At 43.7% G+C, this 66,347-nt stretch overlaps 2 protein-coding genes across 6 annotated transcripts; both read right to left on the bottom strand.

Moving 5' to 3' along the window:
• Nucleotides 1-5,626: 5,626 nt before the first annotated feature.
• Nucleotides 5,627-25,248, bottom strand: LOC118528575 (zinc finger protein 354B). 5 transcript variants are annotated; one of them, XM_078067676.1, is made up of 6 exons: nucleotides 25,059-25,248; nucleotides 23,913-23,998; nucleotides 23,594-23,647; nucleotides 19,663-19,789; nucleotides 18,837-18,932; nucleotides 5,627-7,758 (listed from the first exon to the last, which is right to left on the bottom strand). In XM_078067676.1, exons 4-6 carry the CDS (start codon nucleotides 19,694-19,696, stop codon nucleotides 6,200-6,202), a joined length of 1,689 nt encoding a protein of 562 aa, XP_077923802.1. In that variant the 5' UTR covers nucleotides 19,697-19,789; nucleotides 23,594-23,647; nucleotides 23,913-23,998; nucleotides 25,059-25,248; the 3' UTR covers nucleotides 5,627-6,199. The 5 variants fall into 5 exon arrangements, with proteins under 5 accessions (XP_077923802.1, XP_035936917.1, XP_035936918.1 ...); XM_036081024.2 differs by lacking the exon at nucleotides 23,594-23,647; XM_036081025.2 differs by lacking the exon at nucleotides 25,059-25,248 and having other exon boundaries at nucleotides 23,913-25,043.
• Nucleotides 25,249-44,282: 19,034 nt separating this feature from the next.
• On the bottom strand, nucleotides 44,283-45,233 carry LOC118528573 (olfactory receptor 1D2-like). Its single transcript, XM_036081023.2, has one exon. The coding sequence runs from the start codon at nucleotides 45,231-45,233 to the stop codon at nucleotides 44,283-44,285; it is 951 nt and encodes a 316-aa protein (XP_035936916.2).
• Between the last annotated feature and the right edge of the window lie 21,114 nt (nucleotides 45,234-66,347).

Below are 66,347 nucleotides of genomic sequence, written 5' to 3'. Positions count from 1 at the left end.
TTGTTCTGTTCTGTGGGTTGTCTTTCCACTCTCTTGATAGTGCTTTTTTTTTTTTTTTTTTAAGTGATTTCTATACCCAGCGTGGGGCTTGAACTCATAACCCCCAGATCAAGAGTCGCATGCCCTACTGACTGAGCCAGCCAGGTGCCCTTAATAGTGTCTTTTGATACACAAATTTTAAATTTTGATGAAGCCCTATTTACCTATTTTTTCCTTTGTTGTATTTTGTGTCCTACCTAGAAAACTGTTATCTAATTCAAGGTCAAGCAGATTTTCACCTGTTTCTTTCTAAGAATTTTATAGTTTTAGCATTTACATTTATGTTTTGATTCACTTGGAGTTAATTTTTGTGTGTGGTGTAAGGTAGGGATCTAGAGTCACCCTTTTGCATGTGGACATCCTGTTGTCTCAGCACCATCCGCTGGAGAGCCTATTCTTTCCCACGGAATGGTCTTTTTACCCTTGTCAGAAAATCAATTGTCGTAGATATGTTTATTTCTGGGCTCTCAATTTGATTCCATTAATCTATATGTTTATATGCCAATACCATACTGTTTTGATTACTGTAGCTTTGCAGTAAGTTTTAAAGTTGGGAAGTGTGAGTCCTCCAAATTTTTCTTCAAAATTGTTTCCACTATGTAGGATCTCTCATAATTGCATATGAATTTTAGACTCTGTTTTTCCATGCCCGCAAAAAAGCCATTGGAAATCTGACAGTGATTGCATTGGATTTCTAGATCGTTTGGGGGAGTATTGCCATTTTAACCACACTATGTCTTCCAATTTTTGAGTATCAAATGTCTTTCCATTTATTTAGGTCTTATGTCTTCTTCAATTTCTTTCAGCAATATTTTGTAGTTCAGCAATATTGTCTAAGTATGTACAATTCATTGTACAAGTCTTAGACTTCCTTGGTTAAACTTATTCCTAAGTATTTTATTCTTTTTGATGCTATTATACATGAAATTGCTTTAATTTACTTTTCAGATTTTTCATTAGGACCTCTGGAAATGAAACTGCTCTTTGCATGTTGATCTTGCATCCTGAAATATTGCTGAACTCATTTATCAATTCTAATATATTCTTTTTGTGTGGATTACTTACTTAGGATTTTCTATATATAAAGTCATGTCATCTGCAAATAGAGATTTTTAATTCTTCCTTTCTAATTTGGATGCCTTTTATTTCTTTCTCTTCCTAATTGTTCTTGCTGCAACTTCCAGTACAGCGGTGAATAGAAGTGGCAAAAGCAGGCATCCTTGTCTTGTTCCTAATCTGAGGGGAAAGCTTTCAGTCTTTTCCTGTTGACTATGATGTTAGCTGTGGGCTTTTCCGTAAGTGTACTTTACTATGTTAAGGATATCACCTTCTGTTCCTCTTTCAGTGTATTTAATCATGAAAGGGTGTTGTGAAATGCTTCTTCTGCATCAGGAGGACTTTATGTGTATTTCTCTGTGTGTGTTTTGCCTTCATCACACTAATGCAGTGTGGTCTGTTTTTCTTAAGTTGTACAAACTTTTGATTTCTGGGATCAATCTCACTTGGTCATGGTGTATTTTCCTTTTTAATACACTGCTAGATTTATGTTAACTTGGCTAGGAGTGGGGCAACCATAGGTGCCAGAGGCTTCAGATTCTGCTGGTATCCTTGTTTTTGTTCTCCTCTTGACTTTGGCCTCCCTAAATACTCCTCCTCAAGGAGAGGCTCTCTTGTAGCTCTCTCTGCTGCATACACTGTTTTTATACCAAAACCCTTTGATATGGTGGCAAGCCATGGGTGGGTGGGTAGGGGACTCTATAATCTTCCAATTAAATCTCAGTTTTAAGTCTCAGTTTTAGTGGGTCTGCATCTAGGGCCAGGAGTGACCCAAGTGTTTCTCCAGTGGTATAACTTTTTGCCTCCATGCCCTGTTCTCCCTCCCCTGGTTGCAGCATTTCCAATCTATTTCCTTGAAGCCCTGACCCCTGTTGATTGTTTTCTCCTCCTTAGTGAGACAGAAAGGTTAGAGGGAGGAATGTTCTTACCCCAGCCAGCATAAGACTCTGGTAAACTCTTTTCCCCAGGAGAGTAGTTTTTCTTCTAGGTATATTTCACAAGGGTGACCCTTCCCCTGCCAGAGCCTTAAAGGGATATTTCTTGGGTCACCACCATGTAAATCCAAATGGGTTTCTGGAGCTAATGGCATTGGAGATGTGGGGGACCTCTCATTCTCAGGCTAGCCCACACTCAACCTCCAACAATTCACCAAAACTATCATTTAAATGTTCCTGTATGTTTATGGCTCCAGCAGCTTCTGCTCCATGTAAGCAGAACTGGGCTGTCTTTCTGGATATGTCTGTCTCTCGAGATCAGTGTTGCAATTTGCCCAGTAACCTCAGTTCCCAGGAAGATAAGTTATTGATCTTCAGCTTGTGATTTTCAGCTTTTTCTTGTTAGAAGTGATGATTTTAAGCTGTTTACATGTCATATCAGAAACCAGAAGTCCAAACAAGTTTCTGAATGCTAAGTAACTGAAGATTATTGAATGCAAACAAAATCACAAAAATCCTGTAACTGCTCAAATGTTGCAACATTTTTGTAATAATTATTTCAGTGTCAGTAGCAAGGATATCAGATGTTGTCCGCAGCACTATGCAGAAATGCAGAGTATGGGCAGAACCACCACCATCTGCCATAGAATCCACTATACTTTGTTGTAACTTCGAATAAATTGTCTGCACTTTTGCACATCCAAAATTTGCATTTGTGTTATCGCTACCGAAAGCAGTACACTTTTCCTCATAACTTACTGAGTTTCTGCAAAAAGTTTGTATTTCTGAAGTCTCACCTGGAAGGGATTTTACTTGCAATACCTTCTAAGCAAGCCTTTTTCACAAGAAAAACATTGCACAAGGAAAGGAACTTTTTTCCTGCATTGTGATTACTTACATCTTGGGCTATGTTGTAACAAAATGAAGCATCTTTAGATCTTTAATAATCTCTGAAATAGTAAATAGAGCAATTACATTTTCATTATTGCAGTATTTTATGCTGACACTTGAAAATTCATTTGCAGTTTTAGAATGAGAAAAAACTCCTGGTATATGCAATCAGTCATTTGTGCTAAAAAGATTGATACACAGTGTTGATAATTACCACCTCTATGATTATTTTTATCTGAATTTCATCAGAAAATTTGTTACTTTATCCCTTTATAGTTGAGGTAATTATAAATCTCTTTATTTAGCTTTTAGTATATGCTGGTTTATGACTTTCCACTAATTTTGATACTGAATGAACAGTTTCATACTATGAAAGTTTCATTTTTTAAAATTATTTTTTTTAGAGAGTGAGAAAGAGCATGAGCAGTGTGTGTGTGTGGAGGGGAGGGGCAGAGGGGAAGAGAGAATCCTAAGCAGGCTTAGCGTGGAGCCTGATGTCGGGCTCCATCTGACGACCGAGATCATGACCTGAGCTGAAATCAAGAGTCAGACCCTTAACCCTGTAAGTTTCAAAAGGACGTTTCCTGATTTAATAGATACCCAATGTTCTGAGGATTAATGAAATTTATACTTGCTTTTAGGATTCAAAAACACAAAACACAGATAATAGCAATCATCACAAAAATTGGAAAATATTGAATAGGATAATCTCATGGCCTCATCAGCACATTTGTCACTCATGTGGCTGAGGTGGTAACAGTAAATAGGGGTTGAGCTGTTGAAATGGTTGCAAACTAGCAACAAATTGAACTTGATATGTAATGCAGAAAAGGAAAACTTCATGTATGCCCGCAAGAGAAAGCTGTATTTGCAAGGAACATCCTCCCTGAAGAAAGCCAGAGTTGATCTCCTGCAAGGTTTTGGAAAGCTCGGTCTAGGGATTGGTGGATTTTCAAAAGTAGGTGTTTATATAGATTGACAAGACTTGCAAATGAGTTCGTGTGATCACTGGAATAAGGCTGTTCTTGACAGGCATACTTTCTGTGGTCACTGGAGTGAGACATTTGCTAACGACTGTCTAGAGGCATGAGATAAGTCTACTAGTTGGGTGACTTTCAGAAACTGGGGTCTATCATTAACTTGCTCACTTTCAGAAGCATGGCTGCTGGTGCTGATTTTCAGAGCACTGGTACTCACCCGAAGTTATCTCTAATTAAGAGTGATTATTTGTTTACAGCCAGAGACTTTGGCCAAAAGAAGTCTTAGCCTTCTTTTAAGATGGAAAACAAGACCTGCAATTCACAGTCCCCCTGTGTGGTCTTCCCCCAGCCAAAAACACAGGAGACTTAAAGTATTGTTCAGATCTTTATTTGTGGAGGTACGGGTTTCAGCTAGCGTTGCCATTTAAGTAACCTAAGTGCCAATTACTGAAGCAGAAAAAGAACTCTAACTGCTGAATTTTCATTATTGGGGGGAAAAAAAGCCCCCAGAACTGATTACACTAAGGGCAACCTGCCAAAGTCAATCCAGGATGCAGGACAAAATCATTAAATACGAGACCTGTCCTATATAGACAGCCTATCTGGCAGCCCTACTTGGGTCATCTTAGTCTCGTCACTCACCAACCTCATCTACTTGCTTGTGAACACCGTGTCTCATTTACTCAATGCCTTACCTGTCTCCTGTTCTCTACCCATCCGTCCCGTGGGAGTCTGGTCTCTCATTCATGTACCACCTGAATTACAATAGCCCACATTTCTAGGCGTCCACCTGTACAGCTTTCTTCAACCCCCTAAATCCATCTTCTACACATTGTTGCCAGAACAATCTTCACCAATTTTGGATACAATTCTAACTTCTTCACATGGCAAATAAGCCGTGAGTTATCTGGCGTGTGTGTCCCACTCCAACTTAGCGTCTCCTGCTCATTAGTTCCATATTTGCGTTTTCACGAAGGTGCCGTGACCGCCTACCCACCTGTACCTTCACGCATGCGGTCTCTGCTTCACCCTCTGCAGAGCTGCTGTTCTTCCAAAACCTGGCTTAGCCACACTGCCTCTGGAGACTTTGTCTCCAGGTTTTCTTGGTTAGGCTTGACCTCCTCTTTCTTCATGCTGCACAAATCCCTAACATTTTTGCAATGCAACATACTATCGTTAACTTACCTATTTGCTTGTTAAAGCCACTTACATACTGTGATCGATTAATTGGCTTCCTCACTGCTAGTTCATCAACTCTGTCCTTTCCCCAGATTCACGGCATCTCTAAGGGCTGTGTCTTTCTTCGTAAGGCTCCCAGTATGCAGTATAGTACCTGCCCCAGAGCTGGGGTTAAAAAAAATTACTGTTTATAATTCCTTTTATTTTCCTGAAGTTGTGTGATACAGAACACCAAGTAAGGGAAAACCTACTTCTTAGGTCATAAAATAATCAATGTACCTTTCAATATTTTGGCACAGCTATTAGATTCATTAAATTTCTTTTGCTAGCTCCTTCCATTGTGAATTTATAGATATTTAATAGCTTTAAACTTGAAAGAATTGCTTATTTTTCCCATTTAATGTACCCAGGATGACAGCTCGCAGTACCTAGCTGGCATACTTTCCTCATAAATGACCTCACAGCTAAACAAATAAAATTCGAGAACAGCATTAGCAATTGGTTAGAAAATTCCCAATCCATAGCAATTACTAGAAGAACACAGGATGAAGACAACAGACTTTTATTTCTATTTTTAAATGAAATCCATGCACAGAATTTGACATCAGGTCAGGAAAAGGACAAACCCCAGAAACGGAGAGGTAGTTCACAGCTCTTTTTTGTTGTTGTTTTTAATCTTTTATTTGGTCCTTTTCTCTAAAAGTGTAGAATTCAATCACATCTTTTATATGCTATTAAATGTTAGTTGTAAAAAAAAAAGTATTACCAATTTATAAGTTTCTTTTTAATGAGAAATCCAGTGCACACCTCCCCTCACCCAGATGTTTAGGTATCTCGTGTACACTGCTCTAGAAAGAGAATTATTTTACAAATGCCCAAAGTCAGTGTCTCCACTTGTGAATTCTTCATTTCAGGTTATTTTCAAAAGTGCCTGGCAGGCATGAACACTTCCTACTTTCCTCATTATCTATTACATAGTCAAGGCTTATCCTTGGAATCTGGTTATCTGATGAGGCCTACATCACAGAAAGGTTTTCCCTATCCATTACTTCTGTTGTATCACTCTCGGGTATTCTGATGAGCTTTGGTTTAAGGCTTTCACACATGCAAATCTACTTCCTAGGGGTTCTCCTCGATATGAATTTTGTAATGATTAGTAAGAGATGACCTGTGATTGAAAAGTTTCCCGCATGTAGTACATTCATATGGTTTCTCTCCAGTATGAATTCTCTGATGGGCAATACGTGATGAGCTCTGTCTGAAAGTCTTCCCACATGTGTTACATTTAAAGGGCTTCTCTCCTGTATGAATCCTCCGATGCTGAATAAGAGCTGAACTTTGGCCGAAAGATATCCCGCATTCCTCACACCGATATGGTTTCTCTCCTGTGTGAATTCTCTGATGATTACTAAGGGATGAGTTACACCTGAATGTTTTCCCGCACTCGTTGCATTTATAGGGTCTTTCTCCGGTATGCATCCTCTGATGTTGAATGAGAGCTGAACTCTGTCGGAAGGCTTTCCCACACACTTTACATTTACACGGTTTCTCTCCAGTGTGAATTCTTTCATGAATAATAAGTGTCGAGTGAGAACTTAAGGCTTTGCCACATTCATTACAGTTATAAAACTTCTCACCGGTATGAATTATCCGGTGTCTATTAAGTCTTGAAATAGAAGTGAAACCTTTTCCACATTCGTTACACCGATAGGGCTTTTCTCCAGTGTGAATTCTTTCGTGCTGGATAAGAGATGCACTCTGACTGAAGGCTCTCCCACATTCACTGCACTTGAAAGGTTTCTCTCCCGTGTGAATCCTCTGATGATAACGAAGGGATGAGCTAGACTTAAAGGTGTTGCCACATTCATTACATAAATAGGACTTCTTTCTGAGATGAATTCTCTGACATCCGGGAAGGGATGTGCTGGATGCCTTCCTACCTGGATTGTATCTATGGGGATTTTCTCCAGCATGGATTTTTTGATGTATGAAAAGGCCAGACCTTCTGCTGAAGGATTTACCACATTCTTTACATCTGTAGGACTTCTCCACAGTGTGGGTTCTTAGGTGTTTGTAAAGGGATGTACTCAGAGTGAAGGCTTTCCCACATTCTTTACACACGTAGGGCTTCTCTCCAGTGTGAGTTATCTGATGCTGAATGAGAGCTGAACTTTGGTTGAAGGCTTTCGAACATTCTCTACATTTAAATAATTTCTCTCCGCTATGGTTTTTCTCATGTTTGCGAAGAGATGAAGTGTTAATGAAGGTTTTTTCACATATGCTACATTTATAGCGTTTCTCTGCGGTGTTGATTTTTGGTTGATTAAGCAAATATGGATTCTGTTTGAAGCTGTTTCCTTGTATTTCACATTTTGGTGGTGTTTTTTCTCTGGGAACCATCTGTTGCCTAACAAGGACCGACTTTGGGCTAAAGTTTTGGCCAAATTCATTATTTTTATGGCTTCTTTCTACAATGAGGATTTTTTTGTGGGTAACTGAAACTGCCTGAATACTTTCTTTTTTCTCCTGCTTTTTCTCTAATCTGTCTTCATAAATGCAGGGTTTTTCTGATTTAAAGTCCCAGGGTCCATTTCTTCTGGATCTTCTCATCATCAACTCCTGAAAAGAACAATCCTGTGTCTGAGTTGACTTCGTGGTTTTGTGACTGCTCTTCCATCCTGGAGGGGGAAAAAAAACTAAAGATGTTTCATGTAATATGGTTTCTGGCTACTGAGACTAAATGTAGAGAAAAAACTAAGTATTGATGGTATTTATTTATTTATTTGACAGAGAGAGACACAGCAGGAGAGGGAACACAAGCAGGGGGAGTGGGAGAGGGAGAAGCAGGCTTCCCGCGGAGCAGGGAGCCCGATGCGGGGCTTGATCCCAGGACCCCTGGATCATGACCTGAGCCGAAGGCAGACGCTTAAAGACTGAGCCACCCAGGCATCCCAAGTATTAATTTATTTAAATAGGGTCTTTATCTGGCCAACTATAAGAGGAAAACATAAAAGATTCAAGCGATAGAGAAAAAGAATCAACGGGAACTGAAGTACTATGGTGGAGAAAAGAATAAAACAAACCTATTTAAAGAAGGTGAGTGTTAAGAGCAACCAGGGGAGCACGAATTGGGAAAGGCAGCCTGGGATCAGTCCAAAGCCATCCTGGGCTCTGAAATTATTTTCATGACATTTCTCTTCATTGTGTGTAATCTTCCTAATCTGTAAAGTCTTCCCCACTTTCCCTCATGCCCAATTCCTTTGTATCCTTCAGACAGTTCAAAAGTTAATAGAGTCCTTTCTTTCTTTTTTTTTTTTTTAAGATTTTATTTATTTATTTGACAGAGACAGAGCCAGGGAGCACAAGTGGAGGGAATGACAGAGGCGGAGGGAGAAGCAGGCTTCCCACTGAGCAGGGAGCCCGATGTGGGGCCTGATCCCAGGACCCTGGGATCATGACCTGAGCCGAAGGCAGACGCTTAACCATCTGAGCCACCCAGGTGTCTCAACGGAGTCCTTTCTTGACTCTGAGTTTCTACAGTCCATTCCCCTTATTATAGCACTTAACACAGTATTTAAAATACATATTCTATACCTTTGTATATATATAATTACACATCTACCTACATCTAAATATATTAGACTTTCCTTTTCTACCGTAAGTATTCTCTGCAAGCAGATTAGCTTGCCCTATTTACAGATCCTCCTGATGACACCTAAATTATACATGAAATGTTTTGTTAATTTTCCTTAATTACTTATATATTCCTAATCTGAACAATGTCAAATAGTCTCAATTCCTTATTTCATACACGTGCACACACACACAAATACACATGATTCAAACATTTGAGGTTGCCTTACAGGACAGGACATTACATGAGTGATGGGAGATCATCGTATGGGTGGTTACATTCAGGGCCAGTTCAAACAGGAACGAGTTATGGTGTTAATCTAGAGGTCCTGCAGGTAGGCATGAAGCTGAAAGGTGCAAGCCAGAAAGGCAGCCTTGCTAATGCATCAAGCAAAGAGGCTATGCAGACAGTGTGGAAAAGAGTCAAAGGTAAACAAGATGGGCACAAATACAAAAAGGTAAAAAAGGGCTAGCACGATAGAGTGGTAAAGAACAGAATTGAGGGGCGCCTGGGTGGCTCAGTCATTAAGCGTCTGCCTTCGGCTCAGAGTTTCATAAACTATTAAATTCTGCCAGGGAATGGCTGTGCATGGCATGTCCTCCTGGGCCGGGGAGAACCATTTAAAGGGCTCCTCTGCACCTCACTGTGGCTGAGATTCCTATCAGACGTTCCCTTTCTCACCCGTGTATGACTTCTCTCTGCTTGGTGATCATAATGCATTCTGCTTTTCTCTTTTCTACCAGCTTTACTTCTCGGTCTCCTTCCTGAATAACATTTTCTCTTCCCTCTTTAAAATTTGGAATTTTCCCCTCCACTCTGTTACACCCTCCTTGGCTCATTTTACATGCACTCATGCCTTTACTATTTTTTTTTTAAGTTTATTTTTTTTAATTTATTCATTTGAGAGAGAGAGCGCATGCGCAAGCAAGAGCATGAGCTGGGGGAGGGGCAGAAGGAGAGGGAGAGGCAGGATCCCCACTGAGCAGGGAGCCCGATGCGGGGCTCAATCCCAGGACCCTGGAATCATGACCTGAGCCGAAGGCAGACACTTAACCGACTGAGCCACCCAGGTGCCCCAATGTCTTTACTACTTATTTTAAGGGAAAGGAGTGTTTTACTTTCTGCCCAACACCTTCCTTGTTCCTTCCCCAACGAAGTCTTGCTAACTTAAGAGTAAAGCCCTGAGCACTGGGCCAGATGCCTTCGTGGTATTTTGTTTCTCATGCTTCACCATTCGTACCATAGTCTCCTCACTACTCTCCTGGCCTCAAGTCTTGCTCTCTACTAATTTAGTCTCCACACTGCAACCTGAGCAATCTTTTTAAAATCCACATCTTAGCATGCTGCAAACTTCCTTAAGATTCCCCAAATTTATCTTCAATAATTCATATATAAGGGCCAGTGTACTTAATGCAGTGAACCAGGTGTTTCATGATCCTACCTCTGTCCATCTCTGTTCTCCTCTCCCTTCCCTGGCTTCTTGCCAGGTATGTAAAACTCCATGCAGTTTCTGGGACACTCCTTTTTTTAAGTAGGCTCTATGCCCAACAAGAAACCCAACGTGGGGACGCCTAGGTGGCTCAGTTGGTTGGGCGACTGCCTTCGGCTCAGGTCATGATCCTGGAGTCCCGGGATCGAGTCCCGCATCAGGCTCCCTGCTCGGCAGGGAGTCTGCTTCTCCCTCTGACCCTCCTCCCTCTCATGCTCTCTGTCTCTCATTCTCTCTCTCGCACATAAATAAAATCTTAAAAAAAAAAAAAAAAAAGAAACCCAACGTGGGGCTTGAACTCACGACCCTGAGATCAAGAGTTGGGATGCTTAACCCATGGAGCCACTCAGGTGCTCCTTAGTTTTGCATATGGTGGAGATGTCCTTTCCATTCACAAATATTTAGTAAGTGCCTATTATAGACTAGCTAACATTCTCGGGAATATAGATAATGTCATGACTGAGACAGAGTTCCAGCCTTTCAGGAGCTTATACTTTGGGGGGTGTGTGTGTGTGTGTGCACAGGCACGCTGGGGGAGAGGGGATGAAGTGACAAACAGTAAGTAAATGAAAGCTGTGTGGATATGTGAAGAAAGAGCTTCCCAGGCAAAGGAAACAGCAAACACAGAAGTGGGGTGACTTCTGAGGAACTGCAAAGAGGCTGTGTGGGTACACAGCAAGAGGGACGATGCTAAGTAAGACTGGAGCACCAGGAAGGGGCAAATCAGGAAAGGCCTCGTGGTGAGGAGTTTGGAATTCTGTTCTTTTTTTTAAAAAAAGGTTTATTTATTTGAGAGAGAGCATGCACGCAAGCGGGGGTGGGGAGGGGGTGCAGAGGGAGAGAGGCAGGGCTCAATCCCACGACCCTGAGATCATGACCTGAGCCAAAATCAAGAGTCCGATGCTCACCCGACTGAGCCCCCCAGGTGCCCCTGGAATTTTATTCTAAGCACGATGGGAAGCCAGAGGGAAAGGACATGATCACTCAGGTGGACCACCGTGTAGATAACGGTCTGGTGAGGCCCAAGTGGATGCAGGGAGGGGAGCAAGCACTCAGGTGGCTGCTGGAGTTATCTGGCTGAGCGAGGGGGTGGAGGCATAGACCATGCAGCCGGCTGTCCTATTAAGGAGGTGATAACACGACCCGGCTTGCTGGCAGACAGTGTGGGGCACTGAGCAGGAATAAAGCAGTTAAGAGATCACTCCTAGGTTTCCGGCCTGAAAATGATGAATGCTGCACAAGCCACTGAGAACAGAAGGCAGAAAAGGGGCAGGTCTGGGGGTGCATTCGGTTTCCAACATGTTTGTGGTGGCTGAGGCGCCTTTACATCTAGACCCTCAAGGAGGACGCTGAGACCGTCAGTTGTATGTACTCTGGAGATCAGGGACGAGGTGGGAGCTACAGGGAGGTATCTGGGAGTCCTCAGTAGGTACATTTTATTTAAAGCTGAAGCACGAACACTCACTTAGGCATGGCCACATCAGAGGTCAAGAAAGGGAGGAAAATCAGAACACGGTGCTCCAGAAGCCAAAGGAAGAAAGTACTGCAGGGAGGAGTGAGCGAGCAACTCTGGAAACAAGCTGAGGACCAGAAACTTAACCCTGCCTGTGCCCAAGTGGAGACTGACTGGGATTTAGTGGCCGTGCTTTTTGGGAATGTGAGGAAGAAAGACACCATGGAGCACACAGAGGAGACGGGGAGATGACAAGATGGAAACATCAATACAGAGACGCTCTTGAAAAGTTTTGTTTAGAGCTGAACAGGGAAATGGGACACCGGGAATTTCTCTGTTTTAATGGAAGTGATCACAGCTACGAGGGTCCATATCCACACTGGGCAACTCACCTCAACACTACCTGGAGTGCCCACGCCTTAGCCCTGATTCGGGTTTCCCACCGCAGTGGACACGAGACCCAGACTGTGGAAATCCTAACTGTTCCTTATGATCTGCTTAGTGTGTTCACAGCCCCACAGATCTGTCTCCGGAAGCGTGGTGTGACTTTTGTTCTGTTCTAGAGTCCAGCCTGGGCCTGAGCTACGGCATGAGCAAGGCTAGGACGGAGTCAGAAGTCTGGAGGCCAGAGCGACCTTGCTCTGTGACCCTGACTGGCGCCTAGCATCAGTTCTCGACTCTCCTCCCTAGGCTCGTAGGACACTCTGGAAGTCTCTCCCTGGCCACTCCCACACCTCCTGCGTGAGGGACTATCCTGACTCCTCTCAGAACACTTTAAACAGCTATTTCCAACTGCCTGCTAGACTTGCCATTTGAGTATCTTTTCAAATTTAGGCTGCCCAGATCTGAACCCAGTGCATTCCTTTTCAAACCTTTTTTCTGTTTCCCAGCACAGAATCCCACCATGAGCTTTTCAGTGACTAAGCCATAAATCGTTTCATCTCAGATTCTTCCCTCCTCTTCATTCCAAGTCTGGTCAGTCAACAAATTCTCTTCAACCTCTTCTCTAAGATGTCGCTAACAACTGTCATTAAGACATCCAAATTCAGGGTCTCCTTACTCCATAGTGACATTGCTACTGATCCTTGGTTTGATCCTTTGACTCCAGTTTCTCATGTATCCGGGATTATCTCCCACTGGATTTATCCCTCTTACTACATGTAACTCCTCTTATTCCTTCAAAAAGCACCGACCGCTCCTTATTTAATTCATTCATCAAATACTTAAAAAGCACCTACATATGCCAGGCTCTCTCCTACGCACTGGTGATCCATCAGACCTTCCAGATCCGGTAATGAAAAGAAACAGTTCACGTCTTCAGGGAGTTCCCAGCTTGACATTAGAGACAAAGAAGGAACAGGCCATCACATCGCAATGTGATGATTTTTACAACAAAATGACAAGGTAGAAATGGACGTGAATGTGAGCTTAGACCACCATCCAAACTACCCTCAGTGGAGGGTGCAAACGGGGAAGGGGTACAGGTGGTGGTCAGAGTGTTTTGGAAGAAACCTCTAAGATGGGATTTTAAAGGATTAGCCAGATAGTGTGAGGGCTGAAGCAGCATCAGTGTCTTTGAACCCGGCCAGCTTTCTGGACTTCGTTCCTAACGTATCCGTCCCCACCTTATCCTGTAGTTGGTCAGATTCAGAGTCACTCCTATAAAATGTCCTATGCACTTCTCAGAGACTTTCTACAGAGTCTGAGGACTCAGGGAGCTACGTGCCGGGAATTATACCTAACACCAGGACGGGGTAGCATACACAGTCAAACCTCCTCCGTAATGTCTGTGTTGGTGAAAAAGAGAAATGCTGTTCTAGAAATTTTGTTGCTAATGCTAACTTTTAAAGCTTTTTATTATGGAAAATGGTCAACATGTACAAAAAAGGAGAGTGAACTGTACCGCGAACCTCCCAGCCAGCTTCCACAATCACTACTGCTATTTCAACTACTGGCTTGTTACGAGTTGAACTGTGTCACCCAAAAAGGCTACGCTGAAGCTGTAAGTTCAGTAACTCAGATTGTGACCTTATTTGGAAACGGTGTCCTTGAAGATTAATTAAGTTAAGATCACGTCATCAGGTCCTAATCCACTATGACTGGGGTCCTCAGAGAAGGGAAGTCCAGACACAGGCCCGCACGGCGAAGGCACACGGGAAGACCACCGAGCGACAGGAGCAGCAGAAATGGGAGCGACACAGCCACAAGCCAACGAAGATGGCGGCCACGCCCGAAGCTAGGAAGAGCCACGGGAGGAACGTACCGGAGTCTCGGGGGGGCACGGCCCTGTCAATGCCCTGGTTTTGAACTTCTAGCCTCCAGAACTGTGAGACAGTAAGTTTCTGTTGTTTCAAGCCACATGGTCTGTGGTACTCGATAGAGCAGGTGGAACATACTCCTACACGCCCCTCCATCTCTTCTGACAGAGTACGGATGGTAAATCCCAAATATTCTATCATTTCACCCATGAAAGGTCAGAACACACTTCTCAAAGCTAAGAACTCTCCTCGGAAACACAGCCACATGATCTTACTGAGACAGGGAAACTGAGGAGAGCCCATGATGGACTGCGTTTTTGGCTGCCTCTGTTCTTGCTACGACCCGCACCCCCATCTTTCGCATGCATTAGTGTACGTCCTCCTTGTAAAGGTCAAGGGGTTAATGATTTCTCTGGAGTCTTCCAGCACAACAGGTAACATCTAAGGAATGACAGGGCAAGGTAAGGTCCTCAGGTACATCATGTACGTTTTCCAAGACCACTGACCATATAGACACCTTGACCCAAGACGCCTGCCTCCAGGAAGTAAGTGACTTACAGAGGACACCTGAGCACTCGTCCTTATTTCGGCCAGTTCCTGGATGCCTGAGAGGACACGTACACCAGACCACCGTCCTCAATAAAAACCTCAGACCCTAAGCAAAGATGGGACTCACTCTTCTTTCCTGAGTCTCCCAGACATTGTCTGTATCTGCCCTCTCTTTGTATCTTCAATAAACTTTGCTAGAGTTTTATTTCTACCCTGTGCGATGCCAAGGACCCTCTTGGCTGGTCCTGGGGGACCACCTCTGGGTCCTCAGATCTGGCCTGCCTATTGTTTTGTAGTTCCTTTTGCCTATAAGGTAATTAAAAGCTGTGTACCAATTCCCATGTAGGGGGAGAGAGGCGGTTCCCACACTAACAACAAGCAATTCTTGGACACCAACTGGGTGTCCTGTAATTCAACTCAACTAGCTACCTGGAGATAGCATCAGACCCCACCGGTTAAGGGCTCAGTCCTCCAAGACTGTCCCCTGTCCCCTTCACACACCAGTTGTAAGCCCAAATTATCATCTGTGCTTTCGATCAGTGGGTTATAAATCAGAGGTTTCCACAACCCCCTCCTTGGTTTTGATTAATTAGCTAGAGTGGCTCACAGAACTCAAATTTTTTTCTTCCTAGATCACTCGTTTATTATAAAAGGATGTAACTCAGGACCAGCCAGCTGGAAGAGAGCATCGGGCAATGTTCAGGGGAAAAGGCGAGGAGCTTCCATACCCTGTCTGGGTGTACCACTCTCCCCAGACCTTCACGTGTTAGCCAACCAGGAAGCTCTCTGAACCCTGTCCTTTTGGGTTTTTCTGGGGCCTTAAATACACAGGCATGATGGACTAAATCACTGCCCCCTGCAACTGATTCAAGGAGCAGGTCAGGGGCTGGGACTGAAAATTCCAACACTAACCACAGGGTTGATTCCCTAGCAACCAGCGCCCATCCTTGGGTGGGGTCCAAAAGCCACTCACTGACATAACAAGTCACCTTTATGGCTCTCGTCACTTAGGAAATTCCAAGGGTTTTAGGAGCTCTGTGCCAGAAATGGATGAAGACCAATTATATATTATTATGAATCAAAATGTCACAGATAGAAATCGCTCAGGAAGTTTATTCAAACTGCTGTGATAAGAATTATTTCAAATGCCTTTGTATGTGACTCAGCCACCAACCTGAAAGGCAATTAGGGTCATTTGTTTCATTTTGCTTGCGATATTTATGGACATTTTCATTTGATTTCTGGTTTTATACTTTTATAAAAAACAGTTTTGAGTTCCGAAGTCAAAATTATGAAAAGGCACCTTTAAACAATTCTAGATCCTATCCCTGTTCTCTTCGTCCTTTTTTTTTTTTCTTTTCTGCCTTCATCAGTAACCATTTTTATTGATCTACTTTTACTTTTTTTTTTTTTCTTTTTGGTGATGAGGCAGAAGAGGCTTTTCTCTCCTTTTTTAAAACCTAATAGACACTTTCTTTTGTCTTTTTTATTGTTATGTTAATCACCACACATTACATCATTAGTTTTTGATGTAGTGTTCCATGATTCATCGTTTGCGCATAACACCCACTGCTCCATGCAGAACATGCCCTCTTTAATACCCATCACCAGGCTAACCCATCCTCCCACCCCCTCCCCTCTAGAACCCTCAGTTTGTTTTTCAGAGTCCATAGTCTCTCATGGTTCATCTCCCCCTCCGATTCCCCCCCTTTATTCTTCCCCTCCTGCTATCTTTTTTTTTTTTTTTAATATATAATGTATTATTTGTTTCAGAGGTACAGATCTGTGATTCAACAGTCTTACACAATTCACAGTGCTCACCATAGCACATACCCTCCCCAAGGTCTATCACCCAGCCACCCCATCCCTCCCACCCCCCACCTCTTTTGTCGTTTTGGTATTTCCTCCTTCCTGAGCTAAAAGTACGTGTTTCCACCTATGAATATGTTGTGGAGATCACCCCGTAGCGGAATTTACAGAGGTCTTCCTCAAAGAAGTCTGCGTGAACATGCCACAGTTTATTCAACCAGATTCCTCTGTTAACTCAAACTGCGATCCATCTCAGGACTTTACACAGATATGTGATAAAGGTACAGCTTTAAATCAATATCCATCACGCGAATCACAATCATACCATTTATAAAATCCTAGCCCGAACCAGGCCTGCTGGGCTAACATGATCCAAAGCTGAATACAACCGAAGTCACTCCAAGCTCCCCCACAGAGAGAGGAAGCCCTCTACGGGGGGCCATGGAGAGTTTCAACAGACACCAGGTGACGGGCAAAATAACGTGCGCTGTGTAATCAGAGTGGACACAGGAAAACGAGAGGATATATACAACTGTATGTGCATAAGAGCTCCTCCTCCACATCCGCTCTGGCGCACTATCTCACACCCGCTCCCTTCCTCCCGCCCATCACCCCCTCGTACCCCCTCCTGGCTTCTGTCCTCAGCCACCTCGCTAAAGCAGCCACGACCTCCAGGGGGCTGAGACAAAACGCTGGGCAGTTCCCCCCTAACCAACCTGTCAGCAGCGGCTCACAGTGACCCCTTGTTTGCCTTGAGCGGCCCTCTTCCTAGGCTCCGGTGACCCCCCCGCTTTACTCCACATTCCTCTCCCTTCCCACCAGCCTCAATCTCCTCTGTGCACTCGTGTTCCCCTGCATAATCTTCAGTCCTGGGGGTCCATCAGGGTTTAGTCCTTGGACCCTAATTCTCTTTGTTCTGCACTCTTTCTGTGCGCCCATTTCTATTCCAAACACATACGCAAGGCAAGACTTCTCTCCACACCCAGTGATACAAGAGCCCACTCAAAATTGCAACTTAGATGTCTCGACGACTCAAATTCAACATGCCTAAAACTGAATTCACGATCATTCCCCCCAACCTGTATAACCAACCCCTTGTCTCTAGAAACGGCACTAGTTCTGAATCAAAACTCTAAGAGGCATCCTTAACACCTCTCTCTCAGCATGGAGCTCACACACCGTCCATCACGGGACAGGAAAGCAGGGGGTGCGGGTCTGAACCCGGATCGTCCCCCTTTCAGCAGCTCTCCGTCCCCAACTTCCCTGTAAGCCGCCTCTCCCGTTTCTCTCCTCTGATGACTTCTCAGGCTCAGCCAGTCTTCTTTCCTAACCCACCTCGTAAATGGTGAGGTTTCCTGGCATTCTGTCCTCTGCTCTGTGTCCTCGCCTGGTCAGCTCGAGGCGTCAGATGCCACCATTGTGCCGACGGCTCCCTGACCTCCCTTCCGAGTTCCCACAGACCTCATACAACTGTCCGCCGGCATCTCTCCCCGAACATTCCACCCACATCTCCAGTGAGACCCATCCCGCAGCGAACTCGGCCTTCACCCTTCACAAAGGGGCCCCTCTTCTTCCCTCCTGGACCCCACTGCCCGTGCCTTTGTCCAGACCCTGGAAACGTCTCACCTACCTTATTGCAAGTGTCTCCGGGACGGTTCCACCTCGGGTTTTCCCTCACTTTAAATCTATCCCCACAAGACTTCCAAAGTGACCATGCGTGTTCAACTCCAATTGCACAAGGACTTCACGAATCTATTCTCTATGAAATGCTAAGATTACAGGTAACTGAAGCCCTCTTTCGTCCCGCCCCTTCTCGATGCCATTCCCAGTGGAGGTCCTGGCACCAGCTCAGGTGTGTCCCCAGCCTTTCCATCTGCGCTTCCACACACACCAGACCCGCACAGCCACGTCCGCTCCCTTCAGCAGCAACGGGGACACATCAGCACGATGCTCCCCACCCCCCACGCCCCCCCCCGCCCCAGCTCCGTCCACACCAGCTGCCCTCCTTTCTGACTGTGGCGCTCGGGGCCAGAGCGGGGACTCGCCCAGCTTCTCCCGCCACGCCTTTATCAGAGGACCTTTCCATTGTTTCACAGTTAAGCCAACTTTCCTGAAATACCAAGAACTCCAGTATCTGCTGAAACTCCTTATTTCCATGGGACGGTCCCATGTCGGGTCTTGTCAAAGCCCGCTGTACCGCGGCCCGGCTAGCTTTCTGACACCGTTTCCTTCCTCGGCTCCTTCTCTCACGTACCCTGAGCCTCGGTCAGAAGGATTCCCTGCCATTCCTTAAGTACGCTGTTTGCTGACTGAATCCCCGATGTGCAGCCCTCCTCTGAAAACAGGAGCGAGTAAGAAGAGCTCCTGAGAGATTCATTGGGAAGTGACTACCAGAGAATAAGAGGAAGCTTGCGTCTGGGGCCCGAGCGTCCCCTCTCCGCCACTTCTTGAGGACAGAGACCCAGGGGAAACTTTTCCGAACCACATCTCCAAGCTGCACCGTCCACTTACCACCCAGACTGCTGCCTGAGCCCATTCCCGGCCCCTCGGTCCCACCCACTCACCTAGAGAGGGGCCTCCAGGACTTTCTTTCTCTACCCTCCAGGGATCTTCTCCTTGCTGCAACAGGGAGATCACTTTTGGTTTGGAAAACAGGAGTCCTGCTCAGAGACAAAAAGAAAAGACTTCGTTTTGCTTTGACTCGAAAGAGGCATCACGGATCTGAGTGGAAAACTCAGGGGACGGCACAATGAGCTTCGGTGGGGTGCTCGGCCGTGCCCCCGCGATGTGAGGGCCTTTGTGAGGGGAAAAGCAAGGGACCTGTAGGGCGTGGCTATGTAATTAGTTGTTGTAGGTTAGAGAAATATGATAAACATGCAGCTTTGATTACTAGAGTATCCATGGCTTTCTACAGGAGAGGGAATACGTTAATGTAAAGACTAAATATTTGTAAACAGGTACCCATACCGAGAGACTGTGTACCAAGTGCCCTGTTTAAAATGAGAAAGTGCTCTCTGACTCCCTTTCAAAGGTGGGTTATACAACGTTCGTCAGGCAGGAAGGGAGAACTGGGAAAGGCTGGCGGCAGGTTAATGAAGACAGTTGAGGGATGCTCTCTGCTGTGAGCTGAGCAAACAAGATCAGCAGGAAAATGTTGCCTGAACTATGAGGGAATTTCTAACATGCAAGTATGTTAACTGTCCCATGCATGGGACAAATCCATGCCTATAGGGGAAAAGAAGTTTTAAACACTTATTTATTTACAATGTGTACAATCCTAAGGCAAAATTCAGCTAAAAGTTCCTGACGACCCACGGCTTTTATGCAGGGAGGCAGGTGCTGACTTATGCTAACGTCTGACCTTTTCATCTACAGGGAAAATTCCCTTACCCAGTGAGACCAGGTTACTGTAGTTCTCCAGCATCACTTCCTGATACACGTTTCTCTGAGAAGGACCCAGCTTCCTCCACTCATCCCGTGTAAAGAGCACAGCCACATCCTCGAAGGTCACCGACACCTGTAATGACAAGCCATCCTGGCTCACCCAGGACCTCCCACCACACAGAGTGAAGGTAGCAGGGGGGAGTAGATGGGCTGCCACGAAAGGCTTCTGATGTCATTCTGGTTTCTGAAGATGTCAGGTCATTTGTTTAATGACCCATCGGCCAGTGACAAATACATACTGAGCAGCATGAAGTATTCACCAGGCCCTGTGTTAACTACCATAAGGAGATGTGGGGAGGAAGTAAGACCATTGGTAGGTGTGTTAATTAGAAAAATCTTCCTGATGACAATTTGACAATACATATTTAAAGCTTTAAAATGTGCAGATCCTTTAACTTATCAGTTGCTCTATTTGTATCATAATAAATAGTGCACAAAAATGCACATCCGAGATATTTATCATGGTGTTAGTGATCGCAAAAAAATGTAAACAACCCAAATAATCACTGATGCAGGCTAGATTAACTAGCTTATGACACGATCTCTGTGCTTACTGAAGCCACAGGATGATGAGAATGGAAATTAAAATAGCTATCATTTATTGAATGCTTTCTTCGGACCAACTACTGTTCCTAGAGATTTATATTAACCGTTACTGTAAATACATATCTTTACGAGAATCCTATAAAATAGGTACTATTATTGCCCCCATTTTACACAAGAAAAAGCAAAGAGAAATGTCCAAGTCGAACAGCTGGTATATAAAAAACCTCATATATCGGAGGACCTGTGTGTCTCCTGTCCATACTTTACTTCTGACCCCAGACATGTGGGTTTTCCACACACCAAGCAGTTGTGTGACACCAGCCAGGCAGTCCTACAATTTCCCTCAATGCTCATGCCACTGACCTGGAGACACAGTCAGATCCCACAGGTTAAGGGCTCGGTTCCACAAGACTGCCCCAGCTTCAGATGCCAATTTCAAGTCCAGACTGTTACCTATGCTTCCGACCAACTGGCTATGAACTGGAGGTTTCTACAACCCCCTTCCTCGGGTTTAATTAATTTGCTAAAGTGGCAAATGCAGGAAAAGTGCCACAATGCAGGAAAGCATTTACTTACTGATTACCAGTTAATTATAGAAGGATAGAACTCAGGGACAGCCAGAGGGAATCGATGCACAGGGCAGGGCATGTGGGAAGGGGTGTGAAGCTTTCTATGCCCTCTCTGGATGCACCACTTTCCCCATCTACAAGTGTTCACCAACCCAGAAGCTCTCTGAACCCTGTCCTCTTGGGTTTTGACAGAAGTTTCACTACATAGGCCCAATGAATTAAATCACTGACCATTATGTAGGCATGACTGGCCCCTGGGTTGTGGGGGGAGGGCTTGAAAGGTCCAACCCCTCTAATCAAGGTTGGTTCTCCTGCCAACCAGCTCGGATGGTTAGGGGCTTTCCAAAAGTCACCTCATTCATATCAACTCTGGCTTGAAATGGCTAGTTATGAATAACAACACATACCGATTTCACCTTTATTGATCTGAAGCTTTTTCAAGAACAAAACCCAAATATTACTAATCACTTAGCTTCCAAAACCCTTATAATTTCCTATGGGCTAGGAACAGGAGTGAAGACCAAATATATATTTCATATTATAAATCACAGTGTCACAGCTGGTCAGGGGTGAGGTAGAATTTCAGTCTGGAGGAGACCAAGGCTCCATTTGTAACCACTCTGCAAAACTGCCTCTCAATGTCTACTTCATGGCATTAAAAAATAAATGAGATAATCTATACAACGGAGACGGGTAGTGGTGATAGTTGCACAACGATGTGAATGTACTTAATGCCACTGAGATATACGCCCAAAAACGGTTAAAGTGGTAAATGTTACGTCATGCGTATTTTATCACACAAGAAAAGTTAAAATGGTAAAATAAATGTGTACATATGTACATATAAATACACACATAAACAAAAAACAAAGGTGAACAGAATACGAGCCTGAGGGACATACACCAAAGGGGTGACAGTGACCATCTCTAGATACTTGGTAAGAACAATTTCACTTTCTTCTTTATGTACATTTTTTTAATACTCTGATATTTTAAACATGAGCAGGCAATACATGTATAATAAGGTAATTTATTGCCACATAGGGGGAATGCAAGAAATTATCTTAGCCCTCAAAAGAACTTACAACTCAACTGGCAGACAAGATAAACGTATGAAGTAATTTGATCAATGAAAGAAAAACGTGTAGCTGGACAGGACCATACACCATCTCCCAGCTCAAACCTCATTTTATTTTTTTAAGATTTTATTTATTTATTTGACAGAGAGAGAAAGTACAAGCAAGGGGAGCAGCAGGGAGAGGCAGAAGCAAACTCCTCACTGAGCAGAGAGCCCGACTCGGGGCTCAATCCCAGGACCCTGAGATCACGACCTGAGCCGAAGGCAGATGCTTAACAGACTGAGCCACCCAGGCGCCCCTAAATCCTCACTTCAGAGATGAGGATGAGAAGGTCCAGAGCAGCCAAGACCCTGGGTCACATACTTTATCAGTGGCAGAGGCAGGACAATGATTAAAGTTTTCTGTTAACCCAGCACTCAGTATATTCTCTCTGGTCTTAAACGCCTGTCACTGAGCTTTACACGCAAGCCCATGCAGTACGGACATAGGGGAGCAGGTGAGCTTAGGGAGAATGCCGCATGCATTAGCTCCTCTGCAGGGATGGAGAAGATTCTGGGCACGAGAGCAGCGTGGCTCTGTGGGAATGGAAGAGGAAAGCTTTAGAAAAAAGCAGCCCAGATATGCACTGGCCGGCCCCAGCCCGAAGATCAACCACCACCACGATTCATGGGCCCAAAGACATGACAACGGAGAAGAGCTCTGGGAACACGGGGCTGGGGCTGCCCCAGGTTCTGAAAGAGGCACCAGGGGAATGGCTGGGCAGTGACGAGCCTGGACCCAGAAGCCAGACACACTGGGGTTGGAATTCAGGTTACTGGACGTCTCTGAGCTTCAGTTTGCTCATGTGTAACACCGGGATGATCACTGCTACGCTGGCATGAGAGTGAGAACAAAGGCCAAGCCCTCAGGCCGACCCCCAGCAGCATTAACTGTTACTGTCAGATGAAGATGAGCAATGCAAGGACAAGTCCTAGCAGCACGGTACAGCCGTTCCCATCTGTCGGCATGAGTGGTATTATTACTACAGTAACATCACCCGGCTCCCACAACCACCCCATGTTGGGCATCTGCTAGTGCCCAGCCCTGATCTAAACACTTTCCATGCACTAACTCACCTGACCCTGTCACTTACCCCATGAGGTCGGCATGCTTGTTATTCCCATTGTCCAGATGAGGAAACGGGCATAGAGAGATGGAGCTATTTGTCCAAGGCCCACAAACAACCGAGGAGATGGGTTCAAGCCCGGCAGTCTGGCTTCAAGCCCCGCTTCTTACCCACTGCAGACCCTGCCTCTCCACTCCTGATATCCCACAAAACCCTCCCTGCTCCTTCCTGGGGAGTCTTCTCTCTGCCCTTGCAGTCCAGAGATCTCTCCAACTGTGTCCCCTCCAACACGGCTACTCCTTGTTCATGCACTGGCTCACCTGGACCATTTCCAACAACAGAAGGATGAAAATAGCAGGTCAAGAACAGTTTTCAAGAGAGTATAGAAACAAGGCACGTGATCCACAAAGTAAAGAGGGAGAAAAACCTAGCAATGGTGGCTTGGAGAAGTCTAGGGAAGGTATCCTAAGGAAAAGCCAAGGGTAGGGAGAGAGACCAGGGCGAGCCAAGGAAGCAGGGCCAGAAAGGAACTGCCAGGTGTGCGTGTTTCTTTGTTCCGTCCCCATGTGGCATCTTACCTGTCAAGTCAGTAATCATACACTGAATTGAGATTCATGAATAAAAAGAAGCGTCTGTCAGGAAAAGAAAAGAGAAACACTAGACATGGATTGGCAGGGAGGAGGCAAACATTGCCTACAGAATCCACCCTCCACCTGGGTGGATCGACTCTTCAAGGAGAAAAGGGCTAGAGCTCCAAATCCTGGAGAAAATTGTATTGAGTAGAGAACTTCAGTTTAAGGGTAGGATAAGTAAGAGAGTAAGTACATCAACCAACCCATCAATCAATCAATCGATCTATCTCTCTATCTGTAAGACCTGAGATGGCAATGAACTCACTCGAGACCTTGCTTCCCTCGGTCCAAGAGCCATATCTTCTTTCTGGGCTCTTCTGCGAGGACGGGTGGGGTCTCCAGAAGGCAGATCTGGAAGAGGAAATAGGGAGCCAGGAGGGAGAAGCCCCTTGTGCTTTCCACCCCTGAGAATCACCAGCTCTGAAATCCTTACACCGCCCGAGAACGAGGCCACGAGCCCTCGGACAGGGAAGTCCGAAGGAGCTGGGGCTAGACAGGCCCAGAGACGAGGGCCAGGCCCAGGGGTCCGGGACCCCCCTCTTGGCCGAGCGGCTCAGAGGAAAAGGACGTAGGACTCCAGCTGCAGTAGCGGCCGCAATAACTCACTGACCCTCCCCGGGCCAGGCGCCGCCCACACGCTCAGTCCCGCCGCCCGGCTGCCATTGTCCGCGCCCGGTTACAGCTCAGGAAACTGAGCGCACAGCCGGAGCCGCTCGGCCCGGGGCGCACAGCCGCGAGGCTGCGCCGGGGTCCGTACCGCGCCCAGAGCGCCTGCTCTGACCTCACTGCCCGCAGGGGACAACTTGTCTCCACCCCAAGCTGCCCCCCCCGAGTCCTCCCCCTCCTGTCAAGGAATCTCCTTCCAGGCTTCCAGAGAAAAGTGCTTCGGGAAGGGGTGACAGCAGCTCTCCCGTGGCGGCCAGAGGGCTGCCGTCCAGAGGAGCAGGCACAGGAGCCGAAGACCTGGGTTCCCGTCCGGGCTCTGCCGTGGGGGGAGGCCGGCAACTCACTTCTGGCAGAAAACACACCTGGGCGCCCGCAGCCCGGGAGGGCAGCGGCGCCGGGAGGGGCGGGAACAGTTCCTCCCGTTCACTGACAGCCGGTGGCAGAGCCACACGCGCGCGGGGCCCGGCAGCTAGCGCGCTGGGCACGGGTCCGGAGGGAGCAGGAGGGCGCCCGGGGCCTGGGCCGGCGGGGACAAGTGCCCGACCTGCCGCGGTCAGGGGCGCGTCCGCGGGACGGCGGTGCGGGGCAGGCGGGCGCATCGGGGGTGCCGGCCCTCCGCCCCCGCCCGCGCCCACAAAGGCCCCGCTCGCGCCCCTCGGGCCTGTGCCCCGCGCCCCGGCGCCGCATCCTCCCGAGGCCCCGGTCCTCCCTCCGTCCCGCATTCCGCCGACCCTCCGCCGCTCACCTCGCCCAGGCCCCGGGGTTCCGGGGGCTGCGCCTCCCTGGCCGTGCTCCGCAGGCGGAGGCTCCGGCACTGCCCCGGCGGACAGCGGCCTGGGGTCGGGACCCCTCCCCGGGCGATGCCTGGGCCGACTTCAAGTCCCTGAGCCTCCCGCTCCGGCAGCAAACGACCGGCGTCCCGCGCAGGTCCGGAGAGGCGGGACGGGAGGCGGAGGGGGGACGGCCGCAATGCCTCTGGGGAATGTAGTCCACGCGAGCACCAAGCATTCTGGGAAGTGTAGTTCCCCGCGGCTAGACTGAGAGGCGGGGCCGGGCGCGCCTGTCAAGTGCCCAGCTCCCGCTGCCCGGCTCGCTGTCACACCGCTTGGGCTAGCCGGCGCGTGGCTCCAGGTTCCTCAGGAAGGAAATGGGGGTTTGCTGAGGGTGGTGTTTCTTGTAGCTGTGCGTCTGCATAAATGATCGTAAGGCAAGTAGACAACCGCCGAGAGCAAACCTACTTCCCCTTCAGTGATTCAATCAAAGTGTATCGAGCACCTGCTGCGTTCCAAGCGCCCCTGCAGTGTTTGGAAGTATGTCAGTGAACAAAACAAAGTTGGCTGCTCTCCGTAACTTTTTTTTTTTTTTTCGGTCGGGGGCGGTAAAGAGCAGACAATAAGTCATGAATATAATCATAGAGAATTTTGAAGGTAAGTTATGGGGAAAAGTGAAAGCAGGTTCAGAAGTATTTAGGGTAGATAAGGAGGCAGTTTGTAGCAAGGAATGGGGTCACGGATACCCCACCCCCGTGTTAATATAGCAGGAAACGAAGTCTTGCTAAGATAGAGTAGGTATCCATGAATTTTTGTTCAAGTATTTTGGCTATTATCAAGTCGCATGAAGAATCATCATTATGCCAACTTGTAAATAAAAATGCTGAGACTTTGATTGGATTCATTGAATCTACAAATTACCTTGGGAAAATTGATAGCTTCACAATACTGATTCTCATAATCCATTGCCATGGTATTGTCACCGTACACAAAGGGTCTGCCCCTTGGCGGTGCGTCAGGCAATTAACCAGCCCAAGTCTCTCGGTCGGAGCAAAAAGTTTTTATTACTTGCAGCAAGTAATTACACTGTCAAAGCAGTGTCTCCCCATGGGGTTAGTGCAGGAAGCTTTTATTCAGGGTGTTGGGGGCAGGGAGCTGGCTACATTAGGGAACTCACACATATTTTGTTAGGCACTTTGGTTCAGCTGCAAATACCTAGCTTGTCAGTAGCTTGTCAACATGCTAGTGCATACATTGCATGTTTAAAAAAAATGGCCCAAAACTCTGCCCATAGGAGCTCTCAGTATTATAATGAGCTAAAGGAAACTTAAGGGCAACTCAGGTTGCCCTCAGAAACTTAAGGATTTCTGCACAGGTCCTCAGCTCCAAACTGGCTCATGCAAGGGTGTATCCGTTGGAACACCTGGCCGTATGTCTCCTTGGTGGGAGCTGCTTGTTCTGCAAAACAGACACATTCTTTCCCTGCTTTTGTCCCTCCCCCATTTTCCCTCTGCAGATAGCTTTCAGCCCTCTGATCTGAGTAACTCCATGGTGCCCTAGCTAAAAGTGTATCTGTTTATTTCGGTCTAATAACTCTTCACATATTTTCTCCATAGCATTATTGCATATTTTTGAGTTTAATTTTAGATATTTCATATTTTAAAGCTATTGTAAATGGTATCTTTTTAAAAATTTTATTTGCAAAGTACTGGTTTCGTATACAGCTGACTGCCTAAAGTCTCTTATAAATTACAATAATGAATTTGTTGTTTTGGACTTTTTATATAACACATGAGGGGTGCCTGGGTGGCAGTCGTTTAAGCATCTGCCTTTGCCCCAGGGTCCTGGCTCTGCGGGGAGCCAGCTTCTCCCTCTGCCCCTCTTCCCCCCTCATGTTCTCTGGCTCTCTCTGTTGCTATCTCTGTCTCTCTCTCAAATAAATAAATAAAATCTTTAAATATATATATATATATATATATATAAACATGAATGACAATTTTGCTTCTTTTTTAAAAAATAATTTCCTTTTCTATGATCACCATATTGAGTGGTCTGTGATTTCCAGGCAAAGTAGAAGGAGGTCAGCAAAATGACAGAGTAAAAACTCCAAGCCCTCAATCCTCTTTGGAAGCATCACAAAATAAAACAAAATAAAACAAAACAAAACAACAACAACAAGAAGCCTTCTAGAAACTAGCCAAAATAAGCTTAGAAAAGCTCTGGGAAACAATAAAAAGATCTACAGCAACCAAACACTCAAAAACCGCATTTGAAATTGTGGGAAGTTTTGTGGCATCCCTTTCCCCAGAGCAACGTCTTGTCTGGAGAGGAGGCAGTGGAGTTCCCGATTCCGTCTCTCCATCAGGAAAAGAACAGAGCAGGCTTTATTTGTAAAGTTCTAGCCTGGTTGGGGGGCTGCCAGAAGTACTGGGCTCTGTCTTGCCTCACTCAGATCTCAAGTAGGGAGAAGCAGCAAGCATTGCTCATGAAAATTGGAGGTAGACTACAGTCTCACTGATACCTGGGGCAAGAAAGGAAGGATACAGATAAGATAGATCATCTGAGGCCCCCAGGAGAGGCTTGGGGTAAGACTCTTGGAGAAATCAGGACATTTAAAAGCAGCTGAAAAAGCAAGATGAGGCCCAACCAAGATGCATGTTCAGAAAAGAACAAAGAGATCTTAAGTTTTCACCTCTGTCTGACCCCTAGGCTGAAAGCAAGCCCCCTAATTAGTAAAGAACTGTAGCTCAGAACCAGCATTTGCTGCTGTCAGCCTTCTGGATTTTGGACATTCTAATAGGCATGTAGAGCATCTCACTGTTGTTTTAATTTGCGTATTTCTTTGACGACATATAATGTGAAGGATCTTTGCATGTGCTTTTTTGCCATCTGCAGATCTTCCTTAGTGAGGTGTCTATTAAGGTCTTTGGCCCAGTTTTTCATCCCGTTCTTTTATTTCTTACTATTGGGCTTTCAGAGTTCTTCGACTATTTTGGGTATATTTTCAGATATATTCTTTTGCAAATATTTTGTTCCAGTCTGTGGCTTGTCTTCTCATTCTCTTGACTGTGTGTCACAGAGCAGAAGTTTTAAATTTTAATCAAGTCCAGCTTGTCAATTATTTCTTTCATCAATCATGGTTTTGATATTGTATCTAAAAAGTCATCACGGTACCCAAGGTCATCTACTTTTCTTATTTGTTAAAAGATTTTATTTTATTTTATTTTTTTAGTAATCTCTACCCCCAATATGGGGCCTGAACTCACAACCCTGAGATCAAGAGTCACATGCTCCACCAACTGAGCCAGCCAGGCACCCTTCTCCTATGTTATCTTTTAAAGTTTTCTCATTGTGTGTTTTACACTTAAATCCAGTTTGAGTTGATTTTTGTGAAGGGTGTAAAGTCTGTGCCTAGACTCATCATTTTGCATGTGGATGCCCAAATATTCCAGCACCATTTGCTCAAGAGACTATCATCGCTCCATTGTCTTGCCCTCCCTCCATGTTAAAGATCAGTTGGCTATATTTATGTGGGTCTATTTCTGGGATCTCTTTTCTGTTCCATTGATCTATTTGTCTGTTCTTTTACCAACACCATATTATCTTGGTCATTGTAGTTTTATAGTAAGTCTTGAAATTAGGTAGCATCATTGCTCCAACTTGGTTCATCTTCATTATTTTGTTTATTCTGGGTCTTTCACTTTTCCATATAAACTTTAGAATCGGTTTGTCAATACCCACAAAATAATTTGATTGGGATTTTATTGAATCTATAGACTAATTTGGGAAGAGCTGACATTTTGACAATATTGAGTCTCCCTCCCCACAAACATGGAATATTTCTCCATTTATTTAGTTCTCCCTTGATTTTGTTCATTTTGTTCAGAGTTTTATAGTTTTCTTCAGATAGATCTTGTACATATTTTATTAGATTTATAGCTAAATATTTGATTTTTGGGGGTGTTAACGTAAATGATATTGTATTTTTAATCTCAAATGCCACTTGTTGATTGCTGGTATAGAGAAAATTGATAGAGTTTTGTGTATTAGCCATGTATCCTTCAACCTTGCTGCAATTGCTTATTAGTTCTAGGAATTTCTTGGTCAGTTCTTTTGGGGTTTCTATATAGATTATCATGTCATTGCAGGAGGAGGTCATCGAGAGGACATGGCCAATGTTTGACTCATGAGATGGACCCGGGCAATAGGAGGCTCCTTACCCCTTCCCCTGCCCTTGGAATGTACATTCTGCCTGCTATTTCCATACTAGCAGCCATTTCCAGTACCTAGCCTTGAGAGAGTAATGTGTTGTTGAGACCCTCTGGACTCAATATGTTAAGGCCATATGTAAACTTTTAGGATTCCAGCAGGTGGGTACAGAGATCTGCTAGTCTTATGGCTGCCCAAGACACGTCTACTACATAAGTTACCTTGCTTCTTAAAACTGCCACCTACCAATCTGGAGTGGTCTGCTCTCTTCTGTCTCCCCTTGCCCTTCATGTAAGGGGTTTCAGACTTCACCTGGGGAACTCCTGAGGTTGTGAATCAACACTCATCTGTGAACAAAGACAGTTTTACTCCTTCCCAATCTGTATGCCTTTTATTTCCTTTTCTTGTCTTTTTTTATTAACTATCACTTCCAATACAATATTGAAAAGTAGTAGTGAGAAGAGACATCTTGGTCTTGATCCTGGGAAAGCTTTGAGTTTCTCACCATTATGTGAATTATAGGGAATTTATTGATACTCTTTATTAAAATGAGGAAGTCTTCTTCTATTACTAGTTTGGTGATAGTTTTTATCATTTATGGGTATTGGATTTTGTCAAATGCATTTCCTGCATCTATTGATATGCCCATGTGATTTTTCTTTAGATTGTTGATATGATGGTTACATTAATTGATTTTCAGATGTTCAACTAGCCTTGCATATCTGGGATATATCCCACTTGGTCATGGTGTATAATTCTTTTCATACTTGTTAGATTTGATTTGCTATATTTTGTTGAGGATTTTGGATTTATCTTCATGAGAAATATTGGTTTGTAGTTTGTTTTCTTCTGTTTTCTTTGTGGGATTTTGGTACTGTGGTAATTGTGGCTTCATAAAAGGAATTTGGAAGTATACCCTCTGCTTCTATATTCTGACAGAGATTATAGTGAATTGGTATAATTTCTTCCTTCAGTGTGTGGTAGAACCCATCTGGGCCTGGTGCTTTCCATTCTAGAAGCTTCTTAGTTATTGATCAGTATCTTTAATAAATGCAGACTTATTCAGATTGTTTCTTCTTACATGAGTTTTAGTTGATTGTAACTTTCAAGGAATTGGTTGATTTCATCTAGGTTATCAATCTAGTTTGCATAGAGTTGTTTCTAAATCTTCCTTTATTATAACTTTATTGTATAAATAAAAGTTTTGTAGTGATATCCCCTCTTTCATATCCCATGTTAGAAATCCATGTCCAATCTTTTTTGATTAAGTAGCCTGGCTGGAGGCTTTTTGATATTGTTGATCTTTTCAAAGAACCAGGTATTGGTGTTGTCGATTTTTGCTATTGATTTCCTGTTTTCAACTTCATTCTACTCTAATTTTTATTCTTTTCTTCTGCTTACTTTGGACTTAATTTGCTCTTCGTTTTCTAGTTTGCTAAAGTGAAAGCTTGGATTGGTAATTTAGATCTTTCTTCTCTTCTTATGTATGTATTCAATGCTATAATTTCCCTTTAAGCACTGCTTTCACTACCCTTAACAAATTTTGATAAGTTGTGTTTTCATTTTCATTTAGTTCAAAATATTTAAAAATTTCTCTTGAGATTTCTTTGACCTATGTGATATTTAGAAGTTTATTGTTTAATCTCCAAGAATTTTTAGATTTTCTAGCTATCTTTCTGTAATTGATTTCCAGTTTAATTCCATTGTGAGTCTTGGAAGAGCAACTATTGTTTGGTATTATTTTAAATTTGTTAAGATGTGTTTTATGGCCCAGAATGTGGTCTATCTTGATAAATATTCCATATGAGCTTGAGAAGAATGTGTATTTGTTGTTGGATGAAATATTCTATAGATGTCCATCATATCTACTTGATTGATGGTGTTATTGAGTTCAATTATATCCTTACTGGCTTTCTATCTGTTGGATCTATCAATTCCTGACAGAGGGGTGTTGAAGTTTCCAGTTATAATAGTTGATTCTTCTATTTCTCCTTACAGTTCTGTTGGTTTTTGCCTTGCACAATTTGATGATTCATTTTTAGACATGTACACATTAAAAATTGTTATGTCTTCCTGGAGAATTGACCCCTTTATCATTATGTAATTTGCTTCTTTATCCCTGATAACTTTCCTTGCTTTAACAGTTGTTCTTTCTGAAATTAATATAGTTATCCCAACTTTCTTTGATTAGTGTTAGCATATATTTTCTCCATTTATTTTTATTCTATATATGTCTTTATATTTAAAATCGATATCTTGTAGACAACCTATAGTTGAATCATATTTTTTGATCCATCTGACAATCTGCCTTTCAACTGGTGCATTTAAACCACTGATACTCAAAGTGATTATTGATATAGTTGAATTAATATTACCATGTTTGTTACTGTTTTCTATTTGTTGTCCTTGTTCTTTGTTCCTATATTTGTTTTCCATTCTCTTTTTGCCTTTGAGGTTTTAATTGAGCATTTCATATGATTCCTTTTACTCTCCTTTCATAACACATATATTTCTTTTTGTTACTTTCTTCAGTGGTTGCCCTAGAATTTACAATACATTTACAACTAATATAAGCCCACTTTCAAGTAACACTATACCACTTCATGGGTTTTGTGAGTACCTTATAATAGCAAAACAATGCTAATCCTGCCCTCTTGTGCCATGTATCATTGCTGTTTTTCATTTCACTTTTACATAAGCATATATATATGTATATGTGTATTTATATTTATGAGATATACATAAGCATATATAATCAAACAATTGTTGTTATTATTTTGAGCAAACTGTTATCTCTTAGATCAGTTAAAAATAAGAAAGATGGGGCGCCTGGGTGGCTCAGATGGTTAAGCATCTGCCTTCGACTCAGGTCATGATCCCATGGTCCTGGGATTGAGCCCCGCATCGGGCTCCCTGCTCTGCAGGAAGCCTGCTTCTCCCTCTCCTGCTCTCGCTGCTTGTGTTCTCTCTCTGGCTGTCTCTCTCTCTGTCAAATAAATAAAATCTTTAAAAAAAAATAAGAAAGATAAAAGTTTTAATTTTACCTTCACTTAATCCTTTGATGTTCTTCCTTTCTTTATGAAGATCTGAGTTTCTGACGTATATTATTTTCCTTCTCTTTAAAGAAGTTCTTTTAACATTTCTTGCAAGGCAGGTATACTAGCAACAAATTCCCTTATTTGTTGTTTGTCTGATAAAATCTTTATTTCTCCTTCACTTTTCAAGGATAATTTTGCAGGGTACAGAATTCTAGGTTGGTGGTGTTTTTTTCCCCAACACATTAAATATTTCATTCCACTCTCTTCTTGCTTGCATGGTTTCTGAAGAGATGCTGGATGTATGGTGGCCTCATAAATGGTGGTATAGTAGTGGCCTTCTTATCTTTGTTCCTTTATAGGTAGGTATCTTTCCCTCTGGCTTCTTTCAGAGTATTTTCTTAGCTTTGATTTTCTGTAATTGAAAAATGATATGCATAGGTGTAGTATTTTAGTATTTTTAGAATTCATCCTGTTTGGTGATCTCTGAACTTCTGGGATCTGTGATTTGGTGCCTGACGTTAATTTGGGAAGATTCTCAGTTATTATTGTTTCAGATCTTCTGTTCCTTTCTTCTCCTTCTGGTATTCCCATTACCTGTATATTACACCTTATGTAGTTGTCCCACAGTCCCTGGATATTGTTTTTTCAGTCTTTTTTCTTTGCTTTTCAGTTTTGGAGGTCTCTATTTAGATATCTTCAAGTTCAGAGATTCTTTTCTCAGCCATGTTCAGTCTACTAGTAAGTCCATCAAGAACACTCTTCGTATCTGTTACAGTGTTTTTGATCTCTAGCATTTTTTTTTTTGTTGTTCTTTCTTGGGATTTCTGTCTCTCTCCTTACATTGCCCATCCATTCTTTCATGCTGTCTACTTTATCCATTAGCACCCTTAGCGTATTAATCATAGTCATTTTAAATTCCCAGTCTTAAAATTCCAAATTCCCTGCCACGTCTGGTTCTGGTGCTTGCTCTATCTCTTCAAATTGTGTTTTCTGCCTTTTGGCATGCATCGTATTTTTTTCTTGATAGCTGGAGATGATGAACTGAGCAAAATCAATTGCTGTAAATAGGCGTTTAGTAATGTGGTGGTGAGGTGTGAGTGGCAGGAAAGTTTTCTATAGTTCTATGATGAGGTGTCCATCTTTTAGTAAGCCTGTGCCTCCTGACTGAACTTTATTAGTGTTTTAAAATCTTTTTTTTTCTTTTTTTTTTTCTTTTTTTAAAGATTTTATTTATTTATTTGAGAGAGAGAATGAGACAGAGAGAGAGAGCATGAGATGGGGGAGGATCAGAGGGAGAAGCAGACTCCCTGCCGAGCAGGGAGCCCGATGCGGGACTCGATCCAGGGACTCCAGGATCATGACCTGAGCCGAAGGCAGTCGCTTAACCAACTGAGCCACCCAGGCGCCCTAAAATCTTTTTTTTTTCTAAGTTCATCAGTGGGTTGGGTGGTGAGGGTGTGCTATATTGGGTATTTCTTCTCCCATGTGGAAGGGTAGGGCTGAATAGAGTTGGCTATTCCTCTTCTCCCAGAATGGTTAGGCTTTGATAATACTCTAGCAGTTTAGGCTCTGGTTAACTAGTTTCTTCTGAGGGCAGGCCTTGTTAAGAACAGAATGCTATCTTGTATTTCAAGATGGCTCCTTTTCCTCTCTCCTTCCTGGAAACATGAGGAGATTTTCCTCCAATATTTATGGAGGAAACCTCATTGAGCTCCTGAAAATAAATCTCACAAAATTTTGGCACCCCTTTTATGACAAGGTCCCCTGGAGTTTTTAACTCTCAGAGTTCACACCTGCAGTAATTGTCAATTACTCTGTCAAGTCTCTGCTCCAATAAGTTATTTTCTATAATTGCCTGTTGGTTTCTCCAGTCTTGGGGGTAATGGCTTGCCCTGTGTGCTCACCTGTCTTGCAGATCCTAGAAGAATTGTGGATTTTTCTGTCTGTTCAGCTTTGTACTTGTTGTTAGGATGGAATGGCAACTTCCATGCTCTTTGCATGTAGATCCAGAAACTATGTCCATGGGACTTTTTTCAAGTGCCCAATTTTCAATAGCAACAACAACAAAATCACAAGACATATAAAGAAACAAGAAAATATGGCCCATTCAAGGAAGAAAATGAATTGGCAGTGTTATGAGACTGAATGTGTCCCCCCCCCATTCATATATGAATTCAAATTCCCAATATAAAGGTGTTGGAGGTGGGCCTTTGGGCAATAATTAAGTTTGGATGAGGCCATGAAAGTGGGACTCCCAAGATGGGACTGGTATCCTTACAAGAAGAGGAAGAGAGATCAGAGCTTTCTCTCCATCATATGAGGACATAGCAAGAAGGTAGTATCTGCAAGCCACAGAGAGAGCCCTCACCAGTAACTGAATCTGCTGGAACATTGAACTTGGACTTCCCAACCTCGAGAAATACATGTTTGTTATTTAAGCCACCCAGTCTATGGTATTTTGGTATAACAACTTGACCAGATTAAGGCTGCAGAAACTGTTCTTGGAGAAACACAGACATCAGACAGGCAAAAACTTTTTAGAAAATTGTCTTAAATATGCTCAAAGAGCTAAAGGAAAATATGGACAAAGAACTAAAGGAAATAAGGAAAATGACCTAGGAAAAAAATGATAATATCAACAAAAAGATAGCAATTATAAAAAGGAACCAAACAAATTCTGGAGCTTAAAAAGAAAGTAACTGAATTTAACATGCTGTAGAGGCATTCAACTCCAGATTTCAGCAAGCAGAAGAAAGAATTGGCAAATGTGAAGATAGAACATTTGAGATTACTAGGAAGTGAGTCAATATATTCATTATGGGAGTCTCAGAAGGAAAAGAGAGAAAGAGGCAGATTATTTGAAGAAATAATGGCTGAAAACTCCCCAAATTTAGTTTAAGACACGAATTTGCTAGAGCTACCATACGATCCAGCAATTGCACTACTGGGTATTTACCCCAAAGATACAAATGTAGGGATCTGAAGGGGTACGTGCACCCTGATGTTATAGCAGCAATGTCCACAATAGCCAAACTGTGGAAAGAGCCAAGATGTCCATGGACAGATGAATGGATGAAGAAGATGTGGTATATATATATACAATGGAATATTATGCAGCCATCAAAAGGAATGAGATCTTGCCATTTGCAACGACATGGATGGAACTGGAGGGTGTTATGCTGAGCGAAATAAGTCAATCAGAGAAAGACATGTATCATATGACCTCACTGATATGAGGAATTCTTAATCTCAGGAAACAAACTGAGGGTTGCTGGAGTGGGGGGTAGGGTGGGAGGGATGGGGTGGCTGGGTGATAGACATTGGGAAGGGTATGTGCTATGGTGAGCGCTATGAATTGTGCAAGACTGTTGAATCACAAATCTGTACCTCTGAAACAAATAATGCAATATATGTTAAGAAAAAAAAAAGAAGAAGAAGATAGTGGGAGGGGAAGAATGAAGGGCGGGAAATCAGAGGGGGAGATGAACCATGAGAGACGATGGACTCTGAAAAACAAACTGAGGGTTCTAGAGGGGAGGGGAGTGGGAGGATGGGTTAGCCCAGTGATGGGTATTAAGGAGGGCATGTTCTGCATGGAGCACTGGGTGTTATGCACAAACAATGAATCATGGAACACTACATCAAAAACTAAAAAAAAAAAGAAAGAAAGAAAGAAAATCATAAGGAAGGGGCGCCTGGGTGGCACAGTTAGTTAAGCATCCAACTTTTGGTTTTGGTTCAGGTCATGATCTCGGGGTCATGAGATTGAGACCCATATGGGGCTCTGTGCTCAGCACAGTCTGCTTAAGACTCTCTCCCCCTCTCCCTCTTCCCCTACCCCACATGTGCGCATGCACGCTCTCTCTCAAATAAATAAATAAATCTTTAAAAGAAAAAAAAAGACATGAATTTGCAAATCCATGGAACTCAGCAAACTCCATGTAGGACAGACTCACAGAAGATCTGAATTGAGACACACTATAATTAATCTATTGAAAGCCAAGGATAAAGAGAGAATTTTGAAAGGCAGCAAGAAAGAAGGGGTGATTCATCAAATACAAGAGATTTGTGATAGGATTATCAACTAATTCCTCAGTAGAAATTTTGGAGTTCAGAAGATATTTAAAGTGCTGAAAGAAAAAACCTGTCAACTGAGATTTTTATGTGCAGCAAAACAGTCCTTCAAAAATGAGGGAGAGATAGTCCCAGATAAACAAAAGCTAGGGGAGTTTATTATAACTACATCTGCTCTACAGGAAATGCTGTACTAACAGGGAAATTGATAGCTATAAACGCTTACCTTTAAAAAGAAGAAAAAGGGGCACCTGGGTGGCTCAGTCAGTTGTGTCCAAATTGATTTGGGCTCAGGTCATGATCTCAGGGTTGTGAGATCAAGCCCTGCATGAGGCTCTGTGCTGGGTGTGGATTCTGCTTAAGATTCTCTCTATTCCACTCCCCCCCGCCACTCCCACTTGCGAGCTTGCTCTCTAAAAAAATTTAAAAATTTAAGAATTTAAAAAATAAAAATGAAAAAGAAGAAGAAAATGGAAGAAGAAAGATCTTAAAACAACAACCTTATACTTTAAAGAAAGCAGAACAATTTAAACCCAAAGCTAGCAGAAGAAAAGAAATAATGAAGATGAGACTGGACATAAATAAAATAGAGAATAAACAAACAGTAGAGAAAATCAATGTAGTCAAAAATTTATTCTTTGAAAAGAGCAATACAATTGAACAATCTTTAGTTAGATTGACTAAGAAAGAAAGAAAGAAAGGAGACTCAAATACTAAAATCAGAAATGAAAATGGGGGAAAAAAGTTAAAAAAGGGAGACATTACTACTGATTTTACTAATAAGGATTATAATACAAGACTGTAAATAATTGTTCACCAATAAATTAGATAACCTAATGAACATGACTAATCCCTAGCAAGATAACACCTACCAAGACTGAATCATAAAAGAATCAATCTTAACAGACTTGTAATAAGGAGATTAAATTAGTAACCAAAACTTTCTAACAAAGAAAAACCCTGGACCAAATGGCCTCACCAGTGAATATAACCAACAATTAAAAAGAATTAACACCAATCCTTCTCAAAGCCTTTTAAAGAATGAAAAGGATGGAGTACTTCCAAGCTCATTTTGTAAGACTAGCACTGCTCTGATAGCAAAACCAAAAACAGTATAAGAAAACTACAGACCAATATTCCTTATGAGAATAGGTGCAAAACCTCAATAAAATAATAGACCAAATTCAGCAGCATATTGAAAGGATTAGAAACCATAGCCAAGCAGTATTAATTTCAGGATGGTTCATCATATGAAAATCAATCAATGTAATAAACCACATGACTATCACAGTTGATAAAGAAAATGCATTTGACAAAATTCAACACCCTTTCATGATAGGGAAAAAAAGAGTGAACAAAGTAGGCATAGAAGAAAATGTGATTAATGAAATGACATCTGTGAAAAAAACACAAATAATATCATGCTCAATGGTGAAAAACTGAAAGCTTTTCTCCTATGATCAGGAACAAGACAAAGATGCCCATTTTTTGCCACTTTTATTCAATATAGTACTGGAAGTCCTAGCCAGAGCAATTAAGCAAGAAAAAGAAATAACATCCAAATTGGAAAGGAAGAAGTAAAATTTTCTTTGTTCATGGATGAGACAATCTTCTATATAGAAAGCCCTGAGGATTCCACCAAAGCTATTAGAACTAATAAAAATTCAGCAATGTTGCAGGATAAAAAATCAACATATAAAGATCAATTGAGTTTCTATTTACTAACAATGAACAATCTAAAAACAAGATAAAAAACTCAACTTACAGTATCATCAAAAAAATAAAATACTTAGAAACAAACTTACCCAGGGAGGTGTAAGATTTGTACATGGGAAAATATAAAACATTGGTGAAGGTAACTAGACAAGATATAAATAAATGTAAAGGCATCTTGTGTGTGGACAGAAGACTTAATATAGTTAAGATATCAATACTACCCAAGTGATCCACAGATTCAGTGCAATTCAATCAACATCCAATGGCTGCTTTTTTTTTTTTCCTGAAATAGAAGAGTCTATCCTAAAATTCATATCAAGGGACCTCAAATAGCCAAAATGTCTTCAAAAAGAACACAATTGGCAGGCTCATACTTCCTGATTTAAAAACTTACTGCAAAGCTACAGTAATGAAAGCAGTGTTTTAGTGGCATAAAGACAGTGGTATTGTACAGTGAAATAGAGTCCAGACATAAGCCTCACATATATGGTCAAATGATTTTCCACAGCAGTGTCAAGATCAATGGAGAAAAGACAGTATTTTCCTCAGAAGGTGCTGACACACTAGATATCCACATGCAAAAGAATGAGGTGGGACCCTTACCTCACACCACATATAAAGTTAACTCAAATGGATCAAAGACCTAAACATAAGAGCTAAAATTATAAAGCTATTAGAGTGAAATACAGAGGAAAACTTCACAACATTGGATTTGGCAGTGATTTCCTGGATATGATACCAAAGCACAGGCAGGGAAGGGAAAAAAAATAAATTGGACTTATTCAAAATTAAACTTTTGTGCTTCCAAGGATACTGTCAAGAGAACAAAAAGACCACCCACAGAATGGGAGAAGATATTTAAAACGACATATCCGATAGGGGATTTAATATCCAGAATATATAAAAACTCTACAACCCAACAACAACAAACAAACATCCCACTTCAGAGATTGCAGAGGACTTCTCTGGAGAAGGTGTACAAATGGCTAATGAGCACATGAAAAGATGATCAACACCACCAATCATTAGGGAAATTTGAATCAAAACTACAGTGAGGGGGCGCCTGGGTGGCTCAGTCCTTAAGCATCTGCCTTCGGCTCAGGTCATGATCCCGGGGTCCTAGGATCGAACGCCACGTCGGGCTCCCTGCTCCATGGGAAGCCTGCTTCTCCCTCTCCCACTCCCCCTGCTTGTGTTCCCTCTCTCGCTGTGTCTCTCTCTGTCAAATAAATAAATAAAATCTTAAAAAAAAAAAAAACTACAGTGAGATGAGCACTGAGTGTTGTACGTAAGTGATGAATCACTGAATTCTACTCCAGAAAGAAAGAAAAAGTCTGATTCTTTTTGCAGTCACCTCTTAGTCATCAATGCTTTCTATTTTAAATTCATTGTTGAGAATTTTGGGCAATAAATAAAATTATCAGAGAAGGAAAAAAAAAAAGTAGGTTCAGTGTCCAGCACAGTGCCTGGCATAGTCAGTGCTCAGTTAACATTCGTTGAATGAATATTGAATATACACATCAATTAATTTGGCATCAGTTTTAGCTTGATGCCAAGCCAGTTTCTAGGGATTATTGTCATCCCCATTAAGTGCTCCCATTTGCACTTAAGGATGACTAGAACTACCTCCTTCTATAGTCTGAACTTGGTCAGATGTTGTAAGCTGTATTCATCATTTAATCTTAAAAGGAAAAATATATGAAATTCTTTTGGGCAAAAACAAACAAACAAAAAACCCCAAAAAACCCAAATACTAAAAAACCCAAAACCACAGTGAGATACTACCATAACCAGAGTGCAGGAGGGCAAGAGCACCTGGCTCCCGGGCTCCCAAACAGACCAGGTCCCGCCACTGGCCGCTGACAAAATCCAGTGGCAGAGACACAAGAGTTAGCGAGTATGGGGAGAAACTGGAGCCTGTGTGCACTGCTGGTGGGAAGGTAAAATGGTGCAGCCACTGTGGGAAAGTTTGGGGGTTCCTCAAAACATTAAGCAGAATTATTGGATGGTCCAGCAATTCCACTTCTTGGAATGTACCCCAAAGAATTGAAAGTAGGGACTAGAAACGATACCGGAGTTCAGAGCAGCATTATTCACAATAGCCAAAAGGTGGAGACAATTCAGACGTATGAAGACAGATGAATGGATAAACAAGATGTGGAATATACGTACAATGGGATATGATTCTGCCTTGAAAACAATGGAATTTTGATACATGCCATAATGTGGATGAACCCGAAGATGTCATGCTTTGTGAAATAAGTCAGACACAAAAGGGCAAATATGGTATCATTCCCCCTTATATGAGGTTCCTAGAATAATCAAATGCATAGAGACAAAGTAGAATTGTGGTTACTAGGGGCTGGGCTAAGGGGGCAATGGAATTATTATTTTTAGAGCTTTTTAAAAAAAAATTATTTTAAAGAGAGAGAGAGAGAGCAAATGGGGGGAGGAGCAGAGGGAGAAGGACAAGCAGATGCGGGGCTCAATCTCACAACCCTGAGGTCATGACCTGAGCTGAAATCAAGAGTCCAACTGAGCCCTCCAGGAGCTCTAGGATTATCTTTTGATGGGCACAGAGTTTCAGTTTGTAACATTTTGTAAACATTTCATTTTTAACTGTTTATGTCATTAGATCAAATTCTTTCTTTCATGCTTTCAGATTTGGTGACAAGCTTAAAATGGCCTTCCCTGAAGATCTTCACTTATATTGTGTTCTAGGACTTCTTTGGTTTTATTTCTTACTCTGCAGTTTTCAGTCCATCCAGAATTTTGTTATGAGATAAAAATAAACACTTTTTACTTAGATTTTGATTGCCAATTTTGATAAGAATCTCTGTTAAATAATCTCTTCTTCCTTCTGCTAATTAGATTGTCATCTTCGTAATATAGTAAATGATGTGGGAAACAAAAGCAGAAGAGAAATTATTAAATTTCCTTACTATCTACAGCCCATTGACAAGTCCTTGAAACGGGCAGAGTGACATTCCTCTAGGGACTCAACCGCCTCCATGTTAATACTTTGCTAAGGGCAAAAGGCAATCTGAGCCCAACCCCCAGCACCCTGTGAGTCTACTTTAACATTTAAAAATTCCTTTAGAAATTTCCTTTATCTCTAAACCCCCAAGATACGTGTTGGCAATAATCTGTGTTGGCAATCATCCCCCAAGTATATGGCCCACCAATACATATCTAAAGGGTCTCATGACTAAGGTTTTATTAGATGGTAATAAATGGCCTTTTCCCAACAACAGTTAGCCCCCTCAAGGTCCTGGAAACCTTGCTTCCAAAATTCCTTAGAGGGACTTATGCTATCTCTAACCCCCTCCCAACTTGAACGTATATAATGGCCCACCCCTCATGACCCCAGTGCAGCTCCTTCTGCCCACAGGTCCTGTCCCACCAAAGACATCTCAGGAATTCTTTCTTGGCCATTGGCTTCGAACCCTAACATCTTCCCTACATGAGTAAATTTTCACATTCTGGCCCACTTTACAGATGATTCTGTGCAATTGGCTGCCACCACCTGTAAGTGGACGGCTGCAAACTACAGCCTCTCTCTGGGACGTCCCTGAAGGATAGTGGTGAAAGGAAATCTTTCTAGTAAGCAGAACTTCTATACTCGTCATGAGTATTTCCTTCTTATTTTGTTACGAATAGGTTTGTATATATATACATATATTAAGGAAATATCTGTGTTCTCTTAATTGCCTTATTCTCTTATCATGTAACATAAGATGTATTGACTTTGTCATTATTTATTAATTTTAAATCATAGTATTTAAACTGTGGGATATCAAGAGAAAACACTACGGTAGGAGTTTACCTCATTTTCTGGGGAAGGGATTAGTGTATTTTGCCTTGTAAGCAGGATAGTTGTATCGTGTAAAGATGTCATTGTTAAGCAAAACGGAAGGAAATTTGAAGGTTTGGAAGACTCTTGGCCCATCCGTATTGAAACAAACGAGAAAGCCTGTTTGGGCGAGAACACTAGGTGTGGCCCTTTTTGATAAGATTAGTATGGATCAGCCCTCTCCACAGAGGCCAAGACTATGGAAGAAGACCATATTTTATTATTACTGTTTATCCTCTGCCATTTTTATTTTTTGTGTGTGTATGTGCGTACGTGTGTAGGTGTGATAACCTTCTGTCACAGAACTTGAACATGTTCTTCTTGTCATTCATCTCTTCACTTCCGTGGTAGGCTTTTATTCTATTAATCTTTCTGTAAAGGAGTCTCATGCATGGGGCGCCTGGGTGGCTCAGTCAGTTAAGCGACTGCCTTCGGCTCAGGTCATGGTCCTGGAGTCCCAGGATCGAGTCCCCATCGGGCTCCCTGCTCAGCACCGAGTCTGCTTGTCCCTCTCCGTGAGACACACTGTCTCTCTCTTTCAATGTCTCTCTCTCTCTCTCAAATAAATAAATAAATAAAATCTTAAAAATCTTAAAAAAAAAAAAAAACCATCCGTTGATACTGGATTCTAAAGCTTTATTGTCTGATTTATTTAAAATAATTCGTGCTTTATTTTACCACACACACCTACATCAATATAATATTGTGCAAAGTCTGAACAATATGAACTTTCTCCTGTTAACTTCAAAAAATAAAACTGCTGGCTATTTTCCCAGCAAAAATGGGTTTAACAGAGTAGAGAACTGCAACCTGAGACAAGCAAGCTTCTGCAAAACCACAGGCAAGTCTGGGGAACAAAGGAGAGGAATGCTGTTTTATAGAGAAAAGGGGGCGTTGGGAGGGGCTGTTGTAAACACAAGGTCCATTGGGTTAAACTGGGAGTTGGAAGTATGGTGGCTTCTCATTGGCTGAGCTGTGACGGTCTCTCATTGGCTGGGCTGTTGCTGGGGGAGGAGGAAAACCTTTCTTCCTCCTGCTGGCGGTAAAGTAGTAGCTAAAGTAGTAGGGGCTGCAGTTGACCAGGAGCGTAGGGTGTGAGAGCTCCCCCTGCTGGCCACTGACGCCTCTTTTTTTTTTTTTTTTTTTTTTTTAAGTAGGCTCGGTACCCAGTGTGCAGCCCAGCCTGGGGCTTGAACTCATAATCCTGAGATCAAGACCTGAGCTGAGATTAAGAGTCAGCTGCTTAACCGACTGAGCCACCCAGATGCATCCCCCCATTTTAAATGAGGTTTCCTTTTATAAATTTTTACACTTCCAATGTTAATTTTCCACAGTGCAAAAACATTCAAGAAGAAATACAAACCATTTCCTTGGGAAAAATTAAAGTTTCACGATAACCGAATGCCATGAACGCTCCTTTTGCTTTCGCTGCTACTGCTGTGCTCCCCGCAGGGGGACCTCGGACGTGCAGGAGAACTGTGGGATCCTTCTGCTGATGTCATAGCCTCAGGAGTGTGGGAGGACATCAGGTGTTTCTCCTGACACAGCCCCCACCCAGAGGGGGTCAATGTGTAAAACACAGGTTTATTTTCCTAAAATAACTGTGTGGCTTCATATCTATAAAATGTGGCAAAATAAGTCTCGAGTATCGCTGCGCACCTGCCTGTTGTCTGTTCACTATTCATCCCCTCTTCCTTTCTAAGAGAACTGCCCTCAGTAGGCTGCGCCAGAGGGACGGGGCGGGTCCTCTCGAGTGGGATGGGGGAGGCACAGGCTCTGGATTCAAAGTGGGTTCAAGGTCTCCTTTGCCTACCCATTCGTCCTGAGCAAGCTACCTACCGCTTGCTCTTGGGTTCATATAAGGTGGTGGCCTGTCTAAGCCTAACCAAAACAATAGCAGCAGCAGCAAAAAATAGCAGCTACATTTCCCAGCCTGCCTTGCTATTAGGGCGAGACCTTTGAGAAATGAACCAGAAGCAGCTGTTGGGGCTTCTGAGAGAGCCCTTGCAAGTGGCAAGTCTTTTGGCCCTGCTATCTTCATCCTGCCTGCCTGGGACAGGAAGAGATGGATGGAGCCCCAGCAGCCACCTTGGAAGCATGGGGTTGATAGCCCCACCCTATCATTAGAGGAGAGAGCTGGAAGGAGCCCGAGTTTCTCAGAGATAGAATACATTAAAAATTCCTCTAATTTCAGGCTTCTTCTTCTCAGAAAATTACTGTCAGTGTGCGGAAGTTGGTGTTGTTGAGGCGATGGCAGAATCGTGTTTGTTTCCTGACATCCTGGACCTCTCCAGGTATCAGCCCGGCGCTCACCACCACTTAGAGGATTTGGAGCCCCTGCTGAAGAGTCTTCTTACAGCCTTCTTCATGTCCTGGTTCCTCAGGCTGTAGATGAAGGGGTTTAGCATGGGGGTCACCACTGTGTACATTATGGTTGCTACTGTGTCCTGGGCTGAGAAGGAGTTGGGGGGTCGTATGTATACCCCCAGGACAGTTCCATAGAACAGGGTGACCACAGACAGGTGGGAGATGCACGTGGAAAATGCCTTGCGCCTTCCTGGGGTGGAGGGGATCTGGAGGACAGCTGCAGCTATGCGGATGTAGGAGACCACAATGAGCGCACAGGGGGCCACAAACAGGACCACGGCGCCCAGGAACACGTGCTGATTGACCCGTGTGTCTGAGCAGGCAATCTTCATCAGCAGGTAGGCGTCGCAGTAGAAGTGTGCGATCTCCCGGGTGGAGGAGCAGAACGTCAATCTGTTCATGAGGAGTGTGTGGACCAGAGAGATGAGGCCTGAGCATGTCCACGTGAGTGTGGTCAGTCCCCTACAGAGCTGGGGGGTGATGATGGTGTGGTACCGCAGGGGGTAGCAGATGGCCACGTAACGGTCCAGTGCCATGGCCGCCAGCAAAAAGGTGTCCAGGTTGGCAAAGGAGATGAGGAAGTACATTTGGGTCAGGCAGTGGGGGTAAGAGATCGTCCACGTTCCTGCTACGTGGCTGACCAACAGCTTGGGGATCAGGTTGGTGGTGAAGCAGATGTCAGCAAAGAAGAGATTGGTAAGGAAGAAGTACATGGGGGTGTGCAGGTGGGAATCGGAGCCGATGACGAGGATGATGAGTGTGTTCCCGGCCACGGTGACCAGGTACATACACAGGAAGAGCCAGAAGAGGACTTGCCGCTGCTCCGGGTCACTGGTGATGCCAAGCAGGAGGAACTCAGTGATTCCTGTCCCATTCTCCTTCCCCCTGGACATCCCACTGTGGCTCAGGGAGGTGACAGGCTACACACACAAGGGGGAGGACAAAATCCCAGCAGAGCCTGGTCTTGCTGTATGTGAAGAATCAGATCAAAGGTCATTTGTGATTGGATACATGACCAGAATTTTGTACCCATAGTAATTGCTGCTTTTTATCAAGTGCTTATTATGTACCACCGTGCTAAGGAGTTTCATGCACGATCTCTCTTAATCCCCGCAAAATAGGTACTCTCATGATTCCCGCTTTTCAGATGAAATAGCTGAGACTCAATATATGTAGCTTGCTCCGGACCACATGAGTAGGAAGTGGCAAAGGAGACTTTGAACCCACTTTGAATCCAGAGCCTGTGCCTCCCTCATCCCACTAGAGAGGACCCACCCCGTCCCTCCGGCGCAGCGTACTGAGGGCAGTGTCACTGAATCTTTGACCTCAACCCAGCCAGCATGTCCTCTCTAGAAAGGACTTCCTGCCCTGGTTCCTGCCTGCTTATCTGACTGCATGCCCTTCCTGCCTCAAAACAGGGCCTTTGCACGGGCTCTTCTTGTCCCAGCATTTCTCTCCACCCAGACCTTCTCATGGTTGATTTGTCACCTTTGTAACTCTGTGGGAGGTTATGTCATTTGTTAACTCTTTTATGGTGGGTTTTCCCCATGAGGCCATGCCCTCCTGAGAACAGGGTTGTGTCCACGCCATTCCCTGTCATGTGCCCAGTGCTCATAACAATCCGCAGCACATGGTCAGTGCTCAACAAAGCCATCAAATAGAAGAATGAACTTTCAGAAACGTATTGCACACCAAAATCGACCCGTAGAAAATATGTGGACACCAGGCTAATGAGAAATGTTTTGTTGTGATTAATGAATGCATTTAAGCAAAGAAAATAGCAGGTGTTTCTTTTTTTTTTTTAAAGCTTTATTTATTTAAGAGAGAGAGAGCGCACACAAGAGGGAGAAGCAGACTTCCCCACTGAGCAGGGAGCCCAACGCGGAACTCAGTCTAGGGACTCTGGGATCATGACCTGAGCCAAAGGCAGAGGCTTAACCGACTGAGCCACCCAGGTGCCCCTGCAGGTGTTTCTAAGAGCAGAGTGGAAGGCAGGCAGGGTGGAGTCGTAGGCAAGCCCAAGGTTCTGTGCCAACAGGAATTTCCTCGAATATATGAATGAGGAGGAATTATGAATCTGGTCTATGTGATCCAGGGCATGTGACTACTGTAGACCAGAGGAACAACCCAGACACTGCCTGCTGGTGTGTTTACTTGGTTTAGACCCTTAATGTTCTACAAGATATTTCCTATTTGCTGACATTTTAAAAATCAAGGATTACGGGGCACCTGGGTGGCTCAGTTGGTTAAGCGTCTGCCTTCAGCTCAGGTCATGATCTCAGGGTCCTGGGATCAAGCCGTGTCGGGCTCTCTGCTCAGCGGGGAGCCTGCTTCTCCCTCTCTCCCTCCCTCCCCCCCTCAAATAAATAAATAAATCTTTTAAAAAAATCAAGGATTTCGTATAAAATCTGGATTCTGCCTCTTGAAAAATCTGCAGACCTGGAGACATTGGACTCTCATTCTTGGCCAGCAACAATAGCCAGGGAAGGTGAACAGCTAATACTCACTGAGCACTCCTTGTGCTTAGTGCTGTACACAGATGCTTCTGGGACCCCTCAGAGCCCTCCTCTGCAGTCACTTTATAAATGTCCCTGTTCCACATGAGGCAGGGGATGCACAGCAGAACTAAGTGATGCTCCCAGAGTGGCAGAGCTAGTGGTCTTCCTCTCTAGATTGCCCTGTGTTAGTTGATTTTTTATCACCATGGTTGTCTCCTGTTCTGGCCCCTGGAATCACTTGGGAAAAGTCTACTCACTTTCCATGTGCCATTCTCTCTAGTATCTTCTAGAAGCTATCATTTCTCGATATTGCCTTATCCCCAGGCAGTCTAAATTCTGAAGGACTTTTGAAAGCTGGGATGAAGAATTTGCAGAAGTTCAGTCGGTTATGGAAATCTTACTTTGATTTTAGGTGCAGAGTTGTTCGTGTCTACAAAATTTTAAACAGAAAACCAAATGAAGTATTTATTCAGGACCCTAACCTCACATTACACTGTGTCCCTGTCCCATTCTTCCTGGTCCTCTACTTCACACTTCATGTAGTAGATAAGTCAGAGTAATTTATTTATCCATTGGCTTTGAATGATTTCTTTGCCAAAATCTGAATATTAGATATGATTTCTTTTTTTTTAAGATTTTATTTACTTATTTGACAGAGAGAGACACAGCGAGAGAGGGAACACAAGCAGGGGGAGTGGGAGAGGGTTCCTGCTGAGCAGGGAGCCCGATGAGGGGCTCGATCCCAGGACCCTGGGGTCATGACCTGAGCTGAAGGCAGACGCTTAATGACTGAGCCACCCAGGTGCCCCTAGATATGATTTCTCAAGACTAATCTTTGCCTCATTATGAACAATATTAAGGATGTAGCTGAATTTTTGTATAATAGAAATTTCTGGCAACGAATGGATCACCAGGTAGTTCTTTGGTCCCATCATGTTCTATAGGGAATTTGTGTTGTAATCATGCTTTGTATGGTGGGATTTGATCTGTACCATGGAAGTCTGAATTCTTAAGGGACATCTGCAGTTACTTTCATATAACTTGAAGTAAAACAAAATGGCAGAAATGGATGAAATGGGGAGACTTTCATCCATCTGCTCACGCCATCATCAGTCAGGTACGTGTGGAGCACTCATCTCGTCCCTGTGGGGCCACCAGAGAAGGGAACAGACCCTATATTCTAGGAACACTACTGCCAACCAGAAAGCACTTACTAAACTCAAAAATTGATATGTTTAAAGCCAATGGGGAGTAGAACTGAGATGTGTTCTAAACTCATGGTGAGGCAGAAGGGAAAATGGCAGCCTGGTCTGTGGGGGAGAACACTGGGAAACGTAAGACAATAAAGACAGCCTTTTCAATATTTTCTTTAAAATTCCACATTGCCTAGTGTTTGCTTCAGGAGCCTTAAATGGAAACATCAAAAATCCATTATGTTTGTGTAGGACTTTGCACCATGCAGGCCCATGTCCCATTCTCTAGAATTCTCTGCTGCTCACGGGGCAAGACAGCTGACACCGATGCTCTGGCTCACCTTTCATCTTGAAGTGGATTTAATTGCTTGTTCTCCTTTTCCTCCTCTGTACAATGGGGATGGCCTGTGAGGACGAGGGAGAGGGTGACTGAAAATCCCTGGTACAGTCCTTCCATGTCCCGCGGAAGTCAGCGGGCGGCAGCTCCCGATTGAGCTGCTACACCCTCTCCTCAGGACCGTATCAGATGTCCTGCAGAATGCTGACAGAAGGAAACCCGGAAGCCAGGTCCTCCCTGCACTTAGAGGAGCCCTTAGACGAAAGGTCATGTGACACCACATGTGAATCTGCTAACCTCACATCCAGGGTGTCTGTGTCTGAGCTTCTCCTCCATTCCAGCTTCCCCTGGTCTCACCTGGCTGCCTGTGCTGATCTTAATTCCTTCCCTAGGTTGCAGTTCTGGCCTTCACTTCTCTCCTCTGGGGCTGGCGGCAGATTCCATGACTGCCCCACCTGGAGAAGAACAAGGGCGGCAGGGCTGTGGCAGGTGGAATGGACTGATGCAGCCTCCTACCTACCGGAGAAACTTGCTTGGAGCACCTCTGGAAGTGATAGTGCTCCCAGCATGTGCTTTCCCTCAGTGGTGAGCACCTGCTCCTTCCCAGAGCAGCCTGCTTCTCTTTGAACACTTTGGTTAAAAATGTCTATAAATTAGGAATTTAGGGTGATCCCAAAGTCTTATTGGTGGGACTGTGGGGTGTTGTTTGAAGCAAACAATCGTGCCATTGTGCAGAGGGTGAGGTCGTGGTTTGGGAACCTGGGACCCACAGTTGCTTGAGCAAGGTTGGACATAGAGCCACGGTATGAGTTACTGGTGTGCCTAATTTTGCACTTTGTAGTTTCTAATGCGGTTAATTGATAGCATTCTCAGGCTATGATTCGACAATATTTAAAAGAGTTATGTTGATTCAGGGGTGCCTGGGTGACTCAGTCAGTTAAGTATCCCACTCTTGATTTCGGCTCAAGTCATGATCTCAGAGTTGTGGGATAGAGCCCCATGTTGGGCTCTGCACTCAGTGGGGAGTCTGCTTGTTTCTCTCCCTCTGCTCCTCCCTCTGCTCTCTCTCTCTCAAATAAATAAATAAATGAAATCTTAAAAAAAAAAGTTATGTTGATTCAAATGTATAAAGACTTTCCCTATACATGACCTGACTTGCCTTTCTGCAGCCCTATGAAGTAGGTGGGTCAGATGGCAAGTGTGATCACCCCATGGATAATTATGGATTTATGGGTACCAACCTACTCAAATCTCACTGCTCTGGGGTGTGGGGACAATACCTGGGGTCCGGAGAAGCACAGTCTGTTCTCTTATCCTCTGGGCTGGAGCACTGTCCCTTCTATAGATGTGTAGGGATTTTATGGTCCCCACCAAAGTGAATGCCCAAAGCTCCTGATTATAGGCAATCCACAGGGAATTTGTCCATGTTCTGCAGATCACAAACAAATCACCTACCCCAGGGGCTAAAGTGGAAAGAAAGAGGATTGCATTCATATTGTAGGTCAGGGACGTAAGAGATTTTCCTGTTGGAAATCCTCCAGGTTAGCTCAAGCCCCAGCTGGAATGTGAGCCTCCATAGATGCACATTCCCTGAAGAGGGCTGGCCATGTCCTTCCTCAGTACCCTCTGCCCTATTTTGCCTTCATCAAAGGACTGAGAGAGAGTTGACAGATCTAGGTCCTAATTTGGAGCAGACCCATCTTATCCTCTGATTATTCTGGATATATATTTGGGGGATTGGTTAGAATGGCATGAGATGTTGGAGAACTATCCATGATGTGATGGGGTGGAAAATGCCAGAAAACAGAGTTCGGGAAGTAGCCTGTGTCATGCTGCTTCTGAGTGTTTGGGGATTAGGGTTCATATCTCCATGTTGTCTTTGGGGTGGTGGAATGGTTGGATGCCGGGTATGATCCTGGCCGTCATCATGATTATATCTGCGACCGTGCTGAGGGAGGTGCTAGGGTCCATACTGGAGCAGATCCCGGAATTCTTGTGTCCCACATGTCTCCAGCTCACCTGTACCAGTTGTAAAATGATGTTCTTGGTCTAATTGCCAACATTCCTTCTCTGGTTATAGGATTTTTCTAGTCAGTATTTATTGGACACCTGCTGTAGGACAGGGACTGTTTCAATTCTACAGGAGAGAGAAGTGGGATGGGATAGGCCTGCGTTCACGCTGCTTTCACCCTAGTTGGGGAGAGAGCACAGCTTCCCGTGTATAAATGGTTGGAATACTGTATAAAATCAACCCTGGCCTCATGTCATGTCTCTGCCTACAATTTCCGGAAACTGCTCTTTCTACCAAATTCTGAAAGGTATTAAATGGCAGGTTGTATATGAGCATTGGTTATGGGAAGTCTGGATTGTGCTCACATCACTTGGCTCAAAAGTGATTTATTTGTCTATATACAAAGACCTAAGAAAGAACACAAATGGTCTGCATCCTTCTTGGCAAATATATCAAAAAACAAAGGCAAGACAAACTGAGGATTTTAGAGGGGAGGGGGGCAGGGTGATGGGTTAGCCCTGTGATGGGTATTAAGGAGGGCACTTACTGCTTGGAGCACTGGGTGTTATATGAAAACAATGAATCATGGATCACATCAAAAACTAATGATGTAGGGGCGCCTGGGTGGCTCAGTCGTTGGGCTTCTGCCTTCAGCTCAGGTCATGCGATCCCAGGGTCCTGGGATCGAGCCCTGTGTTGGGCTCCCTGCTCCACAGGAAGCCTGCTTCTCCCTCCTGCATTCCCCCTGCTTGTGTTCCCTCTCTCGCTGTGTCTCTCTCTGTCAAATAAATAAATAAAATCTTAAAAAAAAAAAAACAACTAATGATGTATTGTATGGTGACTAACATAACATAATAAAATTAAATTAAATTAAAAAAAAAAAACAGTTCAAACTGGCCCAGTCAAAAATGAGAGCTTATTGGCTCATGGGATTGCAAAACCCAAAGGTAGGTCTTCAGGTTCAGCTGGATCCAGGAACTCAAACTATAACATTAGCATCTTATTTCTTCTCCATAATCTGGTCATTCTTTTATGTGCATATTTTTCATTGAATTTAAAAATATTTCTAAGAAAACAACAACAAACCAAAGGTGGGGTTGTGCTGAAATATCACTCATATCTCACATTTAAAAATTATAATGAGCCCGACCCAGTAGTTTTTGACTGACAACATGAGATGCCTGAAGTTTCGAGGAAATAAAAGATGGCCTGTTCTGAAAATGGTTTTGGCAAGACGCTGATTTCCTCCTTGTGGCTCCCACATGAAAAGTCAAACTAGATAACCAGATTTATTAGGGGTCAGAGTTCATCAGTTAGACAACACCAACTTTCATCGACAAAAGGTAAATAGAAGACAGAAGGTCATGGCTGGAACAAAGTCATCTGCTGAAGGCCGACTGACATTGTGAGACAAAAGTCCATGTGGAGCTTAGCTCCTGCCCTCAAGCACAGGGCGACAAGTTCCTACAGGCAGGACGGTGACTTGCAATACTCAGGGAAAGGCTTCAGCTCCTAAGAGACAGTACCAGGCTCTCCTGGAAGACTCCATGGCTGGCGTGGCCGTGGAGCAGACACTTGAAGCACAAGTTGGAGGGAGATGGTTTCATGAACCTGGAAGACATCTCACTGCAATGGCCATGACATGGAGCGGTCCCTGCTCCCCTGGGGAGAGCAGTGTCAGAGGAAATGTGCTGGGAAGAGGAATGAGCCTCTCTTTCAACATTCAATGAGCTAAAATCAAACTTTTCTCTGCAAGTTGTTTCAATTGCTTGCGAAGAGCTGGCCCCTAGTGGCTCATTAGTGCGAGGTGGAAGTTGCCTATGAGGAAGAAGGATGGTGTCTGTTGGGGCCCCAGCTGCAGAGAGCAGACCCTGGAGGGTGAATTCCCAGACACAGTCCTGATTTCCTGGCTGCTCCCTGGGAGGACTCCGCCAGTCTGGCCCTGCACCTGCTTCCATCAGGGAGAGGGCACTAGAGGCCCCCAGTGATGTTGAGCTTTAATTTATGATCCGTTCATGTCCCGTGAGTGCTTCATGTGCAGGAAACCACAACCAGAAATGACTCACCAGTTCTCACCACAGAGCCTGCTGCAAATCTCAATACACGTTTGTTTCCTCAGTTCAGCTCATTATAAGTTATCATTATCCAAGGAGCCCAGAACCTCCTTCTTTGTATCCACTCCTGTACCCAATTCAGGATACCTCGATTTTTTTTCCCCAATTTTTTTATTGTGGTAAAAGACACATGACCTGAAATTTACCATCTTAACCATTTTGAAGTATACAGTTCAGTGGAATTAAATACATTCATGACGTTGGTGCAGCCATCCCCACCATCATCTCCATAATGCTTTTCATCTTGTAAAACTGAATCTCCACCCATTAAACATTAACTCCCCATTTTCCCTCCCCCAGCCCATTCTACTTTCTGTCTCTATGATTTTGATTTCTCTAAGTCTTTTTTTTTTTTTTAAAGATTTTATTTATTTATTTGACAGAGAGAGACACAGCGAGAGAGGGAACACAGGCAGGGGGAGTGGGAGAGGGAGAAGCAGGCTTCCTGCTGAGCAGGGAGCCCGACGTGGGGCTTGATCCCAGGACCCTGAGATCATGACCTGAGCCAAAGGCAGATGCTCAAGGACTGAGCCACCCAGGCGCCCCTCTCTAAGTCTTTCTTAAAAGTGAAGTCATACAGTATTTGTCTTTTTGTAACTGGCTTATTTGCATAACATCCTCAAGGCTCATCCATGTTGTAGCATGCTGCAGAATTTTCTTCCTTAAGTCTGAATAATATTCCTTTGCATATATATGCATAATTTTGCCTATCCATTCATCCTTTGATGGACACTTGCATTGCTTCCATGATTTAGCTGTTCTGAATAACGTTGCTATGAACACAGGTGTATGACTATCTCTCTGAGTCCTTGTTTTCAAATCTTTTGGGTAAACACCCAGAAGTGGAACTGTTGAATCATATGGTAGTTCTGTTTTTAATTTTTTGAGGAACCACCACACTGTTCTCTACAGTGGCTGCACCATTTTACCTTCCTACCAATGGTGCACAAGTGTTCCAATTTCTCCATATTCTTGCCAACGCTTATTGTTTTCTGTGTGTTTGTTTTGTTTTGTTTTTTGGATAGTAGCCATCCTAATGGGTGTAAAGTGGTATCTTACAGTTTTTCTTTCCCTAATGATTAGGGATGTTGAACCTCTTTTCATGTGCTTATTAAGCCATTTGCGTGTGCTCTTTGGAGAAACATCTATTCAAGTCATTTGCCCTTTTTTGAATGGGATTGTTTGGGCTGGTTTTCTCCCAGGGCTTGCAGAGGGGCAGCCAGGAGGGTCTGTGGTTCTCCCCTACCCTGTGGCCCCTCAGAGTCAGTCCTCAGTTCTTTGCACCCAACATGAATTCAAACTGTCCCGTTCTCCTCCTGGCCCTTTCACATAGCGGCTCTGTTTCCTCCTCTATGACCAGGGTTAGAATAGCTTGTGAAGCCAATCATGAGGTTCTAGGGCGGCGCTCCCCGGTGTTGAACATCAGCTACCCCCACATCCCCCCTCCTAAGTCTCTGGGCTCTGTGCTAGTGTGCTGGGCGGCAGGAGGGGAGCCAGCTGCTGGGTGATGGCTGTCGTGGGCAGCCATGTGTAAAGTCACATGCAGGTGGCCTACCTCACTCCTTCCAGGCAGTAAAAGGATATGATTATAATGGTGTTTATTGATTTGCATGGAGTAGGCTGGGATCAGTCTGTGCTGCTAGCCCAGCTTCTGTTGATAAAGGTGTGGCGTTGTGATGTAGAGTAAGAAATATATATTTGGTCTTCATCCCTGTTCCTGGCAAAGAGCTCTTAAAATCCTTGGAATTTCCTGTGAGGAGGGAGCTATGAACAGACATTTCTGCAAAGAAGACATCCAAATGGCTAACAGACACATGAAAAAGTGCGCAAAATCACTCAGCATCAGGGAAATAAAAATCAAAACCACAATGAGATACCACTCACACCAGTCAGAATGGGTAAAATTAACAAGTCAGGAAATGACAGATGTTGGAGGGGATGCAGAGAAAGGGGAACCCTCCTACACTGTTGGTGGGAATGCAAACTGGTGCAGCCACTCTGGAAAACAGTGTTGAGTTTCCTCAGAAAGTTGAAAATAGAGCTACCCTATGACCCAGCAATTGCACTACTGGGTATTTACCCCAAAGATACAAATGTAGTGATCCGAAGGGACACCTGCACCCCAATGTTTATAGCAGCAATGTCCACAATAACCAAACTATGGAAAGAGCCCAGATGTCCATCGACTGATGAGTGAATAAAGAAGAGGTCGTGTGTGTGTGTGTGTGTGTATATATATATAATAGAATATTACTCAGCCATCAAAAAAAATGAAATCTTGCCATTTGCAATGATGTGGATAGAACTAGAGGGTATTATGCTAAGAGAAATAAGTCAATCAGAGAAAGACAATTATCATATGATCTCACTGATACGTGGAATTTAAGAAACAAGGCAGAGGATCATAGGGGAAGAGAGGAAAAAATGAAATAAGACGAAACCAGAGAGGGAGACAAACCATAAGAGATTTTTTTTTTAAAGATTTTATTTATTTATTTGACAGAGAGAGACACAGCGAGAGAGGGAACACAAGCAGGGGGAGTGGGAGAGGGAGAAGCAGGCTTCCCGCTGAGCAGGGAGCCCAACGCGGGGCCCGATCCCAAGACCCCGGGATCATGACCCAAGCCAAAGGCAGATGCTCAAGGACTGAGCCACCCAGGTGCCCCAAGATATTCTTAATCTTAGGAAACAAACAGAGTTGCTGGAGGGGAGGGGGTTGGGAAGGATGGGGTAACTGGGTGATGGACACTGGGGAGGGTATGTGTTGTAATGAGCACTGGGTGTTATATAAGACCGATTAATCACATACCTGTACCCCTGAAACAAATAATACATTATATGTTAATTAATTGAATTTAAATTTTTAAAAAATCCTTGGAATTTCCTGTGAGGAGGGAGCTATAAAGATGCCTTTTGTTATGTTAATGAGATGACTCTGGGAAAGCACCTGAGGATGGGGTGGTGGGTACCACTGGAGCCAACCAAATGATTAAAGGGTTGAAACTTTCAGCCTCAACCTCTCCCTCTAACTGACCTCGGGAGGGCAGAGCGCTGGAGATTGAGTTCAGTCACCAATGGCCAGTGATTTAATCAGATATGTCTATGTCATGAAGCCTCCCTAAAAACTCAAAAGGACGGGGTTTGGAGAGCTTGCAGGCTAGTGAACAGGTGGAGGTGTGGGAAGAGTGCAGGGAAGGTCCATGCCTTTTTCCCATACCTTGCCCCCTGCATCTGTCAACCCAAATAAAGAGGTAAACTGAGACAAGCTCCAGAAATCAAGTTTATTCAAGAATAGCAGAGGGATTGCAATTCAGGAAATGCAAGCTGCAAGTGAGTCTGCTGAGGGTTTGGGGTGGGCTGTCTTTTGCGCAAGGAGCACAAAGAAGGGGAGTCCTGTCAGAGTCCAACCAGTGAGTACACTGGTTTGAGGATGGGGAGAGATTCTTGGCAGATAGTCATCAGTCAAGGAGGTAAGTTTCAGTCTTCTGTAAATCAGGCATTTACAGGAAATCAGTCTCTCGGTTAAGTTTTGTTATGCTGAGGACACCTGTATGAGATTCTCCATTTCATACCTCCTGTTTCCTTTTAGATTGAAATCCTTTCACACCTGTCTTCCAATTGGCAGCACCTGAGTTCTATCCTATTACAATCAACTGGTGATCTACTAAGTAAAACGTTTCTCGGAGTTCTGTGAGCCACTCTGGCAAATTAACAGAACCTGAGGAGGGGTCCTCCGAACCTCCAATTTAAAGCCGGTTAGTCAGAAGCATAGGTAACAACCCAGATTTATCACTGGTGTCTCAAGTAGGGACAGTCTTATAGGAGGGACCCTTACCCTGTGGGATCTGATGCTACCTCTGGGTAGAAGGTGTCAGAATTGAGTTGGTGTGGAGGTTCCTCAGAAAGTTGAAAATAGAGCTACCCTATGACCCAGCAATTGCACTACTTGGATAAAACCCTCACATTGGCGTTGGTGTTGGGTTGAAAGTTGGAAAGGGGCAGGTCAATTCAGCTGTAGCTCGGCTGAGTTGCTAATCACCACTGTTGAGGTAAGAGACTTGCCAGTTATTTCCTGAGCAATTTTGACATGTATGGCATGAACACTGTGTAAACCTGGTGAAGACAGTGGATTGGCCTCTGATATGGGGAGGCCAGGGGAGAAGTGGGGGACATGGTAGTGATGGAAAGAGAGAGAAACTAGTTGTCTGCAGATGGTTCTGCATCTCCCTTAGACCCTCTCTAGTTGCATATTTGTTACCGTCCCACTATGTTGCCCTTGCCTTGTCTTCCCAGCCTTCTGTGTTTCCTCAAATTTCTTTTTTTTTAAGATTTATTTATTTATTTGAGACAGAGAGAGAGAGAGAAAGAGCACATGCACACATACACGTGTGTGAGCAGGGGGAGGGGCAGAGGGAGAGGGAGAGAATCTCAAGCTGACTCTCCGCTGAGCATAGATTCCTGACACAGGGCTTGATCCCAAGACCCTGAGATCATGACCTGAGCTGAAATCAAGAGTCGGACACTCAACCAACTGAGCCACCCAAGTGCCCCTCCTCAATTTTCTATCTTTAATCATAGTTTTAATTTGATATGTGTACCTGTTGATTTAATATACATATTAAATGTATATTTTTAATACATATATTCCTCTAATATTTAACATATTTAATTATTAGTTAAATATATTATTCAATAAAATCAATATTTTATTTATTACTTATATAATTTGTTACATAATATGTAATAAGTATTTTTAGTATTTTTATATTTATAAATACTTATAATAGATACAATCTTCATAGCTTATATTTCAATGTAATTATAATTATGTTATATATAATATATAAATACATAACTTATTATTAAAATGTTATTATAATAAATACATAAAGTAAATATTAATTTTATATATAATTAATAATTTCCCCTAATATTTATTGGAAAGCAGCATAGCTGAATGGTGAAGACCATGCATTCTAACCCCATCCCGCCTGGGTTCAACTCCTGTCTTTTGTGGTTACTGTGTATATTACACAATATACACAATTACTGAATTTCTTAATTACTCTTAATTACTGAACTTCCCTGTGCCTCAGTACTCGTCTGTAACATGGAGATATTAATACTGCCCACCAGGAGTAGTTGCAAGGATTAAGGGTTTTGATGTACACACAGGAACTTAGAACTATGTCTGGCATGCAAGTCCTCTGCAAGTGTTTGTTGTTTTCTTTACATGCACAGCATTCCATCTCCAGGTACAATCTGTGTTATTAGAATTTTTAGTATTTTCACTATTTTCTTCATCTTAAGGGAAAGGATGTGCCCTAGGATGGCAGTTCAGGTTGCAGGGTAACAGAGGGGAGGGGGAAACGTGTTATTACAGGCTCCCAGTCTCTGAACAGAAAGGTGGGGGAGAAACAAGGGAAAACAAATCTGGCACCTAGCACTAAGAGAGGTTTATGAGTCAAACCAACATGGTAAGAATTCTGGAACCTAATTAGAGCATGTGTTCAGCTCTCTGCAAAAGACAGTTCAAAACTTCTGGTAGATTGATTACTCATCTTCTGCCATTTCTGAGGTATGGAAGAGGCAGAGGGAGGCTTCATGATTGACCTTGAAGGAGTTCAAGAGCAAGTCTCCCCAAAATGCGCCACTTTGGCATATGGACTATTTTGAGTTGAAGACAATTGAGACCCTGTGGGCTTAAGAGAAACTTTCCCTGCTACTTAAATACTTAGAAGACTCTAAATGGGGTCTTTCCCAGAATTAGAGTTATTACAAGAGATAAATTTTATCTGAACGAACTGTCTATATGACAGGGCAAATATCTAATGATCAAATACCAGTTCTTCTTATTGCCCTGTGAGTTGCCCTCCTCCCCTTTGAAGCCCCAGGCCCTGTCCCGTTCTTAGCTCAGGATGGCATATATACCTCATTTGCCTTTCTGCTTTGGAACCTCTCATGTATGTGGGGTTCTCAAACTTAGGAAATTAATTGGATTTTCTCCTATTAATCCGTCTCATGCCAATTTAATTCTTAGGCCAGCCGCAAGAACCTTTAAAAGGTAAAGGAAATATTTTCCTCCCCAACGACCTTGATTTGAAGGCACAAATGGAAAACCAGGGCAATAAAGGAGTCTACATGCCTGTGTTCCTCCCCCAACCCCCTTCTCTCTTCTCTGTCAACATCCTGTCTCTCCATTCCCATATTCCATGTGTCTATTATTAAGTTCTTGGAATCCCTATTTCAATGAGGACTCAGTCATTCAGCAAAAAATTTGGTTCCTTTTTTTTTTCTCAGTGTTATGGACAGACCAAAGACCATGATTAACCCAATTATGTGCTCCCAGATTTCCAAAAGGAAAAAGAAGGGGGGGGCCGTATTTTCAATTGGGTTGAGTTGGATTAAAAGACCTATTTCAGTAGGGTTGAGAAAATGATAAGAGATTAGTTTATAGAAAGAGATAGTGGAAATGATGATTTCTAAAAGCTTGGGACTTAGGACAATGAAAGCAAATATGATAGCAAATAGAATCTTATTATTTTAAAGATGGGAGAGATGTGTCTGTGTTTATAATAGTGAAATAATACTGAAGGGAGGAGGGCAGTGAGGTGGGAGAGGGAAGGTTATGGCTGGTGTGGCCAGATCAGTGGGACATTGGGATGAAATGAGATGCAAAGTGTCCAGAGAGGAAGAGCAGTGCTTCTGTCCTTAAACAGGAGAGGTATCACTTGAGAGCACAGCCAGGGAAATCTGTGTGGATAAGAGGATATGGAGGGAATTCTTTCCGCCAGCCTGCATGTTCTTTTTTTTTTTTTTTTTTTAAGATTTTATTTATTTTCTGACAGAGAGAGACACAGTGAGAGAGGGAACACAAGCAGGGGGAGTGGGAGAGGGAGAAGCAGGCTTCCCGTGGAGTAAGGAGCCTGATGCGGGGCTCAATCCCAGGACCCTGAGATCATGACCTGAGCCGAGGCAGATGCTTAACGACTGAACCACCCAGGCGCCCCCAGCCTGCATGTTCTTAATAAAGCAAGGTGAAAGTGATGTGCTGAGGGGTTGGGGAGGCAGAAGGTACAGGGTCTGAGGAAGGTAATGAAGCTTTCAAAAAAACCAATAAAGGAAGCAAAGCTTACTGTGTGTCTGTAGGAGGCAGTTTTGAGGGCTGGGCTGATGCTAGGGAACTTGCATTTTGACTGGCAGTGTGGTGAATTGCTCCAGCAGCAATGAGCATCTCAACGTGAATGGAGGAGGAATGAAGATGTAATCTAGAATCTGGGCAGGATTCTGCAGGGATGTCGGGATGTTCTTGGAAGTCAGTGGGAAATCCTTCGGTTTTCTTCTCTGAGAGATTACCAATATAAACAGGGAGAAATAAATAGATTGATGGCTTTTCTTTTTGTCAGTACTCCTCTAGTCCGTCCTCCTTGGCAATCAACTACAGCTCCGCAATTGAATTATACTGTGCATTCATCAGCTGATGCATGTTACTATTTTTGCTTGAGTGTCCTGGCTCTTAATGGCTTCCAACTCTTGTAACCAGGCTGTGGTATGTTTGTGGGTGTAAGGGAGGAAGAAGCAGATTTTAGACCTAAGTCATATGCTCTACCCCAGTAGAAACCAGAGAGTTTCTTCATTGTAGTTGGGAGCACAAATCTCCCTAATGGCAAAATTCTATTTTTCTTCCTTTTGTCATTGCACGTTCCTTGTATGTGGTCTAGACCTTGAACTTCTCTTTTTTACTCCACAGTCTTTTCTCAGAAACTCTGTTGTGAGACTGTACATGATCACCCTATTGAAGGCTGCTTCCTTTTAAAACATTCCTTCTTTAATTCATTCAAACCTATTTACTGAGCACGGATGACATGTTAGCCTCTCCCTGCCAGACGCCAGACGTACAACGATGGGTGGAAAAAGCATGCTCCCTGCTCACATGTGCCTCCCACATTTGGGGTTCACAGGTGAGATAACACTTGTTCCTGGGTGGGGGTGATCAGGGAGCTGGGTGAGGATCTGCTTGCAGATGAGCCCCAGGTGGATGCCCCTGATGGTGCATCCATCAATGTCTGAGGGCAGTTACACCACAAAGCCCAATATCAGAAGCACATCTGAAGGATGTGTCCCAGTTCCGACAACAAGATTCCATCATCAGGAGAGACTCAAGCATGCACTTAAAAGTCAAGTGTCTTCACTACCTCACAAGGATCAACAGATGAGCCTCAGAAGGAGTAGATGGCTATTCTGTATCACCATGAACTAGGCACTAACTCTTCTGAGAGTCTTACAAATATTAACTGATTTCAGTCTCACCAAGCACTATTACTATTCCCATTTTACAGATGAGGAAACAGAGGCACACTGAAATTAGGGGGCTTGATAAGGGCAGACATGAGATCCGCACACCAGCAGAAGGCTTCAGGACCCATGTTCTTAACCACCACACTGTCCTGCTCCTTTGTCTCCTGCCTTCTACACTGTACCAGCATCCCTCAGACTCTCTGTAGAGCAGATTATGGTTCCAGATGAGTGCACGAAGGTAGTCCATGTGAGAAACATCACTACAAATATCTGTTTAAGAGGGAAACATTTTAAAACTCGTGGTACAAAACACAGAACATAAAATTTACCACCGTAACTAGGTTTAAGTGTGATTCACATTGTTGTGCAGCCATTCCCTCCATCCATCTCCAGAACTCTTTTCATCTTGCAAACCTGAAACTCTCTATCTGTTCAACACTAACTCCCCATTCTCCCCTCCTCCAGCCTCTGACAACCTCCATTCTGCCTTCTGGCTCTATGAATTTGACTACTTGAGATATCTCATATGAGTGGAATCATACAGTATTTGTCTTTTTGTGACTCTGGCTGATTTCACTTAGGAGAATGTCTTCAAGTTTCATCCATATTATAGCATGTGTCAGAATGTCCTTTTTTTTAAAGATCTTATTTATTTCAGAGAGAGGGAGAGAGAGCATGTGCAAGCATGAGCAGGGCGAGGGGGAGAGGGAAAAGGGGACTCCACACTGGAGCAGGGAGCCTGATGCCAGGCTCCATCCCAGATGCCCCAGAATGTCCTACTTTTTAGGGCGAATAATGCTCCCTTGCATGTATATACCACGTTTTGCTTATCCCTTCATCCACCTTTGGCCACTGCGAATAATGCTGCTATGAACACGGGTGTACAAATATCTCTTTGAGACCCTGCTTTCAATTCTTTTGAATATATACTCAGAAGTGGAATTGCTGAATCATACAGTAATTCTACATTTAATTTTTGAGGAATCACTATGCTGTTTCCATAAGGGCTGCACCCTTCTGCATTCCCAAGAGCACTCAAGCATTCTAATAAATGGAAGTTTTAATTCTCCATTTGAATCCCTGTGTAAGTTATCTCCTTGGTCCTAGTATTCCCTGAAATCATAAAGGACCTTACCAAGTTCATGGCGGTCTGGCAGCTTATTGAGGACACATGAACACATGGAAGTGAGGTTGCAATATCCAAGAGAATTAAGTGGACCCATATGCACATAAAGGTACTGGGGAAGCTGTTGCCCACATTAGAGACCCCCTGAACTCTGGCCAGGAGATTTGGTCCAACTAGAAGTTACAGTCCCTTGAAAGTTCAGAGCAGATTTAGGATTCTGTCCTCTTCCTGCAGGTGGCTCCACAAACACTTCCAGCAGGTACTGGCTCTAGAATTTGCTCTGATCTTTGCCCAACAATGCCTACCAAAGGGATAAGAAGATTCTGGAAAACTCTGTGAGGTGGCTGTTTGGAAGGGATAGGACTATGTCAAATCACAGCTGTCAGAGGAGACCATGAGTCAGCATCTCTTATTGGAGATGCCATCTCACTCCATTTGTCCAGATAGGGCACTTCTTGAGCTCTGCAGGTTTCTCCAGGTGATGCGGAGTTCACAGACTCCTTTGGCATGTGTTGCGGTAGAGATACCTGGGATGCCAGAAAATTCTGTACCTCAGCATTTGACTTTCAAAGAAGAAAGGAAGGGTGGGTACATGACCCTTAGGCTGATTATATTGCTCTCCTCTTTTGAACCTAGTAATACCTAATTTAAAATGAATTTCACAATATTTTAAATCTACTTATAGGAAGGGCCAAGAAGGGCTATTTTAATTTCATTGCAATAATTATTTCATTGCAATTAATTTCTACTTATTTAAAACCCCAAATGGCTTTTCTTTCTTTCCCATTCAGATCATATATGGCCCCTATGATCCCATGCAGAGTAACAAAGTCCAATACCCATCCTTTTATCATCTGGACCCCAAAGATGACTCCTTGCCCCAGGCCATGGGCCAGCTGATGCTCATTTTGGATGGACCTGGGTGGGACTTGCTGCCTCAGATGACAGGATAGGTGAACAGTGTCTCTCAGCATGGAGAGAAGAAATGGTCAAGAGAGGGATCGGTGTTGCCTTTTCAGACACTCTCTCTGTTAGTGAGAGATGCCACGAGGAGGGGTTTGATAATCTATTGATCAGAACAACAGAACCAACAGCTACAATGGTTGCCGTTCATGGAGGTACAGATTCCCTGGTGACTGTGAGATCTTCACAGCCCCATATGCAAGAATAGCGAAGGTGTGGATCATCTGCCCTCACTGGGACGTTGCTCCGAGGCCCACGTTTCAGAGTGGCTATGGTTTTCATGGGACTCTGATATTTTCTCATCACAGAGGAGATATGCCTGAATCTGGGACAGTCCTCAGGAGAGTCCGTTCTTCTAAATACCCAGAGAACATTTTTTCAGAAGAGTTTCTGGCACGCAGCTCTTGGGTGCTCAGAGGTGGCGGCGCCACTGGAGGAATAGGAACGCTCCCTGGATCCTTCTTTGGACATGATTCCCCTACAGTATTTTGAAGCAACCATGTCTGTGCGTAGTTATATTGTCCACAGTGCTGTGCAGGCTGTGGCCTGGGCTCTGCCTGGCATCTTCCTGATCAGATCGGAAGTAGGATCAATAGAAGACAGCCAGTGTGGGATCTGATCCCTGGAAGGCAAGATTCCATCTGAAATGGTGGGCCAGGCACCAGACCTATTTGGCTTAGAACTATATGGTTTCTTTGTAGTTCATGATTTTTACTGTGGTAAGATACACATGGCCGACATTTACCATCTGAACGATTTTTAAGTATACAGTTCAGTATCATTAAGTATATTTATGTTGTTACGCAGGTAGCGTGGCTCAGTGGTCTAAGTGCATTTATACTATTGTACAAACATCACCACCATCCATCCCCAGAACTTTTTAATCTTCCCCAGCTGAAACAGTAACTCTCCATTGCTCTCTCTTCCTCCAGCCCCTGGCAACCACCATTATACTTTTAATTCTTGGGCATATACCCAGAAGTGAATTGGTAGATCATACGGTAATTTTATATATAATTTTTTGAGGACCCACTATGCCATTTTCCATAGGAACCATACCACTTTTCCAAGGCATCTGCACCATTTTACATTCTGCCAGCAATGGACAAGAGTTTCAATTTCTCCACATCCTCATCAACAATTGTTATTTTCTGTTTTTTTTTCCTGTTTTTGGTAATGCCATCTGTATTGGTCAGCGTTGCCAGAGAGACAGAACCAACAGAACATATACATAAAGAAGGATGTACTGGATGTAAAAAGATTTATTAAAAGGGCCAGATCCCACAGTCTTAGCCATCTATAAGAGGGAGATCCAGGAAAGCCATCAGTGTAATTCTGAGAACCAGAGGGCTGATTCATACATTCTCTAAAGACATACTTGTCACATCTACTATGTGCCAAGCACTGAGCTACGTTCTGGGGATAATACGGTGTGAAATGAGGAATGATGTCTAAATTTATGCACTTTACCTTTCTGTAGAGATTGGCGTTAATCAAACAACCCCACAAGTATGTAACCATAATACTGTGATGAGGGACGTGAAGTGAATTGTACAGAGAACAATGAGGCCAGAAAATAACACAGGTAAAGTCACATGGATGGGTCTTTCTTGGCAGGGAATGCTTTTCTTTTAGGAAGTAACATTAAAATGAACTAAGTGGGAGCTACCTAAGTGAACTTTCTAGCTTTCCCAGCACAGGGATTGGCAGGTGTAAAAACCTGAAGGGGAGACAGTGTGACTCTTCCGAGGACCTAGAAGTCTCCTCTGTTGGAACTGAGGGAGGGCTGGAGAGGTGGTACAGGGTGAGACAAGAAGAGACAGGCCAGTCCATATCATTTAGGGCCTTGTAGGGCATTATTAAGGTTTGGGGACTTTTTTCTAACAGCAAATTCAAGCCATTGACTTAGACTGATACCTTGACCTTTGAAAGCATCAGCTTTTTCTTTATGCAATTGGGATAAAGCTGCTTAACTTAACCCCCACACCTACTGGTCGCTTTTTTTTTTTTTTAAGTGAAAGAGTTTGTAAAAATGTTTGGCTCAATGCCCGTTAGAGAAGAGCTCATGGAAAACTTGTCACAGATTGTGAAGTTCAGAGAGATGAAAATTGTCCAATTGATGGATTCATATCCCTATGGAAAGCCATAGAACAAATCTTTTCCTTTTTTTAACAAAGATTTTATTTATTTATTTATTTATTTATTTATTTATTTATTTATTTATATTGAGAGTACACGAGTGGGGGGAGGGGCAGAGGGGGAGAGAGAGAGAGAATCTTAAGCAGACTCTGGACTCAGTGTGGAGCCAGAAGTCGGGCTCGATCTCACACCCTGAGATCATGACCTGAGCCAAAATCAAGAGTCAGATGTTTTACCCACTGAGCTACCCAGGCATCCTAAGAACAAATCTTTTCAGTGTAAAAACAGAACTAGGAAAAAAATCTGCTAATCCACAAACTGTCCTTATTCAGTCTCTCCTGTGGGGGATAAAGGTGTTTATCCCTAAAAGGCAAATATGATGGGAGTTCACAAGCCCTTGAACAAGAGCAACAGGGTAAAGCTGTTACTCCGCCCGGTGACTATCAGGGCCTCATGCTTTGGCTTCTCAGAGTATAAGACCAAACGAGGATATGTGTGTGAAAGAAAGAAGTCGCTGACAAGAAGCTACACAAATATTAGGATATTAGTGCTTGGCTCTTCAGCTGGAATCAAAGTACTATTTCTGAACCCATTCCCTTTTTTTTTTTAAGACTTTATTTATTTATTTGAGAGAGAGAGATCGAGAGAGCACAAGTGAGGGGAGGGTCAGAGGGAGAAGCAGACTGTGCTGAGCAGGGAGCCCCATATGGGACTCGATCCCAGGACCCTGGAATCATCACCTGAGCTGAAGGCAGACACTCAACCGACTGAGCCCCCCAGGCGCCCTGAACCCATCCCTGCTATACACCCTCCTGTCCCTTTCAGACTTGGACCAGTGTGAGAGGTGCCCGGAGGACCAGCACCCAAACAAGGGGAGAGACGGTTGCCTCCCCCGGGCCACCATCTTTCTGACCATGGGAGAACCCCTGGGAACGACCTGGGCCCCGCCCAGCTCTTTCCTTCTCTCTCCTCACAGCTCTGGTTCTGGGGGTCTTTGTGAGGCATCGGAACACTCCCATGGTGAAAGCCAATCATCAGTCTCTCAGCTTTTTTCTGCACATTGTCCTGACCCTCTGCTTCCTCTTCTTGCTCCTTGCTCTTCACCGGTTATCCTTCCACAGTGACCTGCCTCCTCTGAGAAACGACCTTTGGGGTTGTGTTCACAGTAGCTCTTCCCACCATTTTCGCAAAGACCCTCACCGTAGTTCTGGCTTTCGTGGCCACGGGGCCAGAGAGCAGAGCCAGGCAGTGCATGGGGCCTGGAGCCTCTAACTCCTTCATTCTCATCAGCTCCCTGGTCCCACAGATGCTCTGTGGAGTGTGGCTGG

The sequence above is a fragment of the Halichoerus grypus genome, chromosome 2 (genome assembly GCF_964656455.1).
Source record: "Halichoerus grypus chromosome 2, mHalGry1.hap1.1, whole genome shotgun sequence".
In the NCBI taxonomy this organism is placed as follows: Eukaryota; Metazoa; Chordata; class Mammalia; order Carnivora; family Phocidae; genus Halichoerus; species Halichoerus grypus.
Note: the sequence above shows the minus strand (reverse complement) of the source record. Positions and strands in the feature narration are given on the sequence as shown.

Excerpts from the sequence above, each read along its gene's own strand:
- LOC118528575 (XM_036081024.2), bottom strand. The coding sequence starts at position 23,945 with ATGGCTCTTGGACCGAGGGAAGCAAGGTCTCGA. Across the intron at positions 19,790-23,912 it reads CGAGGGAAGCAAGGTCTCGA|GTGTCGGTGACCTTCGAGGA; the intron begins GTGAGTTCATTG and ends TTGTCATTACAG. Across the intron at positions 18,933-19,662 it reads CAGTAACCTGGTCTCACTGG|GACTCCTGTTTTCCAAACCA; the intron begins GTAAGGGAATTT and ends GTCTCTGAGCAG.
- LOC118528573 (XM_036081023.2), bottom strand. The coding sequence starts at position 45,233 with ATGTCCAGGGGGAAGGAGAATGGGACAGGAATCACTGAGTTCCTCCTG.